The following is a 57,332-nucleotide window of genomic DNA, read 5'->3' on the forward strand; positions in this document are numbered from 1 at the left end:
TGACAAGAACATCAGCAACAGATATGTCCCTAGACTGTAAAGGGCCTATCAGAGATGATCAAGGAGGTTCTATACACCATGTCTTTTTTTTTTTTTTTTAGAAGCTTGAGGCAGTTGGGAGAGCAGGTTTCCTCGCTGCTTAGTTAGGGGAGAGGAATGGCCATACCAAGAATGCCGCCTTTCCTGATTGATGCCTGTGAGGAGGGTCATGCTCCACTGTCCCCTCTGCTAGTGTCATTGGACAAGCTCTTCTCTATGCTTTACTGGTCACCTCTCCAGATTCCGGCATAGGACACCACTGGCCTCTTTTCTGAGCAACACAACCCTCCTGTGGGGGTCCCATATTAGAAAATAAGGTCATTTTTCTTTATGTAGCTGTCAATCCCCAAAGGACTCTTTGGCCCTTTCTAGTTTTGGCACAATTGTGGTCTAGCTAGGATCTACCCACCCAGGCCCCTGCTTCAGAGTCTCAGAGACTCAAAAATACAAAGTCATTTAAATAGCAAAAGAAAACCCAGAATCAGCAATCCACATTTCTACCATAGTTTCCACATTACCAGTTATTTAGAATCATTTGCCATACTCCTTATCACTAAGATAAAGCCCCAAAAGGTTACAGCACAGAATTTTAGGCTGGAGAGGCTAGCAGCTCCTGGATGAGTCACAGCATGAGTTTATGGAACTGAAATCCCCCAGGGTTAGTTTATTGTTGTTATTGTTTTTCCTTCTGCATGTTTCTTTCTTTATCTTGTTTGGAGTCTGGAGATCAAACCTAGGGCATGCTAAGCAAGCAGGCTACCACTGAGCCACAGGTACAACCCAAATTCATTTGGATTCTAATTTTCACATCCTGACACTATTTTTTCAATGTTTCTCAAAGTTAGATGTGCACAAGAATCACCTGAAAGACTCCCTGTTTTTTGGGGGGGTTGTTTGTTTTTGGGGTTTTTGTTTGAGACAGAGTTTATGCAGTCCAGGTGGCCTCAAGTGTTGAGATTACAGGTATGACTACTCAGATGGCTCTCCTGGAAGACTTTTTCTTTCTTTCGTTTTCTTTTCTTTCCTTCTTTCTTTCTTTTTCTTTCTTTTTTTTTTTTTTTTGTGGTGGGCTACTGAGGTTTAAACACAGGGTCTGGTGCTTGCTAAGTTGGGGCTCTACTGCCAAGCCTTATTTCCAGTCCTTTTCTGTTCCGGTTATTTTTGAGATGAGGGTTTCATCCTGCGCAGGAAAATGCCTAGTGAGGGATCTGCCTGTTTTATCTTCATAACATAGCTGGGATGATAGGTGCATATCACCATGCCCAGCTTCTTCCACTGAACTGAACTCTGTTGAACAGAGTCTCTGAGACTTCTCTGATTAGGCTGTCCTGGTCAGATTACAAGTGAAAACCACCAGCATCTGGCTCCTGGAGCATTTGTAGGTGGAGGGGGGGAGGGGGTCCTGGGGAGTGAACTCAGGGCCTGGGTGCTGTCCCTGAGCTTCTTTTGCTCAAAGGTAGCACTCTACCACTTGAACCACATCTCCACCTCCAGCTTTTTCAGTAGCTCAGTAGAGATAAGAGTCTCACAGACTTTCTTGCCTGAGCTGGCTTCCAACTGTGATCTTCAGATCTTAGTTTCATGAGTAACTAGGATCACAGGCTTGAGCCACCAATGCCCCCAACTTCCTGACTTCCTGGAGGATGTTTAAAACACCAATTGGCTTGACATAGTAACACATACCTGTGATCCTTGCTTCTGGGTAGGGGCAGGTAGATAGGAGGAACTCTGCTCCAGGCCAGCCAAGGGGGAGGGGGGGCGGGAGAGAAGGAAGGAAGGAAGGAAGGAAGGAAGGAAAGAAGGAAGGAAGGAAGGAAGGAAGGAAGGAAGGAAGGAAGGGAAAAAATCCTAGCTACTCCAGAGGCTGAGATCTGAGGATTGTGGTTCAAAGCCAGCCAGGGCAGAAAAGACTGTAAGACTCCTATCTCCAACAAACTACCAGAAAACCAGAAGTGGCGCTGTAGCTCAAGTGGTAGAGCGCTAGCCTTGAGCTGAAGAGCTGAGGGACAGTGCCCAGGCCCAGAGTTCAAGCCCCATGACCGACAAAAAAGAAAAGAAAAGAAACACCTAAAGCAAAAGGAATGGCTCAAGTGGTACAGCACTTGCCTAGCATGAGGTCTTGGGTACTGTAAACTTTAATTCCCATTACTACCAATAAAGGGGAAAAAATTGCTAGGCTCAAACACCAGAATTTCATATTACTTAGGTCATGTGTGGTAACTAGGGTTTTTTTTTTTTTTAAATAAGATTTCACTATGCAGCTCAGACTAACGTTGAGCTCTAGATCCTCCTATTTCAACCTTCTAAGGAAGGGGCTTACTGTGCCACTACATTTGACTACTGTGCATCTTGACTTCTTGTTATTTCTATATAAAAAGTGGATTCATGATTTTTCTGTTTTTTGGTAGTAGTGTTTTGCTTTTACAATGTTGGGCTTAGAACCCAGGGCCTTTAAATCCTAGGGAAGCATTCTACCATTAAGCTATATCTTCAGCCTTTAGATTTATTTGTTTGTGTTTGTGCTAGTTCAAGCTCAGGGCTGAGCACAGCCTTGCCACCCTCCACCCCCCCCACACACACTGGTAGTGGTTTACTATTTGAGCCACATCCCTATTTGTGCTCTTTTACTAGTTAATTAGAAATAAGAGTCTTGGGATTTAGCTGCTCAGGCTGGCTTCGAACTGTGATTCTCAAGTCTCAGCCTCCTGAGGATTATAAAATGTGAGCCATCAGCACTAGGCAAGATATTTAAATTTGTAGGCGTTGGTTTTTTTTGTTGTTGTTTGTTTTTGTCAGTTGTGGGGCTTGAACACTGGGTCTGGGAGCTGTCCCACAGCTCTTCAGCTCAAGGTGAGTGCTCTACCACTTGAGCCACAGCATCACCTCCAGTTTTCTAGTGGTTAATTAGAGATAAGAGTCTCATGGACTCTCCTGCCCAGGCTGGCTTTGAACCTTGATCCTCAGATCTCAGCATCCTGAGTAGCTAGGCAAGGCAAGTACTCTACCACTAAGCCACCTTCCCAGCTCCCATATTTAAATTTTTATATGATGATTTTCCTCTTATTTGCTTCATATGAGTGAAGCAAGTTAGTGACAAATATTCTTTAAGTTTAGAGTTATTTTTTTGCATGTGAGTTCAGAGGAAGGGGTATTAGAGTAAATTTAAGGTAAAAAAATAAAAGTAGCTAAAGGTTTACTTTCTTGCATCTACAGAACATCACAAGCCAGGATACCATAAAGACACTTGGCCATCCATGTTCATTGCTGCATTATTCACAATACCCAAGTTATGGAAACAGCCCAGATACTCTACTATAGTTTAATGGATCCAAAAAATATGGTATTTATACATAATGAAATTTTACATAGCCATTATTAAGAATAATATTATGTCATTTGCAGGGAATGGATGGACCTACAGCAAATCATGTTAAGTGAGGTAAGCCAAGCTCAGAGAGACCAATAGCATACATTTTCTCTCATACGTGGAAGCTAGATCTAAAATATACTGTGACATGATAAACTATACAGGACTCTAGGCATTCACACACAGTGAGACCACAGGAGGATATTCTCGGGAGAGGAACATAAAGGCACAATGTTTTCATGCCTCTGATCACACAAAAAATATTTATTGATATTAATTCCAATTAATGGAAATGAGTTTTTTCTCTTTTGGTCTTGTTTGTTGGTTTATGTGTCTTTGGGCAAAGCTAAGGGGGGGGCACACAGAAATGGAGGGACAAAGGGTGAACAAATGCAGCAGTGGTACTCAGTAGACACAGGTTGAAAATGAATATACAACTTATGGGCAGGAATGGGAGGGAAAAACTGGGAAAGAGCAAAGGAAGGGGTGACACTGTCCAAAAAGAAATGTACTCATTACTTTAGTTATGAAATGATAACTCCTCTCTGTACATTACCTTCATAATAACAATAAAAGGTTAAAAATTAAAAGAAAGAAAATAGCTAAAGGTCTAGATTAGAAATGAAGTATCTAGAATGCTTAGTGACAGGTGATTTTTTAAAAAAAATATATTTGTAACCATATTACTTCCCGAGCATTATTAGCTTGTGGGTAGTTCTCTTTCTTCTACCAAAGATTTATGAACTTTGTTTTGTGGGGTGTGTGTGTGTGTGTGTGTGTGTGTGTGTGTGTGGTGTGTATGCCGGTCCTTGGTACTTGAACTCAGGGCCTGCTCACTGTTCCTGAGCTTTTCTTTGTGCTCAAGGTTAGCACTGTACCACTTGAGCCACACTCCACTTCTAGCTTTTTGTTGATCAATTAAGGATTAGAATCTCACGGACTTTCGTGCCTGGGCTAGCCTTGAACAGCGATCCTGAGAAGCTAGGATTACTGACTGCGTCACCAGTGCCCAACTTTTTTTTTTTTTTTTTAAACTGAGTCCTCTTTGTATTATTTTTCTTAAGTTTTCTTACTGCTTTAGAGGTTGATATACAGAGGGGTGATAATACGTCAGGTAATAAGTACCTTTCCTTTCGCAGTGACAAAGGTTTGTATTTCTAACACATTCTCCGAGGATGGCAACAGCTACCTCTGCCCGAGGACCACACTGGGACACTGCAGTTGTGCGATCTGCCACCCTCCTCCCCCTCCCCCGCCCATCCGTGAGGCCCCGCCTGCGCAGCCTCCGGGTTCGGAGCGCGGCCGCCCCGCCGCCCGCGAGCCGGCCGCCCGCTCAGCGCGCCCCTGCACACTCCGACGCCGGCAGCCTGCGGGGCGCCAGGATCCTCCAGTCTGTTTGAGCGCAGAGAGCCTGGCCACAGAGACTGCACCCCGAGGTGGGCTGAGCTCTGGAAGGACGGGGCGCCCCTCTGCAGGTCACACCAGTGCACCCAGCCCGGAGCCGCTGCACGCCCGGCGCACCTGGCCCCGGAGGGCCGGGGCGGGGCGGTCGAGCTGCCACACGGGCCACGCCCCTATCCACGTCGGCCACGCCCCAGGCCACGCCCCCAGGCCGCGCCCCCGCCCGCCCCGTCGGGAAACCCGGGACCAGCGCGGCGGATGCGGCTCTGCTTGGCGCCACCGGTAAGCGACTCAGGGAGCCGACGACCCTCTCCCCGGCCTCGGCCCCCAGAGTTCTCCCGCTCCTCAGGCCCGCTGCGGCCCAGCCTCTACTCCCATCTCCCCTTCCCTCTTCCTCCTCTTCCTCCTCACACCCCCTCCCCCAGTAAAATGAAGGGGCTGGACCAGACTGGTTCCACCTGCCTTCTCTCTGGGCTTGTGGGCCTCCAACTCCGCCCTCGGTGGGACCCCCACCCCTCACCCCCAGCATTGGGTGTCTAGGGAACTAAGGGATGAATAGGGGAGCCTAGGCCACTGGAACCTGGACGGCGAGAGAGGGCTTGCTCTCTCTCCCTCCAGGGGGCTCCGCCCACTTCTCACCCTCCCCCCCCCCCCCATTGCCCTCCCTGGACTGAGCTATATCCTACCTCAGAGAGCTTCTCTCCTGTCCTGCCACTGCCACGGCAGCCCCCGAGCAGAGGTGAGCCAAAAGAAACGTTGCTGTTGGGGGTCCCTACCTTGGTTGCCCCTCCCTGGAGGTTCGGGTCTTTGCTGGAGCGAGGAGGGAGCTGTGTGATATCATATGGGAGAGGGAGAGGGCTGATGCCTGTGTGACCGTGACTGTCAGCCACTTCCTGATTTTCCCTCACTTGTTCCCAGCCTGCCTGTGACAGAAAGGAGAATCTCTTGGTTACCTGCCCCCAGGGCCAGCCATTCTAGACCCAGAGGTCTGCTGCGGGTCAGCAGTTCCTAGAACAGACCACGTCCATTCGCCAGGAACTCATTGCAGGGTTTCTATGCTCTGCTCTTAGCTCATCTCTAGACCCACAATTTACAGGCACTAGGTGAGGCTAGCAACTTTAGACACACCAAAGAGCTCCCAGGGCGTACACTCATCTTCTGAGTCTTGGGTGCACTACTTACTATACAGGCCCTGTTCTCTGCAGACAGGTGAGCTGTAGCCTGCCCATCAGAGGAAGGAATAGAAGGATAAGATAAACTGGGCATTGGTGACTCACACCTGTCATCCTAGCTCCTCAGAAGGCGGAGGTCTAAGAATCTGTCAGCCTGGCAGGAAAGTCTGTGGGACTCTCATCTCCAGCTAACCAGCAAAACACGTGGAAGTAGAGTGGTAGTTGAAGTGGTAGAGCACCAGCCTTGAGTGAAACTGCTGAGGGATAACACCCAGAACCTAAAATTCAAGCTCTAGTATCAGCACAGTTTCTCATAAAACAGTGAGACAGGCAAATTTATGTGATAGCTGAAATGAAGCAAGACAAGGGTTTTGAAATATACTTATTTAAATTTTCCAGTCTAGCCAGTATCACTGCAAGTACTTCCCCGCTTTAGTACCTCAAGGGCACCAGACACTAGGGCAGGACAGGGCTATTAAAAGGGAGGGAAGTGTCGTCTGGGCTCCTGTGGCTCTCGCCTGTAATCCTAGCTACTCAGGAGGCTGAGATCTGAGGATTGCAATGGGAAGCCAGCCAGCGTGGGCAGGAAAGTCCATAAAGACTCTTATCTCCAATTAATCACAGAAAAACTTGAAGTGGCTCTGTTGCTCAAGTGGTAGAGTGCTAGCCTTGAGCAAAAGGAGCTCCAAGACAGCCCCCAGGCCCAGAGTTCAAGCCCCAGGACTGGCAAAAAAAAAAAAAAAGCGGGGAGAGAGGGAAGTATGGTAGAACTGTGACGGAGATGGACTACTGAGTAATCACTGTCTATAGTCAGTAGCATAGCTGACTCTCAGCCACGGCAACACAGAAGAGCTCCGGCCTGAAAGAGAAGGCCTTAATATGTCAGGTGTCCTCTGAGATCAGAAAGAAGCTCAGCTGGGAGAAGCCTGAAGAGGAGATAAGATCATAGGTTTAATCCACACTACCACTGCCCAGGACAGAAGTCAGTCCTAGGAGGGGCTGCTCTTCCTCATGCTGGGGGTTCTCATGTAAGGAAGCAGTAGGTATAATGAAGGCTGCTGAAGGCTGACTCAGCTCTGTCACTAATTTAGCTGCATAACCTTGGCCAAATCACATAAACACTCCCTTGGTGGGAAGCAAATGAGAAGGTGTATATGAAAGTGTTTCAGTGGTGCTCCAATTATCAGCCAAGTAGAAGACAACATTACGTTCTAGTTAAGGGAGTAGGCTTTAGGGCCTCAGTGCAGATCTACCTCTGCTACTTCCTTAGCTGTGTGACCTTGGTCCTGTTGCTTAACTGCTCTGAGCTTCAGTTTCCTGCTATGTAAAAGAAGGTAGATAACTGTAAATTGATATGGTAAGTAGTGATATTAAAAATAGGGCAGGGAGTATGGCTTAGTGATAAAGTGCTTGCCTAGCATGCATGAAGTCATGGGTTTGATTCCTCAGTACCACAAAAACAAACAAACAAAAAGCCAGAAGTGGCTCATGTGGTAGAGTGCAAGCTTTGAGCAAAAGAAGCTAAGGGACAGTGTCCAGACCCTGAGTTCAATCCCCAAGACTGGCTAATAATAATAATAATAATAGATTGTATATCACAGAATTGAGAAAAATGTAGGGGTGGGTCAAAGGGGGATGAAGATGTTGAGGGGTGACAGAGATCAAGATGAACTGCATACATAAACTGCTTTGTTAAATGGCAAAAAACGTTCATACATAACCCAAAAATTAAGAAAAGTGAGGGAAGGGTTGGATTGGAGGGGTAGGGGAAATGTTGAAAGGGGTCACATTAATTGAGAAGTACTGTATTCATAAACTGCTTTGTTGAATGGCAATTCCTTTGTATAGCTGCTTAAAGATAATAAAAATATTCAAAAAATATTTTTAAAAAAGGATAGAAGCTGAATGTTGATGACTCACATTTGTAAGTCTAGCTATTCAGGAATCTGAGATCTCAGGATCATGGTTCAAAACTAGCCCAGGCAGGAAAAACTGTGAGACTCTCCTAATTAACCACCAAAAAGTAAGATATAGAGCAGTAATTCAAGTGGTAGAACTCTAGTCTTGAGGAGAAAAAAAGCCCAGGGACAGTAGCTAGGCTCTGACTTCAAGCCCCAGGACAAAAAACTGGGTCTTAAAAATAAAGTAATAATAGAAGCTGGATGCTGGTGGCTCACATCTATAATCCTAGCTACTCACGAAACTGAGATCTAAGGACTGAGGTTCGAAGCCAGCCCAGGCAGACAAATACATGTGACTCTTATCTCCAGTTAACCAGCAAAAAGCTGGCAGTGGAGGTGTGGCTCAAGTGGTAGAGTGCCAAACTTGAGTGAAAAAGGCCAAGTGAGAATGAGAGGCCTTGAGATCAGGCCCCAGACTCATACAAAATAAATAAAATAAAATCTAAATAAATAATATAATGATAGACCGAGATACAGTGTGGCACACACCTGTTAAACTACTAGGGAAGCTGAAACTGGAATTTAGGATTCTAAAGAAAAAAGACAAAAATGATGAAGATAGTATTGCACTAAAAATCTTCTAGCACTATGCACTAGCTCCATCTGAAAGTGAAGCTAAGGACCAGAGTAGCTGTGTGTGTGTGTGTGTGTGTGTGTGTGTGTGTGTGTGTGCCAGAGGGACCCAGTGAATGGCCAAAGCTTGGGTGAACTTAGCTCTTCATATAGCCTCTGCCCCTTTTCTGGGCAAGTCCCAAATGTCCACTCTCATTTGATGGGGATGAGAGTAGGGATTTGAATGAGCAGGAGGTCAAGTGCAGGGCAGTGCCTGTCTCTGTGTCCAGCTCAATGCTGTAATTGTGCTGTGTAAAAGGCTTGTGTGGAGAACAAGGATGTGTTCAGTCCAGAGAGAAAAAGGGCTAAGAAAAGAATCTTTCCTGGCACCTGAGAGTCCTGTGGGGTCAAGTTATTCTCTAGTACCCTGCCTGGCCTGGGCCTGAATCCTAGGTGGAGATTTGAAGGAGGGAAAAAAATCCAGTCTTCACTCTCAGCTCTGCATATAATAGAGCGCATAAAACAGACAGCAGGAGCCGGGCGCCGGTGGCTCACGCCTGTAATCCTAGCTACTCAGGAGGCTGAGATCTGAGGATCGCAGTTCAAAGCCAGCCTGGGCAGGAAAGTCCGTGAAACTCTTATCTCCAATAAACCACTAGAAAACTGGAAGTGGCGCTGTAGCTCAAGTGGTAGAGCGCTCGCCTTGAGCTGAAGAGCTGAGGGACAGCGCTCAGGCCCAGAGTGCAAGCCCCACAACCAAAAAAAAAAACAAAACAAAACAGCAGGGCAGGAAGTAGCCTAACCACACACCTCAGAGCACAGAAGAAGTCAGGACAAGCATATGAATACAGAAAGTTTGGTGGCTAGGATTTAAGGATTGAAGAGCAGGAGAACAGGATGTAGGCATTTGGGCCTGTGGGCTCACCTTCCTCTATGAAATCTAGTGGAAATCCCACGGAATGTGAGCCTGGGTAGTGAGGAAAACTTGAGAACAAATAAACATACCTAGATACTGTGGGACATCAATCTCACTGTCTTAGTCTAGGAAGAATGGGTAGGATTTGAAAGATCAGAAACATAGTCTGCTAAGCAAGAAGGTATGGGCAAGGCTTGGAGGAAGGAAGGAGTCAGTACAAGCATCTGGTTGTATAGAAGCAGACTTCTCTGCACATTTCTGCCACAATCCAAGAGTGCACCCGGCACCCATGACTCAAGCCTGTAATCCTGGTTATTCAGGAGGCTGAAATTTGAGGATCACAGTTCAAAACCAGCCTAGGCAGGAAACCTGTGAGATTCATATCTCCAAATTTAATCACCAAGAGACCAGAAGTAGAGCTGTGGCTCAAGTGATAGAGTATTAGCCTTGAACAGAAAAGCTCAGGGACAATGCCCAGGCCTTGAATTCAAGCTTCAGGACTAGCCAAAAAAGAGTGCTGAACTTAACATGAATTCCACTGTCCTGACTATGGTTATGAAAAGGAAGAAAGGCCCAAGGCAAAAAAAGACTAGAAGGCAGTTTGCAGGCATCGGGTGCTATGTGATAAGGGAATAAATAGTTCAGATGATGATTTAGAGAAGAGAGAAGAATGGGAGGGTCCAGGAGGTAGAGTGGGCAATAGGTAGATCCAATACTGAGAAGGATTAAATACTGCATCTGAGAGTGGGCCTGGCCTTGGACACTGGAATTAAGGAGTCTCAAGGGTTTCCAAATTCCCGATAGCAATGGAGAAAGTGGATGGCTGGTTCACCTAGGAGGCTGTGTGCCAATAGATGATTAGAACCGACTGTGCAGGCTAAATATCCATATTCCTGTGTTAAGTTCCCCAACAAAGAGCAGACTGCTGGGTAAGGAAGAAGGGACAACTTCAGTTCCACCCTCTTGCATCACCCCTCCAATCTGGAGACTGGTCGCCGCCATTAAGGAACACTCCATCCTGTTATTTTCCTATATTGTCCCTTCTTCCTCTCCACCACCTCCCGGCCCACAGAAACCAACAGACTCAATAAAAGTTCAGAGTCCTTTTGTGGCCACTCTCAAGCCTAATCTGATTGTCACAAGGTTCCTGGGTGATTAGATTGGCCCATATCATTCCACCTTCAGCCCTTCTTCAATCTTAGAGTCCTAAAGGTAAATAGAGGCACACCCCTCCTTCACCTGGCAGGTACTGTGGGATCCACCAGGAAAACCCTGTGAGCTGTGGAACTTCTTTTCTGGCCACTTATGATTTTTATTTTTAGTGACTTATGCTTGGCATAGGTCAGCAAAGACTTAGTAACTTCTAATTTGTGCTGATCTGGAGAAGGGTGAGCAAAGTTGGGTTGGTTTTAGGTAACTTCAGCTTACTATCTTAGATAAACATAAAAATGAACCTAGGTGGAAGTAGTGCTGTGGCTCAAGTGGTAGAGCGCTCGCCTTGAGCTGAAGAGCTGAGGGACAGCGCCCAGGCCCAGAGTTCAAGCCCCATGACCGACAAAAAAAAAAAAAAGAAAGAAAAATGAACCTAGGTATGATGGGGTGGAAATTTGATAGACTGGCTGTTGAAATAACTTTCAGTGCATCTTTCTGGGAAAATAAGCCACAGTACTGCAACTTGGGCCTTGGGGAAAAGCCCAAGTGTCTTAAAGGTGTGTAATTAAGGGAGAAAGTGTAAACCTCCCAGCATTCTGTAATCAAAAGGGTCCAATGTGGCAAGAGAGCTTGGGAGAGAATGATTTGCTCTTCTGTTCACGGTATGACTTGAGGACCTGAGAGATAAGTGCTGTGCTTGATAAAGTGAAGAGAGAGCCTTTCTCTGAGAGAAAGCACAGCCATTTGACCAGCAGCCTTTCCCATTGGGAACTTGAAATTGACCTGTCTCTTCCTCATCATCCCCTCAGTCAAGTTCCATGCTCCTGTACCCTTCACCTATGCTTATCTTCTCTCTTTCTTTCTCTCCCTTTTCTTCCTTCCTTCCTTCCTTCCTTCCTTCCTTCCTTCCTTCCTTCCTTCCTTCCTTCCTTCCTTCCTTCCTTCCTTCCTGCCTGCCTGCCTGCCTGCCTGCCTGCCTGCCTGCCTGCCTGCCTGCCTTCCTGCCTGCCTACCTGCCTTCCTGCCTGCCTGCCTGCCTGCCTGCCTGCCTTCCTGCCTGCCTGCCTGCCTGCCTGCCTGCCTTCCTTCCTTCCTTCCTTCCTTCCTTCCTTCCTTCCTTCCTTCCTTCCTTCCTTCCTTCCTTCCTTCTTTCCTTCTTTCCTTGTATTGATATTGAGGCTTAAACTCAGGAGCCTAATGCTCTCCCTTAGCTTTTTCACTCAAGCCTGGTGCTCTGCCACTTGAGTTACACCTCCATTTCTGGGGTTTTTTTTTTGCTCATTAATTGGAAATAAGAGTCTCAGAGTTTCCTGCTTGGGCTGGCTTTGTACCACAACCCTCAGATCTCAGCTTCCTGAGTAGCTAGGATTTCCAGTGTAGGCTACCCATGCTGTTGGAAGAGACCTGTGATTGAGCTGTAGTATGATTAACTTGATCAAACATTGCTGTGGTGATGGTGGTAACAGCCTGCTTCCTGGCTGCCACGTCTGTCTGTCTCTCCAGAAGGTGAACAACTCATTTAATAAACAGGAAGAAACTTTGTCACAAGGAAGTCACCTGGCTAAGCAAGGGTTTGTTCTGGGTGGCTGACCCAAACTTTCATTTAAGCTAGCCTGGGACTTCCTCGTTTGGGCATCTTTAAGCATTTGAATTCCTGAGTGAGAAGTGGAGGTCAGATATCAGCAAGGGTGTCTAGGAGTAGAGTGGGAACAGAACAGTCCTGTCCCAGGCTGAGGAGAGGGCCATCTCCATGGGACTTCCAAGGGGGAGGTAAGAGTGTGGTGAACCTGGAGACCCGTTTTACGTGTCACCAGCAAAACCACCTAACCAGGCTAGCCTCACTCAGAAAATGAGAATTCTGGACACATGGAGGAGAGACAAGAATGACACGCTAATGTGTAACAGCAGAAAATCCCTTCATTCAAAATCTTGTAGTATGCGCATTCAGAGCTTCGTTTAGGGAAGCCAGTGCTAAACATTTCCCCTCTCTGGGCTCATTCCATTTTTACAAAATGCTTATGGAATATCTGCTATGTACCAGATATATGCTAGACATTGGAAAATTTTTTTATTTTTTTTGTCGGTCATGGGGCCTGAACTCTGGGCCTGAGTGCTGTCCTTCAGCTCTTTAGCTGAAAGTGAGTGCTCTACCAATTGAGCCACAGCGCCACTTCCAACTTTTTATTTCTGCTTATGTGGTGCTGTAGAATTGAACGCAAGGGGCTGGGAAGGTGGCTGGGAAGGTGGTAGAGCGCTTGCCTTGCATGCCTGAGACCCTGGGTTCGATTCCTCAGCACCACATAAGCAAAAAGAAAAAAGCTGGAAGTGGCGCTGTGGCTCAAGTGGTAGAGCGCTAGCCTTGAGCTGAAGAGCTGAGGGACAGCGCCCAGGCCCAGAGTTCAGGCCCCACGACCGGACCTCCCCCCCCCCCCAAAAAAAAAGAATTGAACCCAAGGCCTCATGTATGCAAGACAAGCACTCTACCACTAAGCTACCTTCCCAGCCCAAGGAAATGATTTTTTTTTAAGGTAGAAATAGTATAGCCTTTCATGTCTAGGAGTCCTCTAGACACAAGCTAAGCTGTGATAAGAATCAAGTTCAAGTGAAAACAGGAGGCCAAGGCTGACCTAAGGGGCTTAGAGCCCTATATTTTATCCTTAGCAGCACAAAACAAACAAACAAATTTTTAAAAATCCAAGAGGCTAAGGGAACAAGGTGCCAGGAAGGTTAATTCTTCTAGGAAATTTAAGAAGGCTTTCTGTAAGAGACTAGATTATAAATAGGGGCTGGTGGTTCACATCTATAATCCTAGCTACTCCAGAGGCTGAGATTTGAGGATTGCTATTCAAAGCCAGCTGGAGAAGGAAAGCTGGTTTGACACATTGTAAAATGAGTTTGCACTAATAGGTTGTAATCTGTGGTTGGGCGAGACCCTTGGGCTCTGTTCCTTAACACCAGTGAGAAAGAATATAGTCATACTCTGGCCAGTGGGACCTGGGAAACAGTGTCTGTTTATTCAATCTGAGATCATTTCAGCATGGACAGTCTGATGAGTTGCAGGCCTAAGAGTGGCTAGAGGGAAAAGACTGGAACAAATGCTCACTGGAAGCCAGAGGGGAATGCCCAGAGGCCAGGCTGGGTGGGTACCCATCACTTCCCCAAAGTGAGGAAGATGTGCAGAACGTTCTGGAGGATCCTGCAAAGCCCTGAAGTTGACCAGAAAGGGCTGTTCCTTTCCAGCCCTTGCTAATCATACTGGGAATTATCTCCTACACAGAAAACAGGAATCCTTAATCCCAAAGCTGTATGGTTTTTGTTGGATTGGATCTTTTCCAAGGGACATTTCCCTGTTGCACTAGAGAATGAGGGAGTCCCTTACTGCCAAGCCTAATCACAGGTATCTTGTTTCATTTCAGGATGTGGTTAGTTCCTCAAGGAACTAACCTCAGGATCCAGAGAAAAACCTTCAGGCAGCCAGGTTGGATTGAGAGAACAGATGCCTGGGAAGAGCTCCATTTAACCCTGGGTCTTTCTTCCAGGAAAAATAAAAGGAGCAAAGACGATCCCTATTGTATGAGCCACAGGCAGTGCCTGGATGAAGGAGTAACCTGGATGATTTCCATGAGGAAGGCATTCCTAGAGGAGGTGAGTCTGGAGCTATTATCACCAGCTATAATATTACCATGCTTTTTTCTCTAGCTGGAGTCTCTTAATTGGGGTGGGAAGATAGACAGAAAATAGCAGGAAAAATGTAGCCTGCAGAGTAGTCAACACAGGTCTGTAGCCCTATATCTGGGGCTGGGCAGTTCCAGAGTTGCAGTTCTAGCTAAAGAGAACCCATCAAAGCTGGGTAGCAGTGTCTCATACCTATAATTCTAGCCAAGATCTGAGGATCATGGTTTAAAGCCAGCCTGTGCAGGAAAGTCCATGAGACTCTTAGCTCTAATTAACCACCAAAAAGCTGGAAGTAAAGATGTGGCTCAAAGGGTAGAGTGCCAGACTTGAGTGAAAAAAGCTAAAACACACACACACACACACACACACACACACACACACACACACACACACACACACACACCCTGTTAAGGGTAGAGTGCCAGACTTGAGTGAAAAAAGCTAAAACACACACACACACACACACACACACACACACACACACACACACACACACACACACACACACACACACACACACACACACACACACACACACACACACACACACCCTGTTAGCCAGGCACCTGTGGCTCACTCCTGTAATCCTAAACTATGCAGGAGTCTGAGATCTGAAGAGCATGGTTCGAAGCCAGTCAAGCAGGAAAATCCACGAGGCTCTTATCTCTAATAAACTACTTTTTTAAAAAAAGCCAGAAAGGGCTGGTAAGGTGGCTCAGTGGTAGAGCACTTGCCTTGCATGCTTGAGGCCCTGGGTTCGATTCCTCAGCACCACATAAGCAAAAAGAAAAAAGCCGGAAGTGGCGCTGTGGCTCAAGTGGTAGAGTGCTAGCCTTGAGCTGAAGAGCTGAGGGACAGTGCCCAGGCCCAGAGTTCAGGCCCCACGACCGGACCAAAAAAAAAAAAAAAGCCAGAAATAGAGCTGTGGTTCAAGTGGTAGAATGCTAACCTTGAGCAAAAAACTCAGGGACAATGCTCACGCCCTTAGTTCAAGCCCAGGACCAGCACAATAAAACCCTTTGTCCTTTGTGCTGGTCCAGCATAGTTCAGTCACCTTGGACAAGAAGTCTCCATTTTTCTACCTTGAAACCTTCACAATCCTACAGGGAACTTTTGTTAGCTTAGCACTTAGGTCTATGCTATTGTTCTGTTTTCATTTATTAACCTTTGAATAGGCAAGGGAGACAGGGCCCAAAGTACCAAAGAATGTTCAATAAAAGGTTTTGGTTTTTTTTGCCGGGCGCCTGTAGCTCATGCCTATAATCCTAGCTACTAAAGAGGTTGAGATCTGAGGATCATGGTTCAAAGCCAGCCTGGGCAGGAAAGTCCTTGAGACTCTTATCTCCAATAAACCACCAGAATACGGTAAGTGGCACTGTGGTTCAAGTGGTAGAACACCTCCCTTAAGCTGAAGAGCTCAGGGTCAGCACCCAGGCTCAGAGTTCAAGACCCATGACCTACCAAAATAAAACAAAAAGCAAAAAAGGTCTTTTTCCTGCTCCTTTATCCTCCTGGGACAGGTGCTACCTGGACTCCATATTCCAACATCTTGTTCTCTAGCAAGACCTTTAAATCCTCTGGGGAAAGGAATGGACTCTCCCACCCCTGTGTCCCACCTAGCCCATCTCTTAAGGGAACTTTTATTACCACATGCCTCCTCTGTCATCAGCATTGCTGCTATCTGGGGTCAGATCCCCAGGGCCTTCCTAGCTGATCACCCAGCTGCCAAGCAGCTCCCCTGGGTTTGACATGCCCCACCAGCTGTCAGGTTCTTCCTGGAATGCTGGGCTTCTAACCCATCCTTGATTGTTCCTCCTATCTTAGATCAAGGGCAAAGTCCTGAACACAATGCACAAAGGCTTCAACCACTTCTCCACGCCTGCCTTCTGCTGCTCCGGTGTGATTTCATCCTCCCACCACCCCCATGCTCAAGGTCATCTAATTGACCATGCTATTTCCCACCCCTGGACCGTTCCTTGTGCTCTTTTCTCTGCCTGAAATGTGCTCTCCTCACCCAGTCAACTCCTATGCATGTTGGTACTCAGCCAAAATGTTTCCCCCTTGTAGGATTTCCTGAACTTTTAATTTACTAAGTTTTCTGCACCCATCTTCCTTCAGTACCCAAGAGTACCTATCTCATGCTTTTTGTTGTTGGTTTGATGGTTTTTGTTGTTGTGTCTGTACTGGGGCTTGAATTCAAGGCCTAAGCACTGTCCCTTAACTTTTTCACTCAAAGCTGGTACTCTCCCACTTGAGCCACACATCCATTGCCAGCTTTTTTCTGGTTAAGAGTCACATGGATTTGTCTTCCCAGGCTGGCTTTAAACCAAGATTCTCTAATCTCAGCTTCTTGAGTAGCTAAGATCATAGGTGTGAGCCACTGAGCCTGGCCTGATTGAATTTTTGATGATGCTACTGATTCTGGTAGGAACCCCTGTCTCCCTCAGTCCAGAGTGAGCCCTGTGCCTCTGCTGAGATCAAGGTGACCACATATTCCCCAGATGCAAATGACTCCTGACACCAGGCTTCCCCACAGGCAGGAGATTGTGGGTTTAAATAACAGAATTAAATAGCTCAATCTGAGTCACTTTTGCAAAACATGCGAAGGCTAGGAAGTATGGCCTTGGCTAAGGACCAGGTACTCCAAGATCATTGCTAGGAAGCTGTGCAGGGAATTGTCAATTATAACAACAGACAGGCTTGATATCATTTAGTAAATGACAGGTCCTCTGACCACTATTCTGCATACATTATCTGACCTAATCCTCTGTACAATCCTGTGAGTTAGTTACCCCCACTTTATAGATGAGGAACTTGTGGCTTAAAGGGATTTAAGTAAAGCACTCATCCAGTGGTCACACGTGGCTAATGATTTTTGAGATAACCAATGCTTTCTGATACCTTGCCATGCACAGAAACTGCCAAACTTTTTCTATGATTTTTTAAAACTCAATCCTTTCGCCAACCTTAGGAGGTAAATGCTACTATTAGAAGGGGCAGCTGGGCACTTGTAATGCATACTTGTAATGCTAGTTACTCAGGAGGCTGAGACTGGAGGATCACAGTTTGAAGGCAGCCTGTGTGAAAAAGCTCATGAGACGCTCATCTCCTATTAAAAGCCAGAGGTGGAATTATAGTTCAAGTGGTAGAGTAACAGCCTTAAGTAAAAAAGCCAAGAGACAGCACTCAGGCTCTGAGTTTAAAGCCCCAGTACTGGTACAAAAATAAAGGGGCAGGCTGGGATGGTGGCTCAGTGGTAGAGTGCTTGCCTGAAGCCCTGGGTTCAATTCCTCAGTACCATGTAAACAGAAAAAGCTAGAAGTGGCACAGTGGCTCAAGTGGTAGAGTACTTGCCTTGAGCAAAGGACAGTACCCAGGCTCTGAATTCAAGCTTCAGGATTGGCAATTTAAAAAAAAAAAAAATGTATGTATGTGTGTGTGTGTGTGTGTGTGCGTGTGTGCGTGTGTGCTTGCATGTGTGTGTGTGTGTGTGTGTGTGTGTGTGTGTGTGTGTGTGTGAGCACTGGGATGTAGCTCAGTGGCAAAGTGCTTGCCTAGCAAATGCAACATCCTGGGTTCTATCCCCAGAACCAAAAAAGAGAAGACAAAAATAAAAATTAAGGGTCTGGGAATGTGGCTTAGTGATAGAGTGCTAGCCTTGAGCTGAAGAGCTGAGGGATAGCGCCCAGGCCCATAACTGACATACAACATATATACATACATACATACATACATATATACATACATACATACATACATACATATGTACATACATAAAATAAAAGGGAGAGGGCAGAGCTAGGACAGAGCATTAATGTTACTGCTCAACCAATGACCCATACTGTTCTAGCACTTCCCACATAAGGCTTTGCCAACATTCATCTTCTGCACTGTTGGACACATGCCTGGGGTAGAGGCTGGAGAGACTCATTTCTGTTCCTGCCTGGGAGTTGGAGTCATGGCATCTTAGACTTCAAAACTTGCTACAGATGAGAGGATAAGAAGAATACAGTTGTCTCCTGGACAACATGACCTTGAAATTTTTGGGCCCACTCAAATATATTATTTGGGAAGTGAATTTTCAATAATTTAAAAACATTGACAACTGGGCACTGGTAGCTCAAGTTTGTCATTCCTAGCTATTCAGGAGGCTAAGATCTAAGGATCACAGGTTGAAGCCAGCCCAGGTAAGAAAGTCTTTAAGACTCTTTCCTCCAATTGACACAGAAAGCTGGTAATGGAGGTGTGTGGCTTAAATGGTAGAGCACCAGTCAAGTGGTAGAGCAGAAAAGCCAAGAGGGAATGTAAGGATCTGATTTTAAGCCCCAGTACTGACACAAAAACAAAACAAAAACACCTGACAGATGAACTTAAGAATATTGAGGGGAAAATAGATATATCATGAATACATAACATATGTAGATCAAATATCACTTACTATGAGAAAATATATGCACATCTGTTATGAAAAATTAAACTTTATCAGAATTTATGCACATAAACACAGAGTATATATGGTAACACTTGATGTTAGAGAGTAATGTTGCAAGTTGAAAGATGCTGTGTTTGATCATATCTGGGGCCTAGGGTGACACTCTTGATAGTGTGTGATTAGCACATACAAGGCCTTGTTTTCAATCTCCAGCAAGAAATAAAATGAAAAAATCATAACTGCCTACAGTCCATTAATACATACTGCCCTGAAATCATTCTTGCGCTCTCTCCTGTTGCTATCATGGTGAGCCTGAGTGTTGTGTGTCCCCTTAAAATATGGCATGATAAGGGCTTGGAAGGTGGCTCAGTGGTAGAGTGCTTGCCTTGCATGCATGTGGCTCTGGCTTCGATTCCTCAGCACCACATAAGCAAAAGAAAGCTGGAAGTGGTGCTGTAGCTCAAGTGGTAGAGCACTCGCCTTGAGCTGAAGAGCTGAGGGACAGTGCCCAGGCTTAGAGTTCAGACCCCATGACCGATGGAAAAAAAAATATGGCATGACACTGTCTCCACATGAGGAAGTTGTTCTTCCAGAAAATTGAGTTGTCACATTCTTTTTTTTTTTTGTCAATAGTAGGGCTTGAACTCTGGGCCTGGGCGCTGTCCCTCAGCTCTTCAGCTCAAGGCGAGTGCTCTACTGCTTGAGCCACAGCTCCACTTCGAGTTTTCTGGTGGTTTATTGGAGATAAGAGTCTCATGGCCTTTCCCACCGTAGTTGGCTTTAAATGTGATCCTCAGATCTCACCCTCCTGAATAGCCAGGTTTACAGGCATGAGCCTCCAGCCTGGCCATCACATTCATTCTTTCCCTAGAGATGACCCACAGTCTATCGGTTAAAAGTATATTCCTTTGCTAACAAACTTTTCAATCACTTCCACTACATTTTGCATCTTGCCTGAATTCTTCTCTGGCTGGATGCAGACACCGAGCTAGATAAAGTTGTGCTGTCTTTCCAGTTGTTACTGGATACTGGCAGGTGGGGTGGAGGGAGGTAGGATTGTCCTCCCTACTTGTGTCTGGGTCTGGTACATGCCTGTTGTGTCTGTATCACACACACGTTTCTACTGCTTGAACTCTAACTGCGTCCTTTTCCTCACCCAATATTATCTTCAGGGAGCTTGGCTAGGCATGGCCAAGCCTTTAGGTTTCTTCTAGGTGCTGCCCCTAGTTGTCTACAGGGTTTTTAAGTGCCAGGTGCTTCCTTCTCTGACCCAGTTCTCACTTGGATCTCCAGCCCTGCTTTTTCTCTACTAGGTGCTGTTTGGGTTGACTGTTCATTCTGCCCCAGTAGCCTGCAGGGTTGGGCTTGTTTGTCTTTTGTTAGAAAGACATTCAAATGTTCCCAGAATATGGACAGGTTTTATTCACCCCTCCCCCACCCCTCCCCTGGCTTCTCCTTCTTTCTTCCTGCTTCTCCTTTCTTCCCCTCTCTCCCTTACCTCTTTATCTCTTTCTCTGTCCCTCTTACTCTCCTCTTCTCTCCTCCCTTCCCCTTCTTTCCCCTCCTCCCTCTTCTCCTCTCCTCTTCTAATTGGAACAGGACTAGACTTTTCCCTTTAGACCCCCACTTTGGACAAAACTTATTCCAAAAATGGCCTTTTAACCTTCCTTCCTTTTTTGCTGGATTCCTGTCTGATCTTTTCAAGGACTTCTGTTTATGCTTTTGCAGATTCAATTAGATGAATACCCCCCCCACACACACACACACCATGTCATGTGGAATACCCAGAAAGAGATGACAAGTACACTGGACAAAGTAGAGGCAGGGGTCAGAAAGAGTATCTGGACACTGAAGAAGGCTCATGCCTGTAATCCTAGCTACTCAGGAGGCTAGGACCTGAGGATTGTGGTTTGAAGCTAGCCTGGACAGGAAAGCCTGTGAGACTCTTATCTCTAGTTTAGCACGCGCACACACACAGACATAGACACACACACACACACACACACACACACACACACACACACACACACACACACACACACACACACACACACACACACACACACACACACACACACACACACACACACACACACCAGAAATGGAGCTATTGCTCAAGTGGTAGAAAGCTAGCTCTTGAACAAAACAGCTTAGGAACAACACCAGACCCTATATTCAAGCTTCAGAACTGGCACAGGAGAAGAAAAAAAAAAGGAAAAGGAACACTGGGCCTTGGGAACAATGGAAAGACACTTTGAAAGTGCCATTCAGCAGACCTGGCCCATGGGCCAGGGACCCAGGCTTAATGTTTCAATTAAATGAAACTTGTGATTGTCTCTCCAGAAGAGACATTGTCTCTCCCCAGACAATGATGGGATTTGAGATTTAGTATCATTGGGTTATTTATTCTCACAGGCTCACTCCTGAGTTGCATTCTTTGTAATATGGCAAAAAAAAAAACTTATAAAATGCCAGTTTAAGAAGTCTGGTCTTTACCTGATCTTTACCACAATGTCTCTATATGGTCTAAGGTTCCCTATGTCCAGGTCTTCATGTCCCTCTTACAGGATCCTGACCTACAGAAGTGAAGCCAGTTGTTTCTGCCTACTCAGGACATTCTGGTTGATGCCCATTCTTGCTGCTTTAGACAGGTCCCTTTGTCTGTCCCCCCTTTCCTAGCACCAGCCATGCGGTTTTCTTATCCACCCTACAAGACTAGTTTGTCAGCTAATAGAAAAAAAAAAAATAGTTTCTGGCACTGGTGGGATTATGCCTATAATTCTAGCTGCTCAGGAGACTGAGATCTGAGGATCATGGTTTGAAGCCAGTCCATCCAGAAAAATCTGTGAGACTCTTATCTCCAATTGACCACCAAAAAAGCCAGAAGTGGAGCTGTGCCTCAAGTTGGTAGAGTGCTAGCTTTGACCAGTCTGTGAGTTCCCAGGCCCTGACTTTAAGCCCCAGGACAGGCAAAAAAGAAAAGAAAAAAGTGGCTTCTGGTATATGGAGATCTTTTCCACATTTAAATTTCCACAAAGGTCTAATAGGTCCTCTCTTGTTTTCTGAGGAATTAAACTCCTCTTTTTTGGAAAACTCTCCTTTCTGCCCAGCTTCTGCTTTAATTCTCAAACAGACATAGCTGAAACCAAGCGGAAGTCTTTTACTCTCAGACATTTTTTTGTGCTGCTGATGGAAGTCCATGCTGCATCTCTCTTCTCTCATTCTCTAAGTTGTCAGAAAGCAAAGCAAGTTCTCCCTCATTTGGGAGATCCCCTTAAATTGCTTCTACTGCCCTTGGCTTCTGTAGGCTCAAACAGAAGGGAAAAAAATGTCCTATTTGATTGTGCATTCTGTTGGTTTTGCGCTTACATGTTGAGTGTAACAGGGCTTACCTAGTCCATTTGAAAGCCCTGTGGAAAATCTGTGGTTACTGACTTGGCTTAACAGACAAGGAACAATAAAAAGACAAGGAAATGCTACCTCCATGACACCTATATTGTAGCCAACTCCACCACGATGACACTGGGACAGCAACCATAAGGTCTGCACCATCTTGTTATCTCCTAGAGGAAATTGTAACCTGTGGCTAAAAGGTCTGAGAGTATCCTAGATCAATATGCTTGTTTATAGGAGTCATTTTTGACTATCGGTCTCTCAAGAATTATTTGAAGACTTCATTTGCCCTTGAAATTCCAGAAAACAATTAAGTAGTTATCATCCAACTTCCTTTTTCTTTCTTTTCTTTCTCCAGTCCTGGGGCCTGAATTCAGGCCCTGGGCACTTTCACTGAACTTTTTTTTATTTTTTTTTATTTTTTTTTGCCCAAAACTACTGTGCTACCACTTGAGTCACAGCTGTGTTTCCAGCCTTTTTGGTAGTTGATTGGAGATAAGAGTCTAATGGACTTTCTTGCCCAGGCTAGCTTTGAATAATAATTGAATAATAATCCTCAAATCTCAACCTCCTGAGTAGCTAGGATTATAGGTGTAAGCCACCCGTGCCCCACCATTTTTTATTTTTGAAATCAATTTTCGTGTTTGCTCAGATCTTGGCATGCATAAACCAAAACTTTGTGTGTGTGTGTGTGTGTGTGTGTGTGTGTGTGTGTGTGTGTGTGTGTGTGATTAGGATATACCTTTAATTATTTTATAGTTAATATGAAAATTGGGCATCAAAGTAAAAAGTGATCTTTTGTGGGTCATGAGTATGTTTTTGTTTTGTTTTGTTTTGTCAGTTGAGGGGCTTGAACTCAGAACGTGGGTGCTCACTGTCCCTGACCTCTTTTTGCTCAAGGCTAGCACTCTATCGCTTTGAGCCACAGCTCCACTTCTGAGTTTTGTTTTTTCAGTTGAGACTATTATTGTGATTGTTGTATAAGACAAATACAGTTCAGGCCTAGTTCATAGTTCATGATTGTAATAATAGTCACTGGTTTTCTTCTGATTGTAACAGAAAAGTAAAATTCTGGCCTAGGGGGGATGAAGCTTAAGATATAGTACAAGGCCCTGGGTTCTGACCCAGCAGGATAGATAGTTAAATAGAGAGACAGATAGACTGATAATATACGTAGATGGATAGATAGATGATAGATAGATAGATAGATAGATAGATAGACAGACAGACAGACAGATAGATAGATATAGATAATAGATAATAGAGATAGATGGAGATGATAGATAGATAGATAGATGTAATAACTTCTAACTCCCAAACCAAACTCTAAAATTAAGTTAAACTCTGGATGCCAGTCTCCCTACCTACTTGGCCTAATGGACAAGATGATCTGGTGCTGAGAAGCTAGAGGCTCATATCTTGATATCTTTCAGGTTTGGCCTGCAGTCAGAGATTCTAGAACTGAACTGCTCTTAGTTCCTCTCTTCTATACATTCATCACATTGGAAATTTACTGAGGCTAGGTACCTTGGCTTATTTATCTTTGAACCCCACCCTCTCTTTCACACCTTCTTTAGAAACCCCTGTGAAAGTTTGTGGCATTAAACTGAAACACTAAGATAAAATTTCACAGCTACAACATGAAGAGGAAACTTCAGAAAGTCACTCAGTCCATAATGCAGACTCTTCTCCATCAAGCTTTCTCACATCTACCCCTTTCCCACTCAGGCTGGGTGAGCAGACATAAGTCCAGGGCAACCTTCTAGCAGTCCACACTGGAGCCACAACACAGAACCAGAATTCCTACAGGAAACAGTGTCCACAGAACTGTCATTTTAAAGGCAGGTCAATTGTTTCAAATAAATGTCTTGGCAGCTCAGGGAAGACCTAAGTTAAACAAGCATTCTGATGATTCTCAGTCTGTAATAGCCAGGCCTGGGGAGATTCTAGCCCCTCCCTCCCCATTGGACTCAATAAATACTTGGATGCCCAATGTGGATATTACCATCTGAGCAGCCTTACTCTGTGATGACTCTCTGCTTGAGCTTAGCTTACTTTCACTTCATTTTGTTGTCTGGATGTGATAGATACTTGATTAACGTTGACTGAAAGACTGAAGCCTCCCTTGTTGCCTATTCCAATCTTCATTTCTGGTTTTCTGGTGGTCAATTGGAGATAAGAGTATCAAGGACTTACCTGCATGGGCTGGCTTTGAACCATGATCCTCAGATCTCAGCCTCCTGAGTAGGATCGTAAGTGTGAGCCACCGGCACCCCCGGCTATAAGTGTTTCTTACATACACACAATATATACAACATGCTAAATATGATTGTGTTATCAATGGAGCTTCTAAGTAACATCAGGATATTAGTAAAGTTTTGGAAGAGTCAGTTACATTTTCAACTCTGTAGGAAGTTGACACCTCTAACCCTTGCATTGTTCAAGAGTCAACTGTATTTACAAAATGTTAACTCTTTTATAAAAAATTAATTTTATTGTTACTACTAATATGTTGTAGAGAGGGACTACCATTTCATAAGTCAGGTAGTGAGTACATTTTTGTTTTTGGACAATGCCACCCCTTCCTTTAGTTTTCCCCAATATCCCCTTCCCATCCCTGAACACAGTTACATAGGTCATTGTCCACATTGTATACTGAGTAGCATGATTGCATTTGTTCATCCTTCCCCCCTCTCCCTTTATGTGCCCCCTTTTTATCTACTAGAATTAAAAAAAGGAAAAAACAAAAACAAATGTCACCACCACCAACATGATAACCAAAACAAAAACAAAAAAAACCAACAACACCAGTGTTTCCATTTCCTGGAGTTTGTTTCAATAAATAGTAAAATATGTTGACTCTTTTCACATAATTTCAATGATTCTTACTGTAACCCACAAGTGTCCAAGCCTTAGGGCAGGAAAGAAGCACTGAGTCCAGTTTCCTCAATTTACAAAGGAAGGGGATTTAAACTCTCGCTTTGGGAGGGTGAGGAGACCATTCAGGACAGAGCCTGAGTGTGAGCCCCTAACCAACTCCCTATTCTGGTTTAGCTCATATCTCTGTGTCTCTCTTTTTCTCTCTCCTTTTCTCTCTCTCTCTCTGTCTTTCTGTCTCTCTGTCTCTCTCTCTCTCTGTCTCTGTCTCTCTTTTCTTCCCTTCTTAGGCACAGGTCTCAAAGTGTGGCTGCCACCATATATCAAACTATTTTCTGGGTGCATCCCAGGGCTTGGAGCTGACGCTGCTGGGTTGACGGTTTGTTGTGAAGGATGAGGCTCCTTCGTAGACGCCACATGCCCCTGCGCCTGGCCATGGTGGGAAGTGCCTTCATGTTCTTCCTCTTCATTCGGCAAAAGGATGTCAGCAGCAAGGAGCAGGCTACAGAAAAACCATGGCTGAAGTCTCTGGTAGGTCAGAAGGATCATGTCCTAGACCTCATGCTTGGAGCTGTGAACAACTTTAGAGATTCAATGCCTAAGCTGCAGATTGGGGCCCCAGAGCCCCAGCAGCCTGTGCTCTCCACAAACCAGTCCTGCCTCCCTGGATTCTATACACATGCGGAACTGAAGCCCTTTTGGGAGAGGCCACCACAGGATCCCAATAGTCCCGGAGCAGATGGGTATGCATTTAAGAAGAGCAAGTGGACCCCTCAGGAGATTCAAGAAAAGGAAGATGGCTATAAGAAGCACTGTTTCAATGCCTTTGCCAGTGACCGCATCTCCCTGCAGAGGTCCCTGGGTCCGGACACCCGGCCTCCTGAGTAAGTAGCACCTCAGGCCTAGGAGTTAGGGGGAGTCAGGGTATTCCCAAAGGTGTGGCCACAAGCCAAGTGCCAGGAGTTCCTGGCACTAAGTTGAAGGATATTTGTGAACATAGGCAAGATTTCCTTTCAATCTCTCTTCTTTTGTTGACCAAATGCCCTGATCCTAGGGCTGGTGCTGAGGACTGTTATGGTCAGGGCCAGAGGCCTATAGAAACCTGGGAGAGAAAAACACAGAGGTGACCGGATGGAGAAGGAGCTCAAGGCTTGGGACAAGGATCTGATGCAGGGGCATATGCCTGCTGTGGATTTAGTGTGCTTTGCCCTCTTCCTCAGAGTGTGCGCTCTGATTCTGAGTGGATGGGAGATGGATGTTTCCTGGGCACAGCCAGGATTTTGAAGATCGCAAGGCCATGAAGTCACTCCAGGACTTTTTTATTTTTATTTTTTTTTATTGTGAAAATACTGTACAGAGGGGTTACAATTACATGGGCAAGATAATGAGTACGTTTCTTATCTAGCATTGTAGCCTCCTCCTTTGTTTCCCCTTCCCATCCCATCTCCCCCCCCCCCCAAATCTCCTCCTCCCCCCACCAAAGTTGTAAAGTTCATGTTCGATATAATGATTTATACGTCTCATTGTTGCAATGGGTCCACCTGAGAATTTTAATTAATTCATTACTTTTGCCAGTACCAGGGCCTGTGGCTTACTCAGCTTGCTTGCTTGGTTGATACTCTACCGCTTGAGCCATATCTCTAGCATCACTCCAACCTTTATCTGAAGCTGTTTTCTACTTTCAGCTTTAGGCGGGAACATCACAGCCTAGATCTTTGAGCTGTCCCCATCCACTTCACTCTAATGGGACAGCAGCTGTGTCACCTGTGCCCAGGTCACAGATTTTGTGTCTTTCCTGCTGCATGTTTTTCAGCTTAAGAATTAGACCCTTTTTGTCCTTTTGCCACAGGAGAGCTCTTCATCCACAAAGTCATGACTTCTCTTGTTCCTCCTCCTCCTCCTCCTCTTCTTCCTCCTCCTCCTCCTTGTTCTCCTCATGGGGCACCAGTAGCTCACCCCTGTAATCCTAGCTATTCAGGACGCTGAGATATGAGGATTGTGGTTCACAACAAGCCAGGCAAAAAAAATCTATGAGACTCTCATCTCCAATTAACCATGAAAAAGCTGGAAGGGGAGCTGTGGCTCAAGTGGTAAAGCCTTAGGCTTGAGTACAAAAGCTTAAGGACAGCATCCAACCCCTGAGTTCAAGCACCAGGACTGACAAAAACAAAACCAAACCAAAAAGATAATCTTATAGCCAGGCAGGCCTCAAATTCATGCTCCTCCTGCCTCTCCCTCATGAGTGGTAGGATTACAGTCATAAGCCGTAACAACTGGCTTTTTAAAATGCATGATTTTTTTTTAGGGATGTGAGTCTAGGGTTCTTCAAGGTTGGACCAACTATTGTCCCCATTGACCACGAGCCAGACGCAGTCCTTGGTAGCTCCTGAACAAGGGCATTGGCCTGGAGCAGCCAGCAAAGGAGATTAGCAAACCACTTGGAGAATCCATGAGAAATCTCCCTGACCAGTCTCATCTTAATCTCTCTGTGAGAGGGTATGAGGGGTGCTAAGTCGCATGATTCCTTGAAATCTGGGCCCCATCTCTCCACCCCAAGCTGCAGTGTCTAAGTGGCACCATGGCCAAATGCCACACAGAATGGTCCCTGGAGTGGATGAGGATAGAGACAAGGTCACAGGAAGTTGACTGTGACAGCAGAATCATCTTACAGGGAGTTAGTGAGATAATGGATGGGAGAGGACCTGAAAATGGCGAGCTGTGAAGGGAAGAGCCTCTTCCTGACATTGAGTGGAAATTGTAGTCACTTTTCTCAGATGTCAATTTTGCCCTTTATTACCTACTCCTCTGGGGCCTCCAGATTGGATCACACTTGATGCGGTGAATATGTTACAGAGAGAGAGCCACCTCTGCCTGGGAACTCCTCATTTGATAGCAGGGAGCAAATGAGGCAGGCAGTAGGGGAACCTGAGCATCACTGCTGGGGTGTAGAGGCTGCTCTGGGAGTTGGCGAGGGGAAGGAGGGAGGATTGGAATAGGTTGGCTGGTACAGGAGCTCAACCAGGATGGTGGGGAGCAAAGGACAAGGGAGTACTGCTCCCACTACAACAGAAAATGATGGTTCCAAAGCATGAGGATGGTTTGGGGGTACACTTCAGGAAGAGCTTTCCCTATTTCTGGAACACCCAGGGACCTGGAGATCTATGTCCATACTCTCATCCTTCCAGGTGTGTGGACCAGAAGTTCCGTCGATGTCCTCCTCTGCCCACCACCAGCGTCATCATTGTGTTCCACAATGAGGCCTGGTCCACTCTGCTACGAACCGTATACAGCGTCCTGCACACCAGCCCTGCCATCTTCCTGAAGGAGATCATCCTGGTGGATGATGCCAGCACAGAGGGTGAGGCTGGAGGGACTCTGGGAGTAGGGGGGAATCTCAGGGCACTCTGAGAAGGAAAGCAGGTCTACCTGGCATCTGATGTATCCCAAGGGCCAGAAGGAAGAAGAAGGTAGGCAGGCATGGGGTACAGTGGGGTAGAAAACTCGGAGAGCTTTGCCATCCAAGTTTTCCCAAGAGCTGCTAGGCCCAACTCATAAATAATCTTGAGAAGCCAGGGATAGGCAAGGGATAGGCCTGCCCTCATTTCTTGCCTACTAGATCACTCTTCTTCTCTTCTATGTTGGAAGTTCTGTGGCTATAGATGTTACTCTGTGAGTGAGGTTATTCACCAACACCTATCACAATCTCGCATCAATTCCACCAACATCTCCTAAGTGCCTGGCATGACCTAGGCTTCAGGTATGCCATGATATGCCGTGACAAATAGATCTTTCCCTGAAAGGATTAATGACCCTCCTAGGTACAGCTAGAACATGCCTTTAGCAGGTGTCACAAGGACGTAAACTGCAGAGTCCAGCACCAGAAGTCCAAATCTCAGCTCTGATTCTTCCCGTTTTTATGACCTTGGGCAAGCAGTTAGCCTCTCTGAAGTTCAGTTTCCTTTTCTAAAAATGAAGACAGTTGTCTCCTTCATCTGACAGATGAGGGGGCTGCGGAAGGTGATAAACGGGGTAGAGATCCATCAGCACTAGTGTCACTGCATTCATTGTGTGGGAACAGTAGGTGGTGGGAGTAGGTAGCCAGGGAGGGCTCTTTCAGCCTGGTTGGCTGGGTTGGTCCATAGTAGAGGCTGGATTAGAGCTGGGCTGGAATGAAGAGTATGCAGGGACACAAGGCATCCTAGGAAGAACTCAGCAGACTCGTCATAGAAATATGAATGCGCTCGTTAGAAAGATATGGTATAGTTGAGACTTAGCTTTGAAATGGTAGGAAATGAGTCTGAAAGAGGTCTGAATTGACATTCATGCCAGCTTAGGACATGAGGAGGCACTTGAAAGTGTCTAAGCTAAGAGTGGACTTGTTTAGACTTGTCAGCTTTGGATGAGGGCACTTGGCAGGAAGAGAGGCAGAGGACCAACAGTCTGGAAAGCTGGTCTTAGAACCATGAAGTGCCCAATAAAGTGATGGCCAGAAAAGGGCTGGAGGACAGACATAGATGGATGGAACATCTGTTGCGGGGCCTTCCTCCCAGGTGGCACAAGGTCTTTTATGCTCCCATATAGAGGCTAGGAAGCAATTCCACCTCCAGTGTCTGTCCTGGACCATTCTAGTATAGCAGCTGCCTCTCCTTATGACCCCTAGCTTCCAACTGACTGTTGGGTTGGGGGGATTCTGGGAGAGGAGCAGGGCACCTGAAGGTGAAGGAGGGACTGAGTGAGTATACTATTGAGACCATTTCTCCAAGGAGCTCACATTTTCCCTGGGAAAGGAAGACACTTGGAAGCACTTTTAAAAAGTACAGACAAGGGGCTGGGAAGGTGACTCAGTGGCAGAGTGCTTGCCTTGCATGCATGAGGCCCTGGGTTTGATTCCTCAGTACCACATAAGCAGAAAAAGCTGCAAGTGGCACTGTGTCTCAAGGGGTAGTGCTAGCCTTGGGCTGAAGAGCTGAAGGACAGCGCCCAGGACCAGAGTTCAAGCCCTACGACTGACCCAAAAAAAAAAAAAAAAGGACAGACAAGCTACATGCTGGTGGCTCGTGCCTGTAATCCTAGCTACTCAGAAAGCTGAGATCTGAGCATCCTGTTTTAAAGCCAGCCTAGTCAGGAAAGTTTGAGACTCTTATCTCCAACTAACCACCAAATAGCCAGAAGTGGAGGTGTGGCCAAAGTGATAGAGTGCTAGCTTTGAGCATAAAAGCTCAGGGACAGAGCCCAGACCCAGAGTTCAAGCCCCAGGACCAGCACATAAGAGAGAGACAGAGACAGAGACAGAGAGAGACAGAGACAGAAGAAGGGAGAGGAGGGAGGGAGAAAGGGAGAGGAAGAAAAGAATAGAAGAATGAAAGCGGGGGCTGGGAATGTGGCTCAGTGGTAGAACGCTTGCCTTGCATGCATGAGGCCCTGGGTTCAATTCCTCAGCACCACATAAGCAAAAAGTAAAAGGCCGGAAGTGGCGCTGTGGCTCAAGCGGTAGAGTGCTAGCCTTCAGCTGAAGAGCTGAGGGACAGCGCCCAGGCCCAGAGTTCAGGCCCCATGACCGGAACCCCCCCAAAAAAAAGAATGAAAGGGAAGGATGGAGAGAAGGAGAAAGGGAGGGAGGGAAGGATCAAAGACTCTATCTTTCTCTCCCTGGAGTAAGGTATAATATTCAGAGCACATTTTGCATGTACTTCCATTTCCAGGGAGTGGGTGCACTCTAAAATATATGCCTCTACCTGAGAATTTGCAGACTCTAAAGATACTTTGAGCACTGTTTAGTTCAGTGGAGAAAGGATAAAACCCCTCAGATCCATGGTCAGAAATCTCTGTAGTCCACCGCCGCCAGATAAAATTTCCTACACATTTGACCATGATCAGATTAACTGGCTCCTATTACACACACAAACAAGGGCCGTGTCTCTCTGAAATACAATGTCCCCTGCTCTCTGTTCTCCCAGCAGCAGTGCTGTGACCTTCAGTATATGGCCATTTGATACAGGGGAACAGAAACACAGTGCTAGGCTAGGGAAGTTTTTCTTCCCCACCACAAATCAGAACCAGGGCCCAGACTTCACTCCTGATTCTCCTGTCTTTTTGTAGCTTTTTTTTTAGTTGAAAAGAAAGTACATAATTTCAGATAATAGTAAGTGTTCTGAAGAAATTGCCTCAGAGGGAAGAAAGAACAGGAAGCAAGGTACTAAGCTAGTGAATAAGCAGAGAGCTGTGTTAGCAGAGTAGCCAGGGAAAGCCACTCTGAGTGTTCTCATAAGGGATCAGCCAGTGCAAAGACCCCAAAGAATGACTTATTAATGAACCAGAAAGAAAGCTGGCACAACTGGAAAGAAGTAGACAAAGAAACAGAAAGGACACTAGCACAAATGAGTTTAGAAAGGTGAGCAAGAGTGAATCATAAGACCTTTGTAAGCAATGGCCTGTGCCTAAATTTTAATGTGTGTGTGTGTGTGTGTGTGTGTGTGTGTGTGTGTGTGTGTATAAACATCCACCCATCTTTCTTTTCTTTTCTTTCCTTATGGAACTGGAGCTTGAAATCCAGGACTTTCTCTTTCCCTCTGCTTTCTTACTTACTGCTGGTGCTCTACCACTTGAGCCATGCCTCTACTTTTAACTTTTTGTGGGTTAATTTGGAAGTAAGTCCCTATTTGTCTGCCTGGGCTAGCTTCAAACCATAATTCTTACTAGCACCCAGTTTCAACTTATTTTTAAGTACCTCTTTAACACACTGTTACTGAAATTATATGATGTAGAGGCAGGCATGGTGGTAAGTGCCTATAAATCCCAGCACTTAGGAGGCCGAAGCTGGAAACTTGTAAACTTGCAACCAGCCTGAGCTATTTAGTGAAATTCATTTTCAACAAAACAAAACACAATGGGGTGTGATGATTCACATATGTAATCCCAGCTACTTAGGAGCCAGAGACTGAGAGGATCACAGTTTGAAGCCAGTCCAGGCAAAAAAAGTTCTCTAGACCTCATCTCAACAAATAAACTGAGCCATGGTAGTACATATCCGGGGTCCAGCTGTCAGGGAAAACTAAGAGGATTGCAAATTGAGGCTGCTTCCAGGCAAAAACATGGGACCCTACCTAAAAAAAATAACTGAAAACAAAAAAAGTACTGTGGATGTGGCTCAAGTGGTAGAGCACCTGCCTAGTAAGGCTTCTGAGTTCCAACTGCAGTACTGCCAAGAGAGAGAGAGAGGGAAAGCAAGGAGAGAAGAGGGGAGGACAGGAGGGTTGAGAAGAGTAGGAGAGAGAAGAATGAATGTAAAGAATTATCTGATTTATAATTTCAGAGATAACTCTGGGGCTAGGGATGTGGCTCAGTGGTAGGGGCATGCCCAGGATGCATGAAGTCCTTGCTTCAATCTTCAGCACCAGAAAAAAAAAGAAAGTGACCTTTGCTGCTCCCTGTAGCTGCCAGGGTGTAGAACAGAGCTCAGAAACGAGTTGCACTTTCTGGTTAGAGTGGCAAGGTGGAGAGAGAACTGGCAGTGCTGGCTGATGAGCTGATGGTGGAGTGATATGGAGAGAGCCTGGGGGAGGTATCGGGTTCTAGTAATCATCCACATGATCCACGTGACCAAGGAGAAAGACCTGAGAGCCTCCTGTACATGAATGCATCCCCTCTCCCTCCCTACTTCTCTTTCTTCTCTTCTTCCTCCTACTCCTCTTTCTACTCCTTCCTCTCTTCTCCCCACCCCCACAATAAGGTTGCTTTTTTTCTATTTTTCCTTCCTTTCTTATCTCACTGTGTAGCCAAGACGGGACTCCCATTTATGATTCTCCTGCTTTTGGCCTCTTAAGTGCTGGGAGTACCCAACTGCACATGGTCTTTTAAACCCTGAGACTGAATGAAGTATACAATGGAGTGTTGAAGCCAAATCAAAAAGTGGTTATCTAACTGGGCCCCAGTGGCTCATGCCTTTAATGCTAGCTGTTCATTAAGCTGAGACCTGGGGGAATCATGATTCAAAACAAACCTGGATGGAAAAGTCTGGGAGACTCTATCATCAATTAACTAGCAAAATGCTGGACTGGAGGCTTGGCTCACGTGGTAGAATACCACTTGAGCTGTAAGGCTGTAGGCCTGAGTTCAAGCCCCAGTACCAACAAAAGAAATAAGTGAATGAATAAATGAATGAGTAAATAAATAATCATCTGAAGGATAAGAGAATGTGAGTCGGCTGGCCTGTCTCCTTGCTCAGCTGTGATACTCTCTTTTGTGGGTCGCATGTCTGGGGGTCCAAGGGAAGAGCAAGTGGCGTTACTTAGGGGACTTGTCTGACTCCTGTAGAAGGGCCTGGGGTCTGGGGCTGGAGCTTCCTGGGCTTCAAATCCTCAGGTCCAGTGGCCCCCTGAGACTGGGAGGAAAGTTTGGGAGAACTTTGTAGAACTCAGAGCTTTGTAGAGCACCCCCACCCCCACCATGGTTACAGCTCAAAGCTTTTCAGTCTCTGGCCACAAAACCCTCTTCCTGTGATGCTTCGTCAATGGGTTAGCTCCACTGTTGTGAGCTTCCTGTCAGCAGAGCTAAGCAAGTTCTCAGGGGAACCCAAGCTCCTGCTTGCTTGCTTGCTTGCGTGGGTTCCTCCCTCCTTCCTGTCAGAGTAGCACTTGGGGCTGCAGTTGGGTAGTGAGTCTGAGCTCTTTTATGACGCACACAGGTCCCTGGCCAGCCTCAGGCAGTCACTCAGCCGATGTTTGCTGAGTGACAGCTTGGCTGAAACTGTCACATGAAGCTTTAGGAGGTCCTGGCCTGAGAGGCAAGGTGCCACATTCCTGGAATAAGATGTAGCCCCTTCTCAGATGATTGCCTGAACGCCTCCATCCACATGAGACTATGTCAGCTCCAGCACCTGTATCCGGAAGAATTGAAAAAGAAAGCAGATGAGATTCCAAATTATAGTTTTCTTCTCCAGTGTCTCTACTTTCCTAGCAGTGACCAAAACAACAGCTCAGCCAAAGTCCTTTTTTCCTCTCTCCTCCTGGGGTCTCACACATGGGAAAGTGGCAAGGCCTCAGATGGGGTGGCAGGGAGGTTGCAGAGGGGCCACCTGGAAACCCCTGCACATTAAGTCCTGGCTGAGCAGCCTCCTGTTCCTAGAGGGGAAGGGAGAATCCATTAGACACAGAGTGGTTAGCACCCTGTCGCCATAATAGCTGTGACCCTGGACTCATGCATGGCTCTAGGTCTTAGTTTTCATCTTTTATCTTGGGATCAGTACTTCCTAGTCTCTAGAGCTGTAAGCTTCTTAGAGAAGATTCAAGAAGAAAATAAATAGCAAAGCACCTAGTTGAGTGACTGGCATAGAGTTGGGGTCAAGTGTTTGGTTGCAGTAAATGTGTATGTGTGTGTGTGAGAGAGAGAAAGAGAGGGAGAGGGAGAGAGGGAGAGAGAGAGAGAAAGAGAGGGAGAGGGAGAGGGAGAGAGGGAGAGGGAGAGGGAGGGATCAATGGCAACCAACTGAATTGTTCCAGGATCTGTGGTTTGTAAAGCACTGTTTTCAGGGCAAGACACAAGGCTGAGTTCATTATCTTAGACAGGACACCTGTAATTGTCGTCATTCTCCCCGACCTCTGAAACTACCAGCGACTTCCTTCTGCATTGTCAAGAACAGAACAGCAGCACAGATAAGCCAAAAGAACACTTAACGAAACTTAAGTAAGATAGATATAATATAAAATGCACTTTAAGATGGATTTCTTCAGAATAGAGCAATTTTGTGATGCCCTGAGGATTTCAGGTGGAATCCAAAGCCATTACAGAACTCTATTAGTCACATTAGCCAAGAAAGTCCACTCTGAGTGTTCTCCAGCAAGGGAACCACCCAATCAAAGGCCCCGAGGCTTGGTGTACATCACCATTTGTTCCAGGGTTGGCCTTGCACCAAGGTGATGCATTCCACAGATCACCTTGGCTGTACTCGCCATTCTACCCTGCTCCCTAGCTCTGCGTCTGGCCCCTGGAGAACACTTGGGACACAGTTCCTTTTCACTTTGTTTTCTTTTTTCTTTTTGTCAGTTGTGGCACTTGAACTCAGGGCCTAGGTGCTGTTCCTGACTGTTTCTGCTCAAGAGTAGCACTCTACAACTTTCAGGCACAGCTCCACGTTTTTTGTTTTTGGTTTTTTGGTGGTTAATTGGAGATGAGTCTTACAGACTTTCTTGCCTGTGCTGGTTTTGAATTGTGATCCTCAGATCTCAGCCCCCCGAGGCAGGCATGAGCCACCGGTGCCTGGCCTCTTTTTACTGTGTGTGTGTGTGTGTGTGTGTGTGTGTGTGTGTGTGTGTGTGTGTGTGTGTGTGTGTCTGTGTGTGTGTGTCTGTGTGTGTGTGTCTGTGTGTGTGTGTGTCTGTGTGTGTGTATGAAGTTATTTCTTTTTTTCTTTCATTTTTTTCTCCTTGTTGTCACTTTAGTTGATTTTGGTACCCCGTGTCTTGCATATATATTTATCTGAATTGGGGAAGGGAAAGGGGAACAACAAAATTTTTTTTGGTGAGAGAAACGACAAAGGGCAAACCAATGCAACAGCGATACTCACAAGACAACATGTTGAAAATGAACTTTACAACCTGAGAGGGGGTAGTTAGGAGGAGGGAAAGTGGGAGAAAAATGAGGGAGGGGGTAACAATGTTCGGCAGGAAATGTACTCAGCCTTACGTATGTCACTGTAACCCCTCTGTATGCCACATTAACAATAAAATCAAAAATTTTTTTAAAAGGCTCATGGACTTTCTTGCTAGGGCTAGCTTTGAACTGAGATCCTCAGATCTCAGCCTCCTGATTAGTTAGGATTATAGGTGTGAGCTACTGGTATCTGACTCTTTTTTAATGGGGAGGGGAGATAGTATCTATGTGGGTATATGGTAAGGAAGTACTCTACCACTGAGCTATGATCCAGCCACTTTTTAAAATGTGCTTTAAATCTGCTTAGCTTGTTATTTTTTAATCCCTTAAAAAGTTCCATATGGGGACTGGGAAGGTGGCTCAGTGGTAGAGCGCTTACCTTGCATGCATGAGGCCCTGGGTTCGATTCCTCAGCACCACATAAGCAGAAAAAAAAAAAGCCAGAAGTGGCGCTGTGGCTCAAGTGGTAGAGCACTAGCCTTGAGCTGAAGAGCTGAGGGACAGTGTCCAGGCCCAGACAGAGTTCAGGCCCCATGACCAGACCCAAAAAAAAAAAGTTCCATATGCAGCCGGGTAACAGTGGCTCACACTTGTAATCCTAGCTACTCTGGAGGCTGAAATCTGAGGATCTTGGTTTAAAGCCAGCCCAGGCAGGCAAGTCTGTAAGACTTTTTTTTTTGGGTCCGGTTGTGGGGCCTGAACTCTGAGCCTGGGCACTGTCCTTCAGCTCTTCAGCTCAAGGCTAGCGCTCTACCACTGGAGCCACAGCGCCACTTCCAGTTTTCTGGTAGTTAATTGGAGATAAGAGTTTCATAGACTTTCCTGCCCGGGCTGGCTTTGAACCGAGATCCTCAGATCTCAGCCTCTTGAGTAGCTAGGATTACAGGCCTGAGCCACCGGCACCCAGCTTGTGAGGCTCTTATGTCCACTTAACCACCAGTAAACCAGAAGTGGACCAGTTGCTCAAAGTAGTAGAGTACTAGCCTTAAGCAAAAACATTCAGAGACAGTGCCCAGGACCTGAGTTCAACCCCCACAATCCACAGGGGGGAAAGTTCCATATGCAGAAGAAGAAATTGAGAGGATTGGGGCTGAGGATGTAGCTCAGTGATAGTTTGACTGTTCTGCACCAGGCCCTGGGTTCCATTCCCCAATGCTACCAAACAACAATAACAAAAAGCTGCTGATTCAGCAAGCAAGAAATCAACATCATGTAGCTGGGTACCCGTGGCTCATGCCTGTCATCCTAGCTACTCGGGAGACTAAGATCTGAGGATCCCAGTGCAAAGCCAGCCCAGGCAGGAAAGTCTGTGAGACTATCTCCAATTAACTACCAAAAGGCCAGAAATGAGGCTGTGGCTCAAGTAATAGAGTGCTAGCCTTGAGCAAAAGAGCTATGGGACAGCGCAAGCCCGAGGATGGGCACACACATGAGAAATCAGCATCTATATCTTCTGTGTCTCTCTATCAGATGAACTTACTGTAAAGAGATAGGAGACCGGAAATGACAGACACTGAGAGGGCTACAAAGAGGACAAAGGACGCAGGATGGTAGCTCTGAGACAGTGGAAAGACTGAGTAAGGCATCAAACAGCCATTGCTAGAAGTGTAGACTCTAATGGAGACTAAAGAAACACAGCTTTAAGATAATAGAGAAGGTGCCCCTGGCACCAGTGTAGCAGGCAGGGCTTGGGCCTGGCCAGAAGTCAGGGCTTCCTTCTACTCTGTTCCCCTGTCTCCTTCCCCGCCTTTGCCTTCTGTAGAATGAATGTCTCAGAGCAGGTATGTGGGAGGGTTGACATTCAGGCCTGGGGCACCAGCTTTGTGCCCACAGGGGATTAGGTTTGCAACAATGGCAGACTGGCAACAATGGCCTTGTCCCTTGCAGAATACTTGAAGGAGAAACTGGAGCAGTACGTGCAGCAGCTGCAGATCGTGAGGGTGGTACGGCAGGAAGAGCGGAAGGGGCTGATCACTGCCCGGCTGTTGGGGGCCAGCGTAGCACAGGCAGAGGTGCTCACCTTCCTGGATGCTCACTGTGAGTAGCACACATGTGCCTGGCACCCTGAAGTTCTAGGTCTCCTGCTTCTCTCCCTGGCAGAATGCAGGGTAGGAACTGTCCTGTAGTACAGTTCTAGGATAAGAAGCTTGGGACCCTCATCCACTTCTGCCTCTTCCTCAAGAGGCATGAACAGCCCTAAAACAATTGGTGACCCCCAAATCTTGGAGTGTGATCTGGACCACCAGTTGTTCATCCCTACCTCTTTCCCCATCCACATACCTGCCACTTAAGAGAGATCCTCTTACAGGGAGAATTGGCTTGTGGGAGCTTTCCTGTAGGAGGGAAGAAATGTGGAGTAAGAAATATCTCCCTCTTGACCAAAACCAGAACATCTCCCCACCATTGTGGGGTACAGATGAGAGGTTGTTCCTCATGAGCAGTGACAAATCTTGGGGACTTGGAGATCAGAGGCTCACCAACTTTCCTGCCTGGGCTGACTTTGAACCATGATCCTCAGATCTCAACCTGCTGAGTGGTTTAGGATTACAGGCATGAGCTGCCAGCACCCGGCAAGTTTTCTCATTTGTAAAATGAGACTGAGTTCATCCTTGCTCATCTAACAAAATTAGATTCCAACAAGCCAGACAAAGCAATATTTGTTCACTGAAGTTTGAAAAGTTGAGGAAAGTGTACAATTGAAGTTCACTGAAAGTTTCAAAAGTTGAGGAAAGTGTACAATTGAATAGAACTTGGTATGCAAATACTCTGGGGGAGGTAAACACTCCTTTCCAAAATCCACTCTTTTGTTGGGGAGACTGGGGCTTTGAAGATCCCTATACAGAGCCTGCCTTGTGCTTTTGTATCACTGGAGTTGGGAATATTACTCTCCTGAGACCTCCATTCCCCCTTCCAAAGTCACCTCCATCTTTCAGGGGATGGTGGGGTGAGAGATCACCCAATGCTCTGCCAGTAACCAGAGGATGGGGGCAGGTCCCCGATCCTGCTGTGTCCCGTCCATCCCCCCAAGAAGGGGGTGTGATCTGGCTATGGGCAGCTGGCAGCTGTCCCATCGCTGTCTGGGTCTACAGGTGAGTGCTTCCATGGCTGGCTAGAGCCTCTGCTGGCTCGAATTGCTGAGGACAAGACAGCAGTGGTGAGCCCGGACATTGTCACCATCGACCTTAATACTTTCAAGTTCTCCAAGCCGGTGCAGACGGGCCGAGTCCATAGCCGCGGTAACTTTGACTGGAGCCTGACCTTCGGCTGGGAGACTCTACCTGCACATGAGAAGCAGAGGCGCAAGGATGAGACCTATCCCATCAAGTAAGGACCACCGCCTGGTGACCCCCAACCCAGCCATCACCCTCCTAGCACACCAGTATTTATTAGATGCTCTATCAAACACTTGACATGTTTTGTTTTTGTTTTTGTGCCAGTCCTAGGACTTGAACTCAAATCCTGGGCACTATCCCTGAGGGTTTTTTTTTTTTTTGTCTTTTTTTTGTTTGTTTGTTTGCTAAAAACTAGCACTCTATCACTTGAGCTACAGCTCCACTTCTGACTTTTTAAATGGTTAATTAGAATAAAATGCAATAGGTCACTTTTCTGCAGCTAAAAGTTTGCTACAGCTGACCAGACTTAATCTGAAAAGGGTCAGATAGTAACCATCTTAAGTTTTGCCAACCACACACAATGCATTGTATTGTTCTTTTGGTTTTGATTTCGTTCAGCACTTTTTAAATGTTAAAGTTGTCAGGTGCTAGTTGACTCCCATCTATAATCTTAGCTAATCAGGATGCTAAAATCTGAGGATGGAAGTTTGAAGCCAGCCCAGGCAGATAAATTTGAGAAACTTCTCTATCTCCAATTAACCAACAGAAAGCCCAAAGTAGAGATGCGGCTCTAGTGGCAGAGCACCAGCCTTAAACAGAAAAAGACAGGCAAGAGTGGGAGACACTGAGCTCAAGCTTAAGGACACACACAGCTGGGTGTCGGTAGCTCATGCCTAGCTATTCAGGAGGCTGAGATCTGAGGATCCTGGCTAAAAGCCAGCCCCGGGGCAGGAAACTCCATGAGATTCTTATCTCCAATAAACCACAGAAAACCAGAAGTGGCGCTGTGGTTCAAATGGTAGAGCTCTAGCCTTGAGCTGAAGATCTAAGGGACAGCGCCCAGGCCCAGAGTTCAAGCCCCATGACAAAGAAAAAAAAAAGAATACACACACACACACACACACACACACACATGCACACGCATACATGCACAAGCACACATGTGCATACACACACACACACACACACACACACACACACAAAACTATTCTTGGGCTCAAAGCCCTATAAAACAAGCATTATGCCCTTAGGATTAGCTTGCCAGGTCCTGCATTGTTAGGTGGAGACGGAAGTTTAATCTACTGTTTAAAGTCCAGCTGGGCTAAGCTCCCTCTCACCTGCTTCTCCATCCCTGTACACCTAGTGCAGGTGCTATTAGAGACTCTGTGTGTGTGTGTGTGTGTGTGTGTGTGTGTGTGTGTGTGTGTGTGTGTGTGTGTGTGTGTGTGTGTGTGTGTGCGTGTAGGTCATGGGGCTTAAACTCAGGGCATGGGCACTTTATTTTTTCCACTCAAGACTAGCACTCTATCATTCGAGCCACAGCTCCACTTCTGGCCTTTTTTTGGTGGTTAATTGGAGATAAGAATCTCACTGAGGTCCGGGAATGTGGCGTAGTGTAGAGTGCTTGCCTAGCATGCATGAAACCCTGGGTTCGATTCCTCAGTACCACATAAACAGAAAAGGCCAGAAGTGGCACTGTGGCTCAAGTGGTAGAGTACTAGCCTTGAGCAAAAGAAGCTCAGGAACAGTGCCTAGGCCCTGAGTTCAAGCCTCAGGACAGGGAAAAAAAAAAAAAAAAACTCACTGACTTCCCTGCCCAAGCTGGCTTTGAACTATGATCCTTAGATCTCAGCTTCCTGTGTAGCGAGGGTTATAGGCATGAGACACTGGCACCCAGCAAGACCATCTGTCTTTTTGTTGTTGTTGTTGTTGTTGGTCCTGGGGCTTGAACTCTGGGATTGGGCAATATCCCTGCACTCTTCAGCTCAAGGTGAGCACTCTACCGCTGGAGCCACAGCACCACTTCCAGACTATCTGTCTTAACTGTTGTTTCAGATCAGATTTGGTGTGTTCCTGTTTTCCTCTTCTGGCCAGAAGACCTAAGGGTCAACTGAATAAACCTCAGGGCTGGAGGAAAGCAGAGGTTGGGATATAGTGGTCAGAGACTAGAGGGAAGGCTTGGAAAGAATGTTGGGGTTCCTCTTCAGCTGCTCAGAATCCTAAGAAATGCTTCCCCAGAATCTCAGGTGAGAGGGCCTACGTGGAGGCCATGTAGTGAAACCCCAGGAATCCTGGCTGGCTGTTCTGTCTCCATTAGAGAGGGAAAACAGAAAAACAGAGAGAGCAAAGGAATCAGAACTCCTTATCAACAGTCCACTTGTTTTATAGATGCCTTTTGTTTTGCCAGTGCCGCAACAAATCCCACCCAACCTAGGGCCAGGCACCCAGCTGCACGGGTCCAGGGCAGGGCACCTGATCTCCACCCATCACAGAAGTCTCAGGCTCTGATATCCAAAGACTATACAACTGGAGGACAAAGTTCCAGTGTCTGAGAAGTGTAGTTGTGCCTAATTCCAAATATCCTGGCAGCACACGTGGCTTGCCCCAAGCACCAAGAGAGCCTTGAACCCTCACTCTCACTCTCAAAGCTGGGTACCCCTGACTCAGAAGCAGAATCCTAGCTACTCAGGAGGCTGAGATCTGAGGATCAAGGTTCAAAGCCAAGCCAAGCAGAAAGATGTATGAGACTCATCTCCAATTAACTACCAAAAATCTAAAAGTGGAGGTGTAACTCAAATGCTGGAGTGTCAGCCTTGAGGGGGAAAAGCTAAGGGACAGGGCCCAGGCCCTGAGTTCAAGACCCAGGTCTGGCATGGAGGAAGAAGAAGAGAAAGAGGAGAAGGAAGGAAGGAAGGAAGAAGGAAGGAAGGAAGGGAGGGAGGGAGGGAGGGCAGGAAGGGAAGGAGGGAGGGAGGAAAACAAAGGGAGGGAGGGAGGGAGGGAAAGGAAAGGAAAAGGAAGGAAGGAAAAGGAGGAGGAGGAGGAGGAAGAAGAAGAAGGAAGAAGGAGGAAGACAAGGAGGAAGGCTAATAGGAGAGCTGAAGGATCCAGAGTCCCCCAGAGAAGTAGGCCAGGAAATACCTGGTATTTAGTAGGGGCAATTCTAAGAGCATGTTAGTCTCCAAGTACTTATGTGGAGCTCTAGGATTCTCTGAGCCGCTCTGGGTCCACATGGGACTTTAGGATGCCTGGAAGAGGATAGAACCCGGAGCTCTAGGACTCTCTAAGCCTCTCTGGGTCCACATGGGACTTTAGGATGCCTGGAAGAGTATAGAACCAGGAACAAGAAGCTAGCCCTAACACCAGGGTTTCCAAATGAAATTCCTCCCAGAATTGGCCACAGGAGCCAACATGAGGGAGATGAGCAGCCACAGGGTAAAACCAAAGCTAGGTGCTTGTAGCCAGTATCAGGGCTTAAACTTAAAGTCTAGGTGCTGTCTTTTATCTTTTTTGCTCAAGGCTAGGACTCTACCACTTGAGCCATAGTTCCACTTCAGGCTTTTTTTCTGGTTAACTGAAGATAAGAGTCTCACAGACTTTCCTGCCCAGGCTGGTTTTGAACCATGATCCTCACAGCTCCACCTCCTGTGTAGCCAGGATTACAGGAGTGAGCCGCTGACACCCAGCTTGTGAGGGAGGTCACTTTGATATATAGATCTAATGACTGCTGGCTGGGCCCCCACTGTGTTTCAGATATCTTAGTAGGTTCTAGGAATCCAGCGGTTTCTGCTTGGTCATACTATAGGAAGCCAGCCCCTGAGGACAACAAAGTCTTGTCTAACCCAGCCTGACCCTGGCATAGAAACCAATAGCTGCTGATTGCCTGCTTCTGCCCATCCCGGCCTATACTCCTACCTCCCTTGGTGCTTATTCTTCTTCCTGGCCACTGAAGTCCATAGATTCTAGGAATGAGTTGTTTTTATCAAGGTACCTCCCTGCCTTTGTTTGAAAGTCAGATTCTTGGGCAGCTCTAGCCTGCTAAACATTGAACCCAATCTCACTGTCTACCTACCCCATTCCAGCAGCCCCTCTTATCGGTGGCTACTGTTCAAGGTGACTGGCTGCTTTTCCTCAAAACGTTAAGTTTCTCTGGTAGTATAAAACCCCAGGGTTAGGTTCCTATGGCCTTAGAATCCCTGAAAGATCAAGGACCCTGACCCAGAATAGGGTCCACTCAGCTAATATTCATTCATTCATTCATTCATTCATTCATTGAATCCTACCTATGTCCAAAACCAATTTATATAGCTTGTAAAAATTGACTATCTGAGCTGGTAGCTCACACTTGTAATCCTAGCTACTTAGGAGACTGAGATCTGAGGATTGTGGTTCAAAGCCAGCCTAGGCAGCAAAGTCCAAGAGACTCTTCAGTTAACAACCAAAAAAGCTGGAAGTGGGGGTGTGGCTTGAGTGCTACAGCACCAACCTTGAACAAAAAAGGGACAGCACTCAGGCCCTGAATTCAAGCCCCAGGAAAGGCACACACACACACACACAAAAAAAAATTCCAGGCACCAAGGAGACTAAGGTCTCAGCATCAAGGTTCAAAGCCAGCATAGGCAGGAAAGTCCAGGAGACTCTTATTCCCAGTTAACCAGACAAAAAAGCTGGAAGTGAGGGTATGGCTCAAGTGGTAGAGCACCAGCCTTGAGCATAAAAGCACTCTGGCCCTGAATTCAAGCCCCAGTACCAGAAGAAAAAAAAAAAAAAGTATCTGTCGCATTGCTGTCAAAAAAAAACAGTGATAGGGCTTTCCGCTGGTGGTGGATTGCATTCTGAGGGAACCAGCTGTCTTTATCAGCTCTGATGCTCACCCTGTAGTACAGGCTGGCATTTCAGAAACCACTGGTTGAACAAATGAGCACCTTCTAGAGGAGGAATGTTAATTACACCTCTCCTTGACCTGGTCCTGCAGTGAGAGAGGACATAATCAAGGCTCAATGAGCAAGAGTGAGTGGCTTAGTGGAAGAGTGACTGCCTGTCCTGGGATGACAGGAAGGAAAGGGAGGGAGGGAGAGAGGCTAGGAGGCCTAGGAGTGGAAGCCACAAGTTGCTCCCCTCATCACACATTTCTCCCTCTGTTTCTCTAGATCCCCGACATTTGCTGGAGGCCTCTTCTCCATTTCCAAGGCCTACTTTGAGCACATCGGTACCTATGATAATCAGATGGAGATCTGGGGAGGGGAGAACGTGGAAATGTCCTTCCGGGTGAGAGTGAAGAGGGGCTTTGTGGGGGAACTACAGCATTCCAGGGCACAGCTTGAAGAGCTGGCTGTCGGTAATGACCCATGTGGACCGGAAGTTGAAAGGGTGGCTGTTTCCTGCCATGGCTCTGCCTTTCCTCTGCTCCCCTCCTTGTCCGTGGCAGGGGCTCTGGCAGTTAGACTGCTTAAAACAAATTACTGTGCAGAACTTCTCAGAGGGAAGGATATTAGGGATCATCGGGGCTGGACATCTGAGGACTGGGAACTCTTTTTGGGGAAGTGGGGGCTTCAGGCTCCCCTCTACAGATCAAAAGACATAACCTCTGGTAGCCTTTGGATTTTCCCTGTTTATTCTCAACAAGCTCTTCATAACTGTGGGACAAGAGGGAGACTGTGAGTCTGGTGGATGCAGAACTCAGGGATTCTAGGAACTGGACAAATCAAGATTAGGTCAAGAAGAAAGATTGTCTCTGTGAAACCTGTGCAAACCCCTATGCCAGTGAGAAATCAAGTACTCAGTGAGTGAGTTTGTTCATGACGTCATCTGTCAGTGTCAGGCACATGTTAAATAATGTAAACAGCTTCTTCCATTACTGCACTTATGATTGTGTGCTTCCATTGTTGCCACACTAAAATGAAGCACACGTGCCTCATCATATAAAACCCGAAAGAAGCCAGGTACCAGTGGCTCACGCCTGTAATCTTAGCTACTCAGGAGGTTGATATCTAAGGATCACACATAGTTTAAAGCCAGCCAGAAAAGTCCGTAAGACTCTAATCTCCAATTTGGGCAAAAAGCCCAAAGTAGAGCTGTGACTCAAGTGGTAGAGCACCAGCCTTGAGTGAAAAAGCCAAGGGAGAATATGAGTTCAATATCAGCATAAAAATAATAAAAATGAATAAATAAATAAATAAAAATAATAAAACCCAAAAGATGAGTCAGTGGAAGGGATGAATATCTTAGGTTTCAGGAAAACGGTCACTTGGTCAGTTTCCATAATTCCCATAATTCTAGTTCACACTGCTCAATAAGCCTCTGACATTTGTGCAGCTCCTATCTTAGGAAGCTAAGGTCCCAGGTGACTACCTGGTGCGCGCTGACAGTTGACTGTCCTGTGATTCATGCATTAATGCTTTATTTGAAAGGACTACAGTTTCTAGTAAACCCTTAGGTGAGCTGATTAAAAATCACATTTCTAGCTGGGTACTGGTGGCTCATGCCTATAATCCTAGCTATTCAAGAGGCTGAGATCTGAGGATCATTGCTTGAAGCCAGACCAGGCAGGAAAGTCTGCGAGACTCTTATTTCCAATAAACTACTCAGGAAAAGCCAGAAGTGGCACTGTGGCTCAAGTGGTAAAGCGCTAGCCTTGAGCACAAAGAGACTCCGGGGAAACTACCAGACTTCAAACCCCAGGACCAAACCACCACCCCCCCAAAAAAAAAAATCATGTTTCCAGATCAAAAAGCCAAATGATCAGAGCTCAGAGTAGGTATATAACACACAAAGTTAACCAACTGTTTTTTCTTTGAAATAGGCATTTTGTCCACCTCATGATCCTGCAAATCAATGTTTGCTAGAATCAGAGGGAACCAACATTAGAGAGCCTGGAATTGTGTAGTTGTGGTGTAGGAAGAAGCATGGTCAATGTCCCTTTTTCCAGGGAAAAAAAGAATCCCATTTCCCTGAGTCTTGGGACCTGGGGTTTGGCACCGTGAGAACTGAAGAGAGCTGCTTGGAGGGAGATTGGCCACACCCCCTGAAGGCCCTGTCCTGTCTCTTCTTGTGTCAGGTGTGGCAGTGTGGGGGACAGCTGGAGATCATCCCCTGCTCAGTGGTAGGCCATGTGTTCCGTACCAAGAGCCCCCACACCTTCCCCAAGGGCACCAGTGTCATTGCTCGTAACCAAGTGCGCCTGGCCGAGGTCTGGATGGACAACTACAAGAAGATTTTCTACAGGAGGAACCTACAGGCAGCGAAGATGGCCCAGGAGGTGAGAGGAAGTGGCAACTGGAAGCCATTTGAGTGAATAGGGGTCCAGAACCCCAGGCCCTCGTCAGGGCCACCCCAACTCTACAACACACCTTTATCTTGAGTCTTCCTTCACCCCCCCAGCAGAGGGCTCCAACTAACAAAAGCTAGAAAAAGAGAGAGGGCTTAATTGTCCATACCTAATGAGTCTTAAGTCCTTGGGGGCGGGGGAGGTAAGAGATTTGGGGAAGAACCACTTATAGGAAGAATGGCTGGTGCCTGTAATCCTAGCTATTTGGGAGGCTGAGGATCGAAGTTCAAAGCCAGCCCAGGCAGAAAAGTCCCTGAGACTCTTATCTTCAATTAACCAGCAAGAAGCTAGAAGTAGAGCTGTGGCTCAAGTCACAGAGCACCAACCTTGAGCAGAAAAAGCCAAGTGAGAGAGTGAGGCCCTGAGTTCAAGCCTCAGTACTGGAGTTAAAAAAAAAAAAAAGGAATGGTTCTGAGAAGAATAGGAGTATTGGTTCCTAAACCAAGGCAGGAGGTTTGGGATTGGGTGTGAGACTGAGCCAATAGCTTCATCAGGTCCTGAGTAGGAAAGAGCAGGAGCCAGAGTAACCCAGGGAGCTGTGTGCTGTCCAGGCTGCATCAGCTTGGGCTGGAAGGTCAGGGCTGTGGAACTGACTCTTAGGGGGCTGGCTTGATTGGCAGAAATCCTTTGGTGACATCTCAGAACGACTGCAACTGAGGGAACAACTACACTGTCGCAACTTTTCCTGGTTTCTGCACAACATCTATCCAGAGATGTTTGTTCCTGACCTGAATCCCACCTTCTACGGAGCTGTAAGTTTGAGAATCAATCCATCAGTACACTATCCGCAACCGTTTCTTTATACCCTCTACCCTCCTTTAACCAAGATACACACCAAGGGGCCCCTCTGGAGCTTCCTGGGGTAGCCCAAAACCTGCTAAGGGAAAAAAATAACCCATGAGCAGTGCTTCTCAAATGTTAATACACAAACCTAGCATTGGTGTCTCATACCCGTAATTCTAGCCAGTGAGGAGGCTGAGATCTAAGGATCAAGGTTTGAAGCCAGCCTGGGCAGGAAAGTCCTTGAGACTCTTATCTCTAACTAGCAAAAAGCCAAAAATGGGACTGTGGCTCAAGTATAGAGCATTAGCCTTGAGTGAAAAAGTTCAGGGACAGCGCTCAGGCCCTGAGTTCAAACCCCAGTACTGGCACACACCCAAAAATATTAATATGCATCAGAATCGGCAGGAAGACATGTTAAAACACTGCTGCATACACCCCCAGAGTTTCCCATCCAAAAGGGCTGGGGGAGGGAATGCAAAGTTCCAGGGACACTCATGGTCTGCTCCTAAGGGAACTCTTACATGTTGAGGGTTTCTTCCAGACATTTGGTATCCTGTAGGAATGCTCATCCTGCCCCGTAGTGGCTCCTGTTCTATCCTTCCAGCTTTGGGGGTTCTTTTTTATGCTGTCCCTCAGCTCTTTTTGTTCAAGGCTAGCACCCTACCACTTTGAGCCACAGCACCACTTCCAGTTTTCTGGTGGTTCATTGGAGATAAGAGTCTCATACACTTTCCTGCCCGGACTGGCTTTGAACCTCAAATCTCCGATCTCCGCCTTCTAAATAGCTAGGATTACAGGCATGAGCCACCAGCACCCGGCCCTGGAGTGGGGGCAGGTTTCTTTACCTTACTTTACTATTCACTTCAGGCATCCTGGTTAATGAACAGAGAAACGAGAATGTTTATTCCCATTGGGCCTCACACTGCAAACTAGGAAACTTCCAGCTAGGCCAACCCGGCTCCCCTCTGTGCTTACCACTCTGCAGATCAAGAACCTTGGCACCGAACAATGTCTGGACGTGGGGGAGAACAATCGCAGCGGTGGGAAGCCCCTCATTATGTACTTCTGCCACGGCCTTGGTGGCAATCAGGTACACAGCCCATGGGGCAGGCCAGGGTGGGAGTGTGGGGCGGAGGGGTGGGGGGAGCCTGTGGTTCCAAGCCTCCTCTCCTTCCCTGATCCTTCTCTATTGAAAACAGCCTGGGGGTGGGGGGAGGTACCAACCTTGGGAAGATGCCAGTATGAGAGGGAAGTATGGCACAGACAGATGAGGCCTGAAGTCTGGACTGAGGGGCAGAGCACTGGCATCCATGGTGGGAGCTGGATGGAAAGAGGGGGGAGCACAATTGAGAGAAAGTGGAGGCCAGCAGCAGGCTGCCGTTTCCTCATCTGCATGGCTTTTTCCATGGGAGGAGCATTGGGGCTTGAACTCAGGACCTAGGCACTGTCCCTGAGATTTTTAGTCCAAGGCTAGCATTCCACCACTTGAGCCATACTTCTACATCTGGCTTTTTTTTTTTTTTTTCTGGTTAATTGGAGTTAAGAGTATCATAGACTTTCCACCCTAGCTGACTTCAAACCTTGATCCTCAAATCTCAACCTCCCAGGTATCTAGGATTACAGGTGTGAGCCACTGGTGCCTATCTACAGTATATCTTCAGTGCCTAGAAACCCGCACTGGGATCCTACCCAATCACCTTCTGGCATCTCACCATTATTTGGTACCCCATACCCTACAATGCCCTAGCACCTCTCTGAGGAAAACCCCCATGCCAGCCTCCAATAAATAAGAGGCACCTCTTTTTCTTTTATTCTTCATAGTTCTGGTATTGAACCTGGGGCCTTGGGTATACTAAGCAAGCACACTTTCTACCAAGTTATATCCCCAGCCTAAGAGACTGTGTTAAATGGACATCCGAAGCAAGGAAAGGAATGGCTTGGGACACTGACACTAAATGGGCTGTGGTCATATGCATGAAGTCAGGGCTATTCAAAAGCTGCCTCTTGGGGCTGGGAAGGTGGCTCAGTGATAGAGTGCACGAGGCCCTGGGTTTGATTCCTCAGCACCACATAAGCAGAAAAAGCCAGAAGTGGTACTATGGCTCAAGTGGTAGACTACTAGCCTTGAGCTGAAGAGCTGAGGGACAGCGCCCAGGCCCAGAGTTCAGGCCCCATGACCAACCAAAAAAAAAAAGTTGTCTCTTCTATAGCACCACTGGCCTGTAAGCATATTTTAAATGATACATTAATGAACTATTTGTTTGTTTGTTGATTGGCCAGAGGCCTATAATTGGCCTATAATGCTTCTCATACAGCTGGTATGACAGAAGCATGCTTTTCCATCTAGCTATTGACTGAGATGAGGTCTCAGGAATTCTTTGCCCAGGCTGGCCTTGAGCCATGCTCCTCTTAATCTCCGCTTGCTGAGTAGCTAGAATTATAGATACGAGCCTCTCGTGCCTGACTTAAAAAAAAAAAAAAAAACTTTAAAAATTTTTGGGGGGGGGTTCTGGGGCTTGAACTCTGAGCCTGGGTACTGTCCCTCAGCTCTTCAGCTCAAGGCAAGCACTATACCACTTGAGACACAGTGCCATTTCCAGTTTTCTGATGGTTTATTGGAGATAAGAGTCTCACGGACTTTCCTGCCTGGGCTGGCTTTGAACTTTCCTGCCTGGACTGGCTTTGAACCGTGACCCTCAGATCTCAGCCTCTTGAGTAATTAGGATTACAAGCATGAGCACTGGCTCCCAGCTTAACTTTTTTTTTAAGCAGTACTGGGATTTGAAATCAGGGTGTTGGATTTGAACTAGTACTTGAGCCATCCTCAACCCTTCTAAACCTTATTTTTCAAATAAAGTCTTGTGGTTTTGCCTAAGCTGTCCTGGGCATGACACTCCTACCTCTGCCTCCTGTATAGCTGGGACTACAGTTATGTGCCACCATACCTAGCTTGTTGTGGGGATAGGTTTGTACTAATTATTTTGCCCAGGTTGGCCTCGAACAGAGATCTTTTCATCTCTGCCTCCTTGTGGCTTGGATTACAGGTCTGCACCACATACCCAGCAACATTTTTTCTTTTTCTTTTTTTTTTTTATTACTGTGAAAATACCATACAGAGGGGTTACAATTACATGGGCAAGATAATGAGTACATTTCTTTTTTTTTTTTTTTTTTTTTTTTTATGAGTACATTTCTTATCAAGCATTGTTGCCTCCTCCTTTTTTTCCCCTTTCCATCCCTTCCCCTCTCCACCCCACACCCCCACATCTCCCTACTACCACCTCACCCCCACCCCCACCAAAGTTGTAAAGTTTGTTTTTTTGACATAACGTCTTGTACATCTCATTGTTGTAATGGGTCCACCTGTATCCCTATTTAAACAGTTTGTTTTTTCCCTTCCCCTCCACAAATTATACCGACATCAAATACAGTGAAAGCAGGGGTTATACCATGGGGGAGGTACATACAAAGCAACAAAAAAATCATCTTATAAATATGTTGGAAACAATCACAGAAAGAAAAAAACATTTGAATCCTTATCTTGGGGTTCATTTCACCTAACATCAACTTGTCTGACAGTATCTGTTTGTCTCAGACATATACTAGTTATTGCAAATAAGGGGAACCATGGGACCTATATTTCTTTGGGCCTGACTTACTTCACTTAATATAATTTTTTTCCAAGTCTTTCCATTTCCTAATAAATGGGACAATGTCATTCTTTCTGATGGAGGCATAGAATTCCATTGTGTATACATACCACATTTTCTTGATCCATTCATCTACTGAGGGGCATCTGGGTTGGTTCCATGTCTTAGCTATGGTAAATAATGCTGCAATAAACATAGTTGTGCTGGTAGCTTTAGTATGGTCTTGTTTGTGATCATTTGGGTAAATGCCCAAAAGTGGGATTGCTGTGTCATAGGGGAGCTCTATGTGGAGTCTTTTGAGGAACCTTCACACTACTTTCCAAAGTGGTTGAACAAGTTTACACTCCCACCAACAATGCAGTAAGGTTCGCTTCTGTCCACATCCCCTCCAGCATGTGTTTTTATTAGAGTTCTTGATTATAGTCATTCTAACTGGGGTGAGGTGGAGTTGTTTTGATTTGCATTTCTTTTATGGCTAGGGAGGTTGAGCATTTCTGGATGTGTCTATTGGTCATCCTTTTCCTCTTCAGAGAAGTTTCTCTTTAAGTCTTTAGCCCACTTATTTATTGGGCAGTTGTTTCTTTGAGGGTTTGTTGTTGGGGGATTTAATTTTTTAGTTCTAGGTATATTTTAGATATGAGACCCTTGTCAGTTGTATGGCTAGTGAAGATCTCCCAATCTGTGGGCTTTCTATTGATCTTGCTAGCTATATCCTTTGCCATGCAGAAGCTCTGCAATTTCACGCAATCCCATTTGCCCAACCTTTCTTTGATTTGTTGTGTTTCTGGGTCTCTATTAAGAAAATTTCAGCAGGGCGCTGGTGGCTTACGCTTGTAATCCTAGCTACTCAGGAGGCTGAGATCTGAGGATCCCGGTTCAAAGCCAGCCTGGGCAGGAGAGACCGTGAGACTCCTATCTCCAATAAACCACCAGAAAACCAGAAGTGGCACTGTAGCTCAAGTGGTAGAGTGCTCGCCTTGAGCTGAAGAGCTGAGGGACAGCGCCCAGGCCCAGAGTTCAAGCCCCACGGCCGACAAAAAAAAAAAAAAGAAAATTTCGACCTGTGCCAAGGAGACCTTGGGTTTCTCCTATTCCATCCTGTAATGTTTTCAGAGTGTCTGCTTTGACTCCAAAAATACGGAATGCTTCATGAATTTGCGTGTCATCCTTGCGCAGAGGCGATGCTAATCTTCTCTGTATTGTTCCAATCTTAGTATATGAGCTGTTTAAGCGAGCACCCTTTTTTCTTCTAATAGTAATCTATTAGCAAAAGTAGAACTAGGAACTAGATAGAGTAGTATAGGCCTGTAATCCCAGGACTTGGGAGGCTAAAGCAGGAGGATTACAAATTTGAGGCCAGCCTGGGTTACATAGGATGATCCTCTCTCAAAACAAACAAACACATAAACACAAAAGTAAATCTACCATATCCAGCACATTATTCATAGAATGTGCTCCAAACAAGACTAAGGTAAATTCTAAGTTTTGTTATTTTAGAGAATATATATGCATGAAGTCTGCCAAGTTCTAGTGGTTCACACCTATAATCTTAGCTACTCAGGAGGCTGAGATCTGAGGATCTTGATTTGATGCCAGCCCAGGCAGACAAATCTTGGGACTCTTTTTTTTTTTTTTTTTTGGTCAGTCATGGGACTTGAACTCCAGGCCTGGACACTGTCCTTGAGCTCTTCAGCTCAAGGCAAGTGCTCTGCCACTTGAGCCACAGCTCCACTTCTGATTTTCTGGTGGTTAATTAGAGATAAGAATCTCACGGACTTTCCTGCCCGGGCTGGCTTTGAACCATGATCCTCAGATCTCAGCCTCTTGAGTAGCTAGGATTATAGGCATGAGCCACTGGCATGAGCCACTGGCACCCAGCTAATCTTAGGACTCTTATCCCCAAAACTAGCAAAAAGCCTAAAGTTGGAGGCATGACTCAGCTGGTAGAGCACCAGCCATGAGCAAGAGAGCTGAGCAAGCATGATGTCCTGAGTTCAAGTTCACACACACAAGAATGTATATGCCTATGAACTGTGATTCCAGGATAACCCAGATATGTTTTTTTTAAAAAAAAAAAAAACACACCTCTGAGGGTAACACATAAATCACTAAATACCTAGGCCTGGCCTCCCATGGCCCTCCTCCCCAGGAGTAACTAGGTGTAACTAGGTGGCTGTGGTGAGTGGCGGGCAGACTTCCCATCTGCTCTTCACCTCCTTGTCTTGACTTCCAGTACTTTGAGTACACAACCCAGAAGGATCTTCGTCACAATATCGCAAAGCAGCTGTGTCTACATGCCAGTGCTAGCACGCTGGGCCTCCGGAGTTGCCACTTCACTGGCAAGAACAGCCAAGTGCCCAAGGACGAGGAATGGGAATTCACTCAGGTGAGTCAAGAATCTGCCATCTTCTGCCTTGAGCCACCATGGAAAGATTAGGATGTTTTGAAAAGTGTGGGAGTGTAGGCTTGGCACAGCCGAGCTCTTAGGGTGGGAGTGACGTTTGGTGGTGGTTAGTCCCAGCTGAGTATGAAGATAGGACCTCTTGGGCACCGGTGGCTCATGCCTGTAATCCTAGCTACTCAGAAAGCTGAGATATGAGAGTCACAGTTCAAAGCCAGTCCATGAGATACTTATCTCCAATGAATATTTTTTAAGCCAGAAGTGGAGGTATAGCTCAAGGTAGAGTGCCAGTGTTGCGTGAAAAAGCCAAATGAGAGCGCAAGGACCTGAGTTCAAGCCCCAGTACCAACACATACACAAAAATAAATGAATATGACCACTGGTGGCTCACGCCTGTAATCCTAGCTGCTCAGGAGGCTGAGATCTGAGGATCACAGTTCAAAGCCAGCCCAGACAGGAAAGTCTTTGAGACTCTTATCTCCAATTAACCACCAGAAAAACTGGAAGTGGAACTGTGGCTCAAGGTGGTAGAGTGCTAGCCTTGAACAAAAGAGCTCAGGGGCAGTGTCCAGGCCCTGAGTTCAAGCCCCACAACTGACAAAAAAGAAAAATAAATTAAAATTATTTAATTAACATGGGACCAGTCCTGCCCTGGCATAACAGGCTGAATATACGTAGATGAGATGCAGGTGAAGCATCACCTACGACTTTGTCCACCTCTGTGCGCCAGGTGCGAAGCGCAGGGCTGGCTCTCATAGACTTAGTCTTCCTGAGGCTCTTTCCGAGTATACAATGTCGCTATTTCTGTACATATCTGAGCCAGATGAAGCGCCACAAATCTGTGACTGGCCTAAGATCCATCACCAAGAAATGGCAGTCTGAGACTTGAACCTATTCAAGTCTGACTTGAAAGCCTTGGTTCTTCCCATTGTACCACCACTGGGAAAGAGGAGCTTTAGGAAAGGGAAAAATGGAAGGATGAGCAAAGGCAGAAAATGGGGGGAGCGTTGGAGCCTAGGTCCTTCACGCTGGCCAGCTGTGGGAGGGGCAGCTCCTGAAAGCCGTTTTCTGGGAGTCTATTGCCTTGTTCTCCTGGATTCCAGCAACTCAGGCTTCCGCTGCACGTGGGAGTGAGCCCCAGATAGGGGGAAACTCAAGACTGCGTCTCCGCAGATGGGCACGCCCCAGGGAAGGAATTGCAAGGATCCTCTTTGTGCCTTGCTGCATTTCCTTTACCTTTTTGGGGTGTGTGGAGTCTTTTTTTTTTTTTTTGGGGGGTCCGGTCGTGGGGCCTGAACTCTGGGCCTAGGCACTGTCCCTCAGCTCTTCAGCTCAAGGCTAGAGCTCTACCACTTGAGCCACAGCGCCACTTCCGGCTTTTTTCTTATGTGGTGCTGAGGAATTGAACCCAGGGCCTCAGGCATGCAAGGTAAGCGCTCTACCACTGAGCCACCTTCCCAGCCCCGAGTCTTTTTTTTTTTTAATGAACATGCATTTGTGTTATGAGGAGCTTTCATGATCATATTTCTATATATGTCCACAGTATACTTTGAACAAATTTGCCCCCTCCATCATATTTCTATTCTTCCCCTTTCTTTCCTCCCCTTTTTTCTTTCTTTCTTCCGTTCTTTTTTTTTCCTTTCTTCTTTCTTTCTTCCTTTCTCTCTTTTCTCTCTTCTTTCTCTTCCTTTTTCTCCTTCCTTCCCTTTCCCCTTCTCTCTCTCTCTTTCTTTTTTCCTTCTTTCTTTCCTTCCAGTACTAGGGCTTAAACTCAAGGCCTTACACTCCTGCTTGGCTTCTTTGCTCAGGGAGACACTCAGCCACGTGAGCCCCACCTCCACTTCCAACTTTTTGCTGGTTAACTGAAGAGTCTTTTAGTCTTTCCTGCCTGGGCTGGCTTTGAACCATGGTCCTCAGATCTCAGCCTCCTGGTTATCAGGAGCCACCAGCACTTGGTTTCTTCCCCCTTTTCCAAATCGCACCTGTCGTCATCCTTTGCCTTTTGTCAGATATCCCCCATCTCATTGTCCCCCAATAACACTTAGAAGTCTTTGGCCACACTGACCCTTTTTCTGTGTTGTCTTTTAGGATCAACTGATTAGGAACTCAGGATCTGGTACCTGCCTGACATCCCAGGACAAAAAGCCAGCCATGGCACCCTGCAATCCAAGGGACCCACACCAGCTCTGGCTCTTTGTCTAGATGCCAGTTGTCCCCAGAGGGAAGGTCTCTCAGGAACTAGGCTTGCCAGACATCTGGGGACCTTATCACCAGCTCCTCTGTAGGCCTCCAAGATGGATTCCCAAGCCCACTGGATGTCAGCACAGGACCTTCTTGCTCCTTGCAACAACAGGGCTCATCTCACACTAATGGAAGGAGCTAGGGACACATGATACCTGGCCTAGCAACAGACCTCTAAAGCAAAGAAGGCAGCCAGGGACCATGGCTGCAGTGCCCAGGGCCCAGGGCAGTAATGCCAAGCTTAGGAAGATGACTAATACAGCCACGTCTCGAAGCCCCAGTCATCCAAGTGCCTACAGAATGGAGAAACAGATGTTCTCCAATAGACTGGAGGCCACAGGAGCCTCCCTTGCTAACACAGAGTGTGTGGAACTATGTTTGCATTTTTAGAAAGCATCCTGCCAGGTGTTCTTTATCTTCATTTGCACTCAGAAACCACCACATCCAAACTACAGATAAGAGAGCTGAGGCCTGGCTAGGGCCTAGCTCAGTGGAAGGAAGAAAGAATGGAAGGAAGGGAGGGAGAGGAGGGGAGAAGCATAGAGAGGTGAAGGAGCTTGTGTGTGGTTGCACAGCTGTTGTGTGTTGGTTGACGGCCCCTTCCACTGTGTTGGCTGGAGCTGGTGGTCTTCAGCACTGAACCAGGGCACCTGCCACAGCATAAGAACACTAGACAGCCACCAGCCTTGCCATTCCCTCTTCTTTCTCCCCATTCTGATCATTTCTCACTGCCTGGCCTCCATAAAGCCTAGAACTGGGTTGGCTGGTGGAAGGAGACCACACTGAGAATCCTGGGGTATTAGTGTTGAAGAAGCTCATGGAACCAGGGATTTTGTTTTTTGTGTGTTTGTTTTCAAGTTTCCATCCCAGGTCCTTTTAAGTGAGATTAAAAAGCACAGTGGCATGGGAGATCCAGGGAGTTCAAGAAGGTCTGTTAAGTATGGTTTGAAACTGTACTTTAGTCCAGTCCTTTCATTTCATATTCTGAAACTAAAGCCAGACCAATGAATTCACCCAGCACCACCCAGTCATGGGCCCAATAAGATATTGGCAGCCCAGAGGCTAGATCCCAGTTCAGGCTGTGTAGAGTCCCGGCAAGTCTGAGAAAGCAGAAACATGTGCTAAGAGGCATCCCTGAAGTCTTGGTGTTGAGCAGATCCAGGTCCAGAACTAGTTAGACCCCACCCACCCACACAGGGCTGGCTGCTTTGGGGTGGAAGGCTTTTCTGGATGCAATAGCAGGCTGTAGCCACAAGATGGTGTCATGGAACCACAGCTGCCTCTTTCCTGGAACCCAACACTGCAGAGGCCCCTTTGCCCCTGGAAGCTTTCCAGAAAAAGAGACATTCTGAAATGACCCAACCAGATCGGGATCTGAGGTGGTGAAAGGGAAAGGAATTGGGCATGGAAATAAAGGTTTTATGGCAATGGTAGAGGAAGTTGGGCTGAGTTCTGCCTTCCCTGTGTTGTCTATGAGCTGAAAAGCTTGGTCACAACCATGTCTCTTCTCCCCAAACCTCCTGTGGCCTCACATGGAGCCCCGTGCACTGGAGTCAAGCACCAGGACATGGAAGATGAGGTCCTTCCACCAGAAGTCCCACTCGAAATGAAAACAAGCTATGACAGGCCAGACGATGTCCAGAAATGTGCTAGGTGAGCTAAGAGTGACAGCCCCTTCCACTCACAAAAACCATCAAAGGACAAGTCCTGACGTGGGAAGGACTCTAGCACCGTCTGGAATGAACAAGAGCCTCTAGGGAACAAAGGCAGAAGCAGATCTGGAAAACCAAGAGGACAGCGGGGTGAGGGAGCAATAGGTATAAGAGCTAGAAGATGAAGGCCATTGGTTGCGTTTAGTCATTTGTTTTGCTGTTTGGGGTTATTGTTTGTGCTGGCTCTGAGGCTAGCCTGGGTGTTGTCCCTAAACTTTTTCCACTCAGGGTTAGTGCTCTACCACTTGAGCCACATCTTTACCTCTGGCTTGTATGCTAGTTAATTAATTGATTGATTAATTAGTTGGAGTCTCCTGTACTTTCTTGCTCAGGCTGGCTTCAAACCCTGATCCTGAGATCTCAGCCTCCTGAGCAGCTACACTTACAGGCATGAGCCACTGGCACCTGGCTGTTTTGTTTTTGTTTTGTGTTTTGAGACAATGTCTTGCTATGTTACTTAGATTGTCCTCAAACTGAAGACCCTCTTGTCTCAGCCTCCCCAGTACTGAGATACAGATATG

The 57,332-nt window shown here is 46.5% G+C and overlaps 1 protein-coding gene and 1 non-coding gene across 3 annotated transcripts; one reads left to right on the plus strand and one right to left on the minus strand.

Moving 5' to 3' along the window:
- The first annotated feature begins 5,039 nt into the window (after positions 1-5,039).
- On the plus strand, positions 5,040-56,532 carry Galnt6 (polypeptide N-acetylgalactosaminyltransferase 6). 2 transcript variants are annotated; one of them, XM_042668728.1, is made up of 12 exons: positions 5,040-5,089; positions 13,977-14,205; positions 25,228-25,821; positions 28,123-28,295; positions 37,472-37,621; positions 38,674-38,908; positions 43,848-43,965; positions 45,755-45,955; positions 46,645-46,776; positions 47,793-47,897; positions 52,691-52,843; positions 54,947-56,532. In XM_042668728.1, exons 3-12 carry the CDS (start codon positions 25,331-25,333, stop codon positions 55,058-55,060), a joined length of 1,872 nt encoding a protein of 623 aa, XP_042524662.1. In that variant the 5' UTR covers positions 5,040-5,089; positions 13,977-14,205; positions 25,228-25,330; the 3' UTR covers positions 55,061-56,532. The 2 variants fall into 2 exon arrangements, with proteins under 2 accessions (XP_042524662.1, XP_042524664.1); XM_042668730.1 differs by having other exon boundaries at positions 5,041-5,089; positions 14,100-14,205.
- Positions 51,589-51,695, minus strand: LOC122098419. Its single transcript, XR_006145736.1, has one exon. It is a non-coding gene; the product is annotated as a U6 spliceosomal RNA (small nuclear RNA).
- Positions 56,533-57,332: the final 800 nt, after the last annotated feature.

This window comes from Dipodomys spectabilis, unplaced genomic scaffold, assembly GCF_019054845.1.
Source record: "Dipodomys spectabilis isolate Male_0828 unplaced genomic scaffold, ASM1905484v1 ptg000477l, whole genome shotgun sequence".
NCBI classification, from domain to species: Eukaryota; Metazoa; Chordata; class Mammalia; order Rodentia; family Heteromyidae; genus Dipodomys; species Dipodomys spectabilis.

Coding starts and splice junctions, on each gene's coding strand:
- Galnt6 (XM_042668728.1), top strand. CDS start 25,331: ATGAGGCTCCTTCGTAGACGCCACATGCCCCTGCGCCTGGCCATGGTG. Junction 45,956..46,644: donor CAGCGAAGATGGCCCAGGAG/GTGAGAGGAAGT, acceptor CTTGATTGGCAG/AAATCCTTTGGTGACATCTC. Junction 47,898..52,690: donor ACGGCCTTGGTGGCAATCAG/GTACACAGCCCA, acceptor CTTGACTTCCAG/TACTTTGAGTACACAACCCA.